General features: G+C 58.4%; 2 protein-coding genes across 4 annotated transcripts; both read right to left on the reverse strand.

Annotated features, from left to right (window-relative positions):
• Positions 1-4,606: 4,606 nt before the first annotated feature.
• MISP (mitotic spindle positioning) lies at positions 4,607-17,084 on the reverse strand. The gene is made up of 5 exons (XM_030798018.1): positions 17,025-17,084; positions 9,396-11,228; positions 8,403-8,533; positions 6,939-6,977; positions 4,607-5,424 (listed from the first exon to the last, which is right to left on the reverse strand). The coding sequence occupies exons 2-5, from the start codon at positions 11,170-11,172 to the stop codon at positions 5,335-5,337; spliced, it is 2,037 nt and encodes a 678-aa protein (XP_030653878.1). The 5' UTR covers positions 11,173-11,228; positions 17,025-17,084; the 3' UTR covers positions 4,607-5,334.
• A 2,774-nt stretch (positions 17,085-19,858) lies between these two features.
• On the reverse strand, positions 19,859-58,906 carry PALM (paralemmin). 3 transcript variants are annotated; one of them, XM_030798019.1, is made up of 9 exons: positions 58,659-58,906; positions 41,575-41,626; positions 40,676-40,756; positions 40,066-40,196; positions 36,463-36,613; positions 33,645-33,666; positions 31,985-32,044; positions 27,593-27,724; positions 19,859-21,899 (listed from the first exon to the last, which is right to left on the reverse strand). In XM_030798019.1, the coding sequence occupies exons 1-9, from the start codon at positions 58,661-58,663 to the stop codon at positions 21,370-21,372; spliced, it is 1,164 nt and encodes a 387-aa protein (XP_030653879.1). In that variant the 5' UTR covers positions 58,664-58,906; the 3' UTR covers positions 19,859-21,369. The 3 variants fall into 3 exon arrangements, with proteins under 3 accessions (XP_030653879.1, XP_030653880.1, XP_030653881.1); XM_030798020.1 differs by lacking the exon at positions 58,659-58,906 and adding an exon at positions 47,835-49,295 and having other exon boundaries at positions 19,881-21,899; XM_030798021.1 differs by lacking the exon at positions 27,593-27,724 and having other exon boundaries at positions 19,881-21,899; positions 58,659-58,880.
• Positions 58,907-68,589: the final 9,683 nt, after the last annotated feature.

Here is a 68,589-nt window from a genome sequence, read left to right on the forward strand (position 1 = left end):
TGAGCCATCGTGCCCAGCCCTGTGCAGGCTTTCAAGGAGCACTAAGCAAACACCATCGGGTTACAGGAATGAGAACCTGAGAGTGGCAGCAGCTGCGTTTTCTCCCTGGCGGGGCGAGGGCCGCGGCTGCATCCTTGGTGTTTGCCGCCCTCTGGTGGCAGCGTGCGTTGGCTCCTCTCCAGCGCACACCAGAAACTCACATGGAAGTGGTTGTCTGGTGAGGATTCGTTAATTTACTTGGTCAACAACAACCAGAAGCAACATTCATTCTTTTTTTTTTTTTTTGAGGCAGAGTCTCGCTCTGTCACTCAGGCTGGAGTGCAATGGCGTGTTCTGGGCTCACTGCAAGCTCCGCCTACGGGTTCACGCCATTCTCGTGCCTCAGCCTCCTGAGTAGCTGGGACTACAGGCGCCCCCCACCACACCCGGCTAATTTTTTTGTATTTTTAGTAGAGACAGGGTTTCACCGTGTTAGCCACGATGGTCTCCATCTCCTGACCTCGTGATCCACCCACCTCGGCCTCCCAGAGTGCTGGGATTACAGGCGTGAGCCACCGTGCCCGGCCTCTACATTCATTCTTATTCCTCACTGATTTTCACCAGGTGCCCGGTGAACCTCGTGATGTCCCCCAGGGCAGGGATGTCAATGTGGCAACTGCACTTACAGATAAGGACACTGAAGCTGGGAGAGGGGTAGGCCTTGCCCAGGGTCTGTCAGGGGCATGTGGCAGAGCTGGGACTCTGTCCTGGGCTTGGAGCCTGAGCTCCCAACACTGAAGGAACCTGAGGATGCTGTGTGGCGCCTGGAACCAGCTGAGCCTGAAGCTGACCCTACACTGATGTTTCAGTTATGGGAACCCATAGAACCTGGTTTTGCCAAAGTCAGTCTGAGTTGCGTTTGCTCGTGTCCTCTCCTAAATCTCTTTATTTTAGTTATTTATTTATTTATTTTGAGATGAAGTCTTGCTCTGTTGCCCAGGCTGGAGTATAGTGGCACGATCTCAGCTCACTGCAACCTCCATCTCCTAGGTTCAAGCGATTCTCATGTCTCAGCCTCCTGAGTAGCTGGGACTAGGCATCCGCTACCACGCCTGGCTAACTTTTTTATTTTTATTTTTAATTAATTAATTTATTTTTATTGTTTGAGATGGAGTCTCGCTCTTGTTGCCCAGCCTGGAGTGCAATGGTGCGATATCGGCTCACCACAACCTCTGCCTCCTGGGTTCAAGCGATTCTCCTGCCTCAGCCTCCAGAGTAGCTGGGATTACAGACACCTGCCACCACACCCCGCTAATTTTTTGTATTTACTAGAGACAGGGTTTCGCCATGTTGGTCAGGCTGGTCTCAAACTCCTGACCGCAGATGATCCACCTCCTGCCTCAGCTTCCCAAAATGCCAGGATTACAGGCGTGAGCTACCATGCCTGGCCCCTGCAGGGTTAATTAAAACGGAGTTGAGGCCAGGTGCGGTGTCTCATGCCTGTAACCCCAGCACTTTGGGAGGCTGAGGCGGGTGGATCATCTGAGGTCTGGAGTTCGAGACCATCCTGCCCAACATGGTGAAACCCCGTCTTTACTAAAAATAAAAAAAATTAGCCAGGCGTGGTGGTGGGTGCCTGTAATCCCAGCTACTCTGGGGGTTGAGGCAGGAGAATCGCTTGAACCCAGGAGGCAGAGGTTGCAGTGAGCTGAGATTGCGCCACTGCGCTCCAGCCTGGGCGACAGCGTGAGACTCTGTCTCAAAAAAACAAACAAACAAAAAAGAGAATTCTCCTCCCTTTGCCGGCATATCATGATACACTGAGCCGGGAGGAAACCAGGAGAGAATATGAACCCCATCCTGCTAGCAGCGAGCGCCAGTGCACAGTTATGCCCCCCCCGCAGGCCTGCTGTGATTGCTGTGATGTTCGCCGGCCTTCCAGACACGCTCTCCCGCCCCTGGAAATTTCACTAGGAATTCATCTAAACGTCTCACAGAATTACTTCTGGAATGTGTCTGCTCAGCAGGCAGAATTCTGTCTGATTTTCCAAGGGGCTGACTCATTACAGGAATTAAACTAAATCTCTTTTTTTTGAGACACTGTCTTGCTCTGTCGCCCAGGCTGGAGTGCCGTGGCACGATCCCGGCTCACTGCAACCTCCACCTCTCAGGTTCAAGCGATTCTCCTGCCTCAGCCTCCTGAGTAGTTGGGATTACAGGTGCGCACCACTACACTCGGCTAATTTTTGTATTTTTAGTAGAGACGGGTTTCACCATATTGGCCAGGCTGGTCTCGATCTCCTGACCTTGTGATCCGCCTGCCTCGGCCTCCCAAAATGTTGGGATTACAGGTGTGAGCCACTGCGCCCAGCAAACTAAATCTTAAAAAAACAGGACAGAATAGGCTGGGCGAAGTGGCTCACACCTGTCATCCCAACACTTTGGGAGGCTGAGGCAGGTGGATCACTTGGGGTCAGGAGTTCGAGACCAGCCTGGACAATACGGAGAAACCCTGTCTCTACTAAAAATACAAAATTGGCTGGGTGTGGTGGTGGCGTGGGCCTGTAATCCCAGCTACTCGAGAGGCTGAGGCAGGAGAATCACTTGAATTCAGGAGGCAGAGGTTGCGGTGAGCAGAGATCACGCCATCGCACTCCAGCCTGGGCAACTGGAGCGAAACTTTATCTCAAACAAACAAACGAACAAAGGGACAGAATAATACAAGATGAAAGTGCACATTTTATTTTTATTTTTAAATTAATTAATTAATTTTTTAAGACGGAGCCTTGTTCTGTTGCCCAGGCTGGAGTGCAGTGGCACAATCTTGGCTCAGTGCAACCTCCACCTCCTGGGTTCAAGCGATTCTCCTGCCTCGGCCTCCCGGGTAGCTGGGATTACAGGCGCGCACCACCACACCTGACTATTTTTTGTATTTTTAGTAGAGACGGGTTTCACCATGTTGGCCAGGCTGGTCTCGAACTCCTGACCTCAGGTGATCCGCCCGCTTCAGCCTCCCAAAGTGTTGGGATTACAGGCGTGAGCCGCTGCATCTGGTTCCTCTTGGTCTTCTGCTGAGTGAGCAAGTCCCTAAGTCCTTGGGGACAGACGTGAGATGGAGCCCAGAGTGATTTGCTGAAGTGACTTCTGGGGTACAGGGGGTTACACTGTTGGAGTCTGCGGTGTGTGGCAGGCTGAGTTATGTGGGGCTCGAATGTCTGAGCCTCAGTCTTCCCTCTGGACAGCAGCTGGGGTGCCTTCAGGAGTAGGACCGTCCGGGCTGTTACTGTAGCCCCTGCTGCCCCCCAACCCCTCTTGACTGAGGGGTCTGCAGGCAGCGACACCAGATCCCACTGGCTGGACTCAGCCTTGAGCAGCAGAAGCTGCATCCTGCTTCTGAGAAATCTTCATGGCACAAGACAAGGAAGATCACGGCTGGGCGGAGAGTAGGTTTTAAGAATTTAGGATGAGGGCCGGGCGCGTCACCCAGGGCTGTGCGTGAGGCCCTCCCTTCCTGCAGGCCCCACATTCCGTTTTTGGGGTTGGAATAGAATTGCCCTGACGTGAAATAAGTCACCCACTATGGCCACTGAGGCGCCTTCTATGGGCACATAACCTGCCTCCTCCATCAGACTGGGGTCTCCCTGAGGGCAGATGCCTCCTCCGTCAGACTGCGTCTCCCTGAAGACAGGGGCTCTCCCTCCTCCCTCAGTCTCTGCTCTGCCCAGACGCAGCCCCTCTGCCTCCTTCCCCGGCCTCCCCAGGGTCCCCACAGCCCCCACTGCCCAGCTATTTCGGTTCCACATCTGCCTGCCTGGGCCCGGCGTGGGCCGCCTTTAAGATGGATTCTTAAAATAGTCACTGCGCGGTTTTCCCTGCGGCAGCGCAGTGGACAGTGAGCAGCCAAGGAGGAGACACTGGCCTGGGTGTAATTAACACCCGCTGCTCCCAGCAGGGTTAGGGGAGCCTTGGGGCCGAGGCCTGCTTTGGGGGGTGTCTGAGGACACGCCCCTGCCATCAGGCACTGAATCCGACAGTCAATGGTCCCCACGTGCTGAGAGCTTTACGTAAATTAGCTCCTCCTACTACCCGGGAGCCTGGTCCTATCCTTATCCCTGTGTGTCAGAGGGAAACTGAGGCATGGGGCAGTGAGAGGACCCCCCTCACCCAAGGCCACACAGCAGGCAGCAGAGCCAGGACCTGGGTCCAGCGCCCACGCCTCTGACCAGTAGGACCTGGCTTCCCTGGATGTGAGCCTGGTATACATGCGGAGCCGAATTAATGACCCTCTAGCCTCCTCCGAGACCAGAGCATCGAGGGATTCAGCAAATGCTTAATAAGCACCCTGGGTACTGCGAGGGACGTGGTGAGACGTGGCTGGAGGAGCTGCGCTGGTGAGGCTGGGCCCCAGGCCTGGTGTTGCTAAAGGTGCCTCTCCATGATCAATTGTCAGTCACTCAACAAGCATCAGCTAAGCACCTACTGCATGCAGACGCTGGGAACCCCCTATGGGAACCTGACAGCCCCACAGGCTCACGGCCTAGCGGGGTGGAACCTAATGTCGCCAAGAAAATGAAACAGACAGGGGAGGCCCAGGGGGCTTTGTCCGCACCAGGCGGGGGCCGAGGCAGGCAGCTCACTCCGGGTTTATTTCATGGCAGTTTGGGGGTGTGGGACAAAGACCCCCCTCCAGCTCCTAAACTGGGCCCTCTTTCTCCCAGGTGAAGGGGACCATCCTCATGGGATCCTATCGATGTGAGAGCTTTGTGCCCACCAGGTGTGGCTGGGTGCACCAAGGTGAAGGGTTTGAGGGCTGCACAGGGACCCCCAGCACTGGGAGTTTGGCCTCCTCCCTCAGACTGGATGGTTTCCCAGGGTTCGAAAGGGGCAGGTCTCCCCTCTCAGCTTGGGACTTCTCAGAGGGAGGAGCTGAGTGTCTCCTCCCTCAGACCCGCAGCTCCTCAAGGTTCTACAATCTGTGCCTCCCTCTTTGACCGGTCCCTCTGCCCTCAGACTAGCGGAAACAAATTATACCCGAAAGTGGAGGAGCGGGTCTCCTTCTTTCTTAGACCCAGAGCATTTGGCAAAGTCTCAGAAGCAGAAAGAATCAGCAGGTGTCCCATTTCATCCCCAAAAGCTTTAGACCCCAAAGGCAGAAACATTTCTAAAGGAAGATAGAAACGGAAACGAAAAACCCAACAGTCCCAAATGCGCCCACGGCGGGATTGTTGGCAGGTGAGCTGTGGTTCTTGGATCCTGGATCTAGGACCCATTTCCTAGGATGGGGACTTGGCGATGGTCTTGGCAGTTCCCACGAGGGTCAGGGCAGGGCAGGGGGTGGGCGCCCCATCCCGAGGCTCAGTCATCCTCCTCACTGGCGTAGATGTGGGATTCCCAGCGCTCTGCCATGGCATTCTTGTGACGGGTCACCCGTATGGCTTCCAGGACCTGCAAAAAGGAGGCATGAATTCCCCCGATCCAGGTCCTAGCCACACCCCCGAGATGTCTCCTCCAACTGCCAATTCATTAGAGAGGCCTAGAACAGGGGTAAAGTAGGATCCCCTCCTCTGTTTCCAACCCTCTACTCCTAGTAATATGACCAAAGAATATGCTAATTCATGCTGAGCTCCAGGGCAGGAAAAATGTCTGTATTTGGCTTTTTTTTGTTTTGTTTTGTTTTGAGATGGAGTCTCGCTCTGTCGCCCAGGCTGGAGTGCAGTGGCGCGATCTCGGCTGATTGCAAGCTCCGCCTCCCGGGTTCACACCATTCTCTTGCCTCAGCCTCCCAAGTAGCTGGGACTAGACGCCTGCCACTGTGCCTGGCTAATTGTTTGTATTTTTAGTAGAGACAGGGTTTCACCGTGGTCTCAATCTCCTGACCTCATGATCCGCTTGCCTCGGCCTCCCAAAGTGCTGAGATTACAGGCGTGAGCCACTGCACCCGGCCAATGTATTTGGCATTTTGGATTCAGCTCAAAGAGGGGTCAGGCATAGTGGCTCATGTCTATAATCCCAGAAATTTGGTGTGCTGAGGTGGGAGGATCCCTTGAATGCAGGAATTCGAGACCAGCCTGGGCAACCTAGTGAGACTCTGTCTGTACAAAAAAAAATAAATAAATAAAAATAAACTATCTGGGTGTAGTGGCCCATTCCTATGTTCCTACTTGGGAGGCTGAGGTGGGAGGATTGCTTGAGCCCAGGAGGTCAAGGCTGCAGTGAGCTGGGACCACATCATAGCACTCCAGCCTGGGTGACAGAGTGAAAGCCTGTCTCAAAAAAATAAAAATAAAAAATAGTAAAGAAAAAGCAAAAGGAGGGCCACACATGTGTGCCATAAACTGACTGAGGGGTCTTGGCTTGAATAGTCTCAGATGCATCCCTCCCTCAAAGAAAGTGCCTTTGGCTCGGCGTGGTGGCTCACACCTGTAATCCCAGCACTTTGGGAGGTGGAGGCGGGAGGATCACCTGAGGTCAGGAGTTCGAGACCATCCTGGCCAACATGGTGAAACCCCGTCTCTGCTAAAAATACAAAAATTAGCGGGGCCTGGTGGTGGGTGCCTGTAATCCCAGCAACTTGGGAGGATGAGGCAGGAGAATCGCTTGAACCTGAGAGGCGGAAGTTGCAGTGAGCCGAGGTCACACCACTGCACTCCAGCCTGGATGACAGAGCAAGACTCCATCCCCCGCCGAAAAAAAAAATTGCCTTTGTTTGGGGTCTAACCTCACAAACCTTCACCACGTGGTGGAGAGGTGGCATGTGGACCGTCTTCTCCTAATCCATGCCCATGGCAGACATCACAAGCAGATCACAGCAAAATCCACCCTGAGCAGACACGACCAATTGAGGAGACGCCCAATACGATCCCCACACCTGGAGGAAGGGGCTTCCATTGGCCCCTGTGTGCAGGGGCACAGGTGTGGGGGGGAAAGACTTGAGTCTTCGTGCCCAGGAGCATACTCACCTCCGAGTTGATACCATCTGAGGGGTTGATGCCAGCGTACTGCAGGAAAGGAATACAAGTCAGCCAGCCTTTCTGCCCTGCCCGGTACAGAGTCTGCCCAGAGCTCCCACGCAGCCCTCTCTGCCACCATTTGGGGAAGAGTGGAAGGCATCCCCTGCCCTGAGTGGTCTCAACACGTGTCCCACGATCACCCAGACTCACAGCCATCCTCCTTGCTGTTCCTCATGCTGTTCCCCTCAGTGCAGCCTCTGTCCAACATTCATGATTTATTTTATTATTTATTTATTTATTTATTTATTTATATTGGGTCTGAGTCTTGCTCTGTCACCCAGGCTGGACTGAGGTGGTGTGATCTCGGCTCACTGCAACCTCCACCTCCCAGGTGGAGCCCCCCTAGTAGCCTCCCTTTAGCCAGGAGTGGTGGCAGGCACCTGTAGTCCCAGCTACACGGGAGGCTGAGGCAGGAGAATTGCTTGAACCCAGGAGGCAGAGGTTGCAGTGAGCCAAGATCACGCCACTGCACTCCAGCCTGGGTGACAGAGGGAGACTCCATCTCAAAAAAAAAAAAAAAAAAAAAGACATAATAGTCCTCATGGCATTAAATATTCCTCATGTCATTAAAAGTGATGAAGAATATTTCATATTGACAAAAGGAGCTTTCATCCAAGAGGATAAACATAGATGAACAATTACGTGTCTAACAACAAGGCATCAAAATTCATAAAGCAAAACCCGTAAGGCAAAGCTCTGTGGCTTGTAGGTCCTGGAGTCAAGCCTGAGTTCATGAGCTGCCTAACCCCGGACATGTGAGACCACCAGGGTGCTAAAGGTGTGGTTCATTGGAAGCCCCGAGCCAGCGTATGACCAACACATCCCTCCCTCTCTCCCTGTCCCTCCCTCCCTTCCTCGCTGTGTTCCTTCCTTCCCTCCCTCCCTCCTGCCTTCTCTCTCTCTCTCTCTCCGTGGCCAGGCGCAGTGGCTCACGCCTGTAATCCCAGCTACTCGGGAGGCTGAGGCAGGAGAATCACTTCAACCCGGGAGGCAGAGGTTGCAGTGAGCCGAGATCGTGCACTCCAGCCTGTGCAACAGAGCAAGACTCCGTCTCAAAAAATAAAAAGAAAAGAAAAGAAACTAATGCTGGTGACGACGACAAATTGCCACTGTCCTCCTCCTCCAAGCAGAGTTGGTGCTTTGGTCTTTGATCCTGGAGATGACCTCCTGATGGGGACAAAGACGCCAGCTTATATGTCCTCTCCGAGCAGAAGCCCAGAGACACGAGGACACCCAGTTTATCATCTTTTACCTGACATCTGCAGGAGACTGAGGCACGGCCAGGGGTGGGGGCAGTGAGGGGAACAGTGCTTGAACCCAGGTCAGGCTTGAGTCCTGCTCGAACCTCCTGTGGCCTTAATAGGGGCTGTCTGACCTCAGCCTGGCCTCTGCAGAGACGGGTTCCAGACTCACCCACTGCTCCTTCTTTCCCTGCCCGGGAGGAGCGCTGTCCACTGGCTCTTCCGCTGTCCACGCCAGGCTTGAGTGCAGGTGGATGGGGCTGAAGAAAGGAGACTCAGACACTGAGTAACTGCCCGTGATGCCTGTAGGGGGGCAGGGAGGGCAGAACATTAGAACATTTGTCAGACCTCTGCTCGGGAGACAGGGTCTCTAGCCAGCAGCTAAGGAGACGGGTGTATGGACAGACAGAGCAGATGACTATCTGGGAAACTGACAGATTGACCAAAGTAGCCAGTCAGGAGAAACTGGACATACAGATGGGCCAACACGCAAGGTGAAGAACATTAAAAGTGACACAAGGAATATTTCACACTGACAAAAAGGTGCAATTGTCCAAGAGCATAAATATATAGGAACAGGCCGGGCATGGTGGCTCATGCTTATAATCCCAGCGCTTTGGGAGGCCAAGGCAGGGTGGATCGCCTGAGGTCAGGAGTTTGAGACCAGCCTGGCCAACATGATGAAAGCTGTCTCTACTAAAAATACAAAAATTAGCTGGGAGTGCGGGCAGGTGCCTGTAATCCCAGCTACTCAGGAGGCTGAGGTAGGAGAATCACTTGAACCCGGGAGGCGGAGCCTGCAGTGAGCCGAGATTGCACCATTACACTCCAGCCTGGGCGACAGAGCGAGACTCCGTCTCAAAAAAAAAAACCAAAAACCGAAAAACAAAAACACACAAAACATATATGAACATTTACGTGCCTAACAACAAGGCATCCAAATCCATAAAGCAAAAGCCCTAAGGTAAAGTTGACACTTCTCTCCAAAATCTACATTTTTGATAGACAGACAGACAAACCAGCAGACTGAGGGGATGAACAGTCAGGAGGGGATGTCTCCCCACCCCCAGCCCTTCCACAGCCTCGAACTCCACCTCTCCACCCTCCCCTGCTCCAACCTCGGAGACCTTGAGCCAAGCAGCCCCTCCCTGCAGCCCCTTCTCACCGGATGCCTGGGAAGAGCTCCTGGAGTCCTGGTCACAGTTCTCATCTGGCGTTGGGGAGAAGACCTCTGGGAAGAGAGCATTCCTCCGCTCCTCTGCCACCTCTCGCTCCCGGCGCAGGACGCTCTCCACCTCCCTCTCCAGCAGATCAGACGACTGGGACTTCTGCAGCCTCAGCGCCGGGGCCCCAGCCACCTCCCAGCCCCAGACATGGGAGACTTGGGCCTGCTGGGGCTCGTCTGGAGCCCTGAACCGCAGAGGATGCAGGCGGAAGTACTCCCCCCGCACGACACCCCCGTTGGCTTGCAGGGATCCCCGAGGGGGCTTCGACGGCTCTTGCTTTGCACTCAGGGGTTTTCCAGAGGATTCTGAGAGATGCCTCGGGGACATCGTGGCCTTTGGTGAAGTCGCAGCCTTGGCCTCCACTGTGGAGGGACTGCTGGGCTTGCCGAATGCTCCGAAGGCTGAGAATTCTAGCTGGGGCGTCCCGGGGTTCAGGTACGGCTGGTACGCATCAGGTGGAATGCGGTTCACCTTCCTCACTTCTGGAGCTGGTTCGGCCGCCCAGGCATCTGGGGTCGGTTGGAGGACGGAGTCCGAGCTGAGGAGTCTCCGGAGTCCAGGCTGGGGATCCTCCGAGACCCAGTCGGGTGTCGCCCGGCCCACGTGCAGGCCTTCCCGCCGGTGGTCTTCCTCGCGCTGTGTCTCCTGTACCATGTCCCGCTGCACGTAGAGGGACGGGCGCCCTCTCTCCCGCCGTGGGGCTGTGATCAGGCTCACCTTGGTCAGCAGTGGCCTGGTGGGGATTTCCACCAGCTCCTGGTGGCTGGTTCCCCGCCGAATTCCCCTCTGCTCTCGCAGGTCTGCCTCACGCTCCTGAGCCAGACGGATCTCCCGCTCGATGGGCGTCTCCTTGCGGGTCCCCGGGGACTCCACTGGGGCCAGGGAGCCAGGGTCATCCGCAACTTGACCACTGGCCCAGGCGGGCACAGCACGCACCTTGTTCTCTTCCCTGACCACCCCCTTCACCTGGGGCTTGATGGGAACTACGTGCCCGTTGGCCAGGTGGGGCTTGTTGAAAGCCTTGGGGGCCTGGCTGACCCCTGGGGATGCGCCTGCGGGGGCCCCCCTGGCCGGGGAGCTACGAGGGACCTCCTTGTTCGCCTGCTCCAGACTCAGGAACTGCTGTCTCGCTGCCAGGAAGTCAATCTGCTCCCTGTCAACCACGTTCTCCTCCAGGGGCGTGGACCGAGGTGGGCCGGGGGTCCTGGGGTCTCCGTGGTCAGGAGTGCCCTGGAGTGTGGCCACCGTGCCGCTCTTCCTGACTGCCTGGCCCTGGATGACGGCCCAGCGCTCCCGCTCCAGGTTACACAGCCTCCTGGGGACGGTGTCCCCAGCATCCAGGCGGTAAATCTTCATCTCCTCGTCCTCCCTGTCCTCTGGGTGGAGTGCCCATGTTGGACGTCGCTGGTGGGCATCCCTGGCGCCCAGGCGGTAAACCTTCAAACCCTCGTCCTCCCCGGTCTCCGAGTGGAGCCCCCGTGGGGACGGCTGGCCCGGGTAGGCTTGCACGCTGTAGGACACCCCCTGCCTCAGCACGCCCTGCTGGGCCTTGTGGTCAGTGGGCCATATCTGCGGCTCATCCTGGCCCCAGCCGCTGGCCTCCGGGCCCGTGCACACCAGATGGTATGTGTAGCTGGTGTCTCCATCCAGCACCAGGCCGGTGCCACGGTGTGCCTCTGGGATGCCCAGGATGGGGTATCTGGTCATGCGGTCCATCTCTTCGGGGTCTTGGCCTCAACCTTCCTCCCGTGGGGTGGAGACCTCTGGGCTCACTGAGGGAGGAGAAGGAAATGAGGGCCATCAAGTCAGAGCACCTACGGAGAGGAACAGCTTCCAGTCCCCCAAAGGGCAAAGTGTCCATCGAATGGCCTTTGTGATGGGTTTAGGGGTGAGTAAGTGACACAGTCCAGCCAATCAGAGCAGCCCATTCTCTAACCTCCGTGATTGGTTTAGGGGGTGACACAGTCCAGCCAATCACAGCAGCCCATTCTCTAACCTCCGTGATTGGTTTAAGGGGTGACACACTCCAGCCAATCAGAGCAGCCCATTCTCTAACCTCCGTGATTGGTTTAGGGGTGACACAGTCCAGCCAGTCAGAGCATCCCATTCTCTAACCTCTGTGATTGGTTTAGGGGTGCTTAAGCGACACAGTCCAGCCACTCAGAGCAGTCCATTGTCTAATCTCTGTGATTGGCTAAGGGATGGGTGAGTAACTCAGCCTGGCCAATCAGAGCATCCCACCCTCTGGCCTCTGTGATTGGTTCAAAGATGGGTAAGCGACCTCGTCCAGCCAGTGACAGCATTTCACCCTCTGGCCTCTGTAATTGGTTCAGAGATGAGCATGTGACCCAGTCTAGCCAATGACATGAGACCCTGGGACTTTACAATTAACGTAGAAGATGAGACCCTCTTCCTGCTGGTCTTGTTAGGCAGATGGGATGAGATAATGAATTGCTGGGGGCGTAAGTGCCCCCAGTGGGTACAGCTTGCTTCACAGCAACCCCAACACCAGCAAAGCATCCTGAAAACGTTGAAGCTCCCTGATTCCAACTGCATCTGAATCTCCGAATGCCCTGTTACTACAGCAACAACTCACATTATATGTATCTAACATTTGCAGCCCATTAAAATCAGGGTGCCCTGCCCAGCTCATCTCCCAGACACACACACCTGCCCTGTGGAGTCCACCTCAGCCTTGATTTTTTTTTTTTTTTTTTTTTTTGAGCTGGAGTCTCGCTCTGTCGCCCAGCCTGGAGTGCAGTGGCACGATCTTGGCTCACTGCAACCTCCATCTCCTGGGTTCAAGTGATTCTCCTGCCTCATCCTCCTGAGTAACTGGGACTAAATGCGTGCGCCGCCACACCCGGCTAATTTTTGCATTTTTAGTAGAGACGGGGTTTCACCATGTTGGCCAGGCTGGTCTCGAACTCCTGATCTTGTGATCTGCCTGCCTCGGCCTCCCAAAGTGTTGGGATTACAGGTGTCCAGCCTTTTTAAATTTTTATTTATGATTTTATTTTGAGACGGAGTTTTGCTCTTGTTGCCCAGGCTGGAGTGCAATGGCGTGATCTCAGCTCACCACAACCTCTGCCTCCCGGGTTCAAGCGAGTCTCCTACCTCAGCCTCCCGAGTAGCTGGGATTACAGGCGTCTGCCATCATGCTTGGCTAATTTTTTTTTTTTGGATTTTTAGTAGAGATGGGGTTTGGTCATGTTGGCCAGGCTAGTCTTGAACACCCGACCTCAGGTGATCCACCCTCCTCGGCCTCCCAAAGTGCTGGGATTACAGGCGTGAGCCACCGCGCCTGGCCTTAGCCTTGATCTTTGAAGCCTTCCTGGGCCACGCCATATTTCTCTGCATGTCCTGTGCACCGACGCTTTCCACCCTGAGCTCACTCTGAGACTCCTGGTGTGGAGTTTTTCCATCTGACAATTACAGATGGCCCCTTGCTGAGGGATGTCACATGGAGAAACTGAGGCCCAGAGAGAAGGACTGACAGCAACTCCAGTTTCCCGGCTCCCACATCCTGGTTCTCCACCCTGCCCTGCCCAGCTGGACACCTTGTCCCATCTGAGACAACATCCCCGCCTGGGCCTTGTCGCCATAAAGCCAGGATGGGCAAAGGAACACCGTGGACCTTGTCCCTCTGGGCCCAGATGGGGCCGTGGAGCCTGCGGGTGACACCCTGACCCGGTGCCTTCAGGCTCTCAGCCCTCTCCCAAGGGTCCAGGTTGCGGCTGGGCTCAGTTCCAGGAGCCTTCCCGAAGGTCACACACCTGCTCGCACGCTTCTGTGGCTCCTGGCATCTGCAGGGCACGGTTCTCACACCCTGCTCCTGGCCTTAGCACAAAACCCCAATTTCTGTGGGCATCTCCACCCCAAACCAGGCCCTCCTCCTCCACGCCAAACCTCTCCCTCCTCCTCCACCTGCAGCTCTCTCTGTCTCGAGGCCGCCTGTTTCTGCTTATCCACAGCTTCCTCTGCTGAAGCCCACGGACACCTCCTCCAGGAAGTAACCCAGATTGCCCCTCCCCCAGAGCCATCATCTGAACACCTCCTTCATGTCAGGCCTTGTACCCAGCACCCGTCTTAAGCATCGTCTTTTTGTTTTGAGATGGAGTCTCGCTGCGATGCCCAGGCTGGAGTGCAGTAGCATGATCTCAGCTCACTGCAACCTCCACCTCCCAGGTTCAAGCAATTCTCCTGCCTCAGCCTCCTGGGTAGCTGGGATTACAGGCGCCCACCACCACGCCCAGCTAATTTTTTCTTTTTTTTGAGACAGAGTCTTGCTCTGTCACCCAGGCTGGAGTGCAGTGGCGCGATCTCGGATCACTGCAAGCTCCACCTCCCAGGTTCACACCATTCTCCTGCCTCAGCCTCCCGAGTAGCTGGGACTACAGGCGCCTGCCACCACGCCCGGCTAATTTTTTGTATTTTTAGTAGAGACGGGGTTTCACTGTATTAGCCAGGATGGTCTCCATCTCCTGATATCGTGATCCTCCCACCTTGGCCTCTCAAAGTGCTGGGATTACAGGTGTGAGCCACCGCGCCCGGCCAGGACACCCGGCCAATTTTTGTATTTTTAGTAGAGATTTGTTTCACCATATTGGCCAGGCTGGTCTTGAACTCCTGACTTCAGGTGATCCACCTGCCTTGGCCTCCCAAAGTGCAGGGATTACAGGCGTGAGCCGCCGTGTCCAGCAGGCATCATCTTTTATAGTTGAGGAAAGGAAGCTTCACCTGAAGACGCAGGGACCTCAAAAGCTTGAGCTTCTCCTGACTCCTAAAGAAAGCACTGTTGGCTGGGCACAGGGGCTCAGGCTTGTAATCCCAGCTACTCGGGAGGCTGAGGTGGCAGAATCACTTGAACCTGTGAGGTGGAGGTTGCAGTGAGCTGAGATTGTGCCATTGCACTCCAGCCTGGTGACAGAGAAAGCCCCTGGTCTCAAAAGAAAAACAAACAAACCCCCAAAAAGCAGGACTGCCGCTCCCAGGCCCACCAAGGCTATCATTTAGATCTGCTGCCTTTACACCAACCAGCAGCATTTTTTTTTTTTTTTTAAAACAGACCGGGTCGGCCGGGCACAGTGGCTCACGCCTGTAATCCCAGCACCTTGGCGGATCACGAGGTCAGGAGATCGAGACCATCCTGGCTAACACGGTGAAACCCCGTCTCTACTAAAAATACAAAAAAAAAAAAAAATCAGCCGGGCGTGGTGGCGGGCGCCTCCAGTCCCAGGAGGCTGAGGCAGGAGAATGCTGTGAACCCAAGAGGTGGAGCTTGCAGGGAGCCGAGATTGCGCCACTGCACTCCAGCCTGGTGACAGAGCGAGACTCCGCCTCAAAAAGAAAAAAAAAAAAAGAAAAAAAAAGAAAAACTCAGCCCCTCTCTGAACTGGAAAGTGGCATCAAACAGCATAAAGTGGAGAGATTGTGGGGAGCCGTGTTGAAACTACACGCAATGTGTCATGCAATCTTCCGTGCGTATCAAATGTCAGAAACTAAAATAGGGGACACATTGACAGCCAGGCGGCATTGGTGAATAAATCCCACACGAACAGCGGAGCTTCCTCCCAAAGTGTGACGCACAGATGCCTCCCCTGACCTGAGGCCTCCTCCTCCGTGGACGCCGCCTGCCCAGCTCACGGAAGGCCTTGCCTTCTCCCACCCAAAACCGTCAGCCCAGGCCTCGCTCTCTCCTGCTGTGGCCACAGGTCAGCATCCTTCCTGCAGCCCAGAGTCTGGTATACAGCAGGCACCTAATAAATACTGGCTGAGCAAACACCACTCATCCCAGCTGCTCAGACGTGGGGGTTGGGCTTATTGCGGAATGCAGACTGGCCCCACAGTGCCTTCTGGCCCTGAAGGGCTGGGCAGATGCACGCCCTGCACCCTGGAGCTCCCCGGGGAGGGCGGGTGTAGGAATGTTTGCTGAGTGAGTGGACAGACGTTTACACAGCGGGATTTATAACCCACATCAGATGTCAACTCCGGGAGAAAGGGAGCCGTCCGCCCAGCCTCCAGCAGGTGCCGGGTCTCCCGGTGGGGTGGGGTGGGGTGGGGTGGGGTGGGAATGAAGGCACGGCATCCTCCTCTACGCATTTCTCCCCAGTGATTCACCAAAGCCAGCGGGTGGAGCCCAGGGTCCAGCTCTTGGGTTCAAGGCCACTAGGCCCCCTCCCCTGCTGCCTGTGCCTCAGTGCCCACCCCCCACCCCCTGCTTTTTTTTTGAGATGGAGTCTTGCTCTGTCACCCAGGCTGGAGTGCAGTAGCACAATCTCCGTTCACTGCAACCTCTGCCTCCCGGGTTCACGCCATTCTCCTGCCTCAGTCTCCCGAGTAGCTGGGACTAGAGGCGCCCGCCACCACGCCCGGCTAATTTTTGTATTTTTAGTAGAGATGGGGTTTCACTGTGTTGGCCAAAAAAACCCCTGGATCCACGGCGGCACTCACGACTGGCATTCTTGGGCAGCGGTGCTGCCCCTCGGGGGAAGAGCCCCCGGACGGAAGGTGGCCCCTGCAGGGCCCCGTGGTGGCTAAGGACCTCGGCGTCCTGAGACTTCCTGCAACACCTTGGAACCGTTTTCAACTCCGGTTTTCGAGAGAGGGAGCTGAGACCCAGAGAGGAGAACCTGCTCATCTGAGGTCACACAGCAATGACAGAGCAAGTGTCTGAAGGCAGTTTTCAGACTTTGCTCCAAATCACCTCCTCCTACAGGAAGCCCCCTGGGTTACTCCTCCCAGCCCCACCCTGTACCCTGTTGATACCAGAATGAAACTGGGTTTATGGACCCTGGTGCCGCACCTCCTTCCTCATCAGCCAGTTGGCTCCATCTGAGGGGCAAAGGTTCCCTTGTGGGGCCAAGACTCAGACAAGGAGGCCGTGCAGCAGGGAGGGCCCGGTTCCTTTTTCCCATCCGTCGGGGTTGCAGTTACCCTTGAGTCATCTTAGCTCCTTGGGCTCCTGGGCGGAGCTCCACCGGCAGAGGTTGGGCTGAGTCCCTGCTGGCTGCCCGGGATCCCAGGCTACTACCTCGCCCCCACCCGAGGACCCAGGCCAAGTCCCCAGCCCGGCCTGAGGCTGCTTCCACCTGCACTCAGCCACCCTCCTCCGTGTCCCCAAACCAGCCCCCAGCCCCACGGGGCTGTTTACTGCCCAGAGCCTCCCAGTCAGGGGCCTGGTGGTAGGTAGAAGCCTCTGGAATTCCCAGGACCATGGAGGGGCCCCTCTGGCCTCTGACCATGGGGATGCCAACCCGGCCCCTCCCTTGGAGGGTTCTGGGATTTGGGGTTCAAAAGTCCCGGCAGAGTTCAGGGACAAGGGCCTCTGCTTTCCCAATGGGTGCCCTTGAGGCCCCAGAGCACCTAGCGGGGGCAGAGGGAACGGCGCCCCAGGGAGGCTCCGAGAGTGATGGTGTGGGGCAGGGGGCCTCCCTGGATCCCAAGTGCCCCCAGGCAAGCAGACCCCGCCCACAGACACACGACACCCCCACGCCAAATGTGGATCCAACCACCCCACGCAGAATCCCCGCCCGGCCCGGCCCGGCCCGGGGCGCCCCCAGCCTCACCCGCCGGCTCCTGGCTCCACAGCCTGCAGCCTCAGCTCTGGCTCCTCGATGGGCACAGAGGCCTCCCAGCTCTGCCCTGCCCGCCAGGTTGCCAGGGGACAGAGGCCCCACCCAGGGGAGGCAGGTGTGCCCCCTCCCCCCAGCCCCACCTGGGATCAGGAAACAAAGTCCAGAGGAGGAGGAGGGAGAAAGAGGATACCAGACCGGGCAAGGGCGGGCACTGTGCCCGCTGCGGGCTGCTCCTCCTCCCCCAGGGCCTCCAGGCGGCCCCGAGGAGCCAGAACTCAGCCGAAACCTCCCTCGGCTGCCTGGCCCTCCCGCCGCCTCTCAGCACCACTCAGACAGGGTCAGCAGGTGCCCAGGGCCACATAGCAGCTCAGCGTCCACAGTGGCCTGTGTCTCCTGGGGGGTCGGAGGGGCTGGGTCCCAATCCCGTCCGTGCCTTCTGGCCCAGCCCACCCCTTGGGGCAACTCCCCTAGACAGCCCCCTTCTTGCATAAACCAGGTTTGGCAGACTCTGGGGGGTTCGGTGTGGCCTGAGTTCTGATCCCACCTGACCTCTCTTCGCCCTGTTTTCTCCTCCGGGACGTGGGGGAACATCACACCCAGGCTCCCTCAGGGCTGCAGGGAGGAATTCCCCAGGCCCCATCCACATAAAAAAACCATATGAGGGGGCCGGGTGCGGTGGCTCACGCTTGTCATCCCCAGCACTTTGGGAGGCTGAGGTGGGCGGATCACTTGAGGCCAGGAGTTCGAGATCAGCCTGGCCAACATGGCGAAACCTCGTCTCTACTAAAAATACAAAACTTAGCGGGGCGTGATGGCACACTACTATAATCCCAGCTACTTGGGAGGCTGAGGCAGAAGAATCGCTTGAACCCAAGAGGTGGAGGTTGCAGTGAGCCGAGATCACGCCACTGCACTCCAGCCTGGGCGACAAGAGCAAAACTTCAACTCAAAAAAAAAAAAAGAACCGCAGAGGCCATCAAAAGACCCAGGCCCCCCTGAGAGATGGGGACGCAGAGGCCCTCAGGCGCCCATGGTCCTCCTGGATTCTTGGTCAAGGCGCAGAGGCCTTGCTGGGACTGTGGGGAGCCCAGCATCTGTGGGGAAGTCGGGCCACTGGGCCTAGCGCCGTCTATGAGGGTAGGGAACACAGCTGAGGGGGTGGGGACTTCAGTTCCCCAGGCTGGGGCTCTGTCTTGACCTACCCGTTGGCTGCTTGTGGAGCCCCTCTGAACCTCAGTCTCTTCTTCGAGTAAAAAGTTCCCCAGCTCTGAATCCAGCAGGGCTGCTCAGGATGGGGTGCTTTTTTTGTGCTGTTTTTTTTGAGACGGAGTCTCGCTCTTGTCGCCCAGGCTGGAGGGCAGTGGCACGATCTCGGCTCACGGCAACCTCCCCTGTTCAAGCAATTCTCCTGCCTCAGCTTCCTGAGTAGCTGGGATTACTGGCATGAGCCACCACGCCTAGCTAATTTTGTATTTTTAGTAGAGACAGGGTTTTGCCATGTTAGCCAGGCTGGTCTTGAACTCCTGACCTCAGGTGATCCCCCACCCCCCACCTCAGCCTCCCAAAGTGCTGGGATTACAGGCGTGAGCCACGGCGCCCGGCCAGGATAGGGGTGTTTAAGGACAGATCTGGATAAAGGGCCCCCAAAGGACAGCGTGGCACCTAACGCTGCTGGGTGTGTGAAAGCTCAGGGCGCGAGGTCTCACGGCGCCTCCCACCACCCCCTTCACATCCTTTTCTCCCTGGCTTGTAGATAAGGAAACTGAGGTACAGAAAGCTTAAAATCGCGCCCCAGGAATGGCCCGGGGTTAGGCTGGAATTGGAACCTGAGTTCCCTCATCCATACTCTCCACCACACTCACCACCTCATCGGGGAAAACTGAGGCCCCAACAGGGGGAGGCTGGATCGCCCATGAGCTGGGGGCACCGTGGAGACATTCCATACCCAGGCTGAGCCTGGCCTCCCACTCAGGGCTCCGAAGGCCTATTTTATTTTATTTGAGACAGAGTCTCGCTCTGTCGCCCAGGCTGGAGCGCAGTGGCGCGATCTCAGCTCACTGCAGCCTCTGCCTCCTGGGTTCAAGCGATTCTCCTGCCTCAGCCTCCCGAGTAGCTGGGATTACAGGCATGAGCCACCACGCCCAGCTAATTTTTTGTATTTTTAGTAGAGACGGGGTTTCAGTATGTTGGCCAGGATGGTCTCGATCTCTTGACCTTGTGATCCGCCCACCTCGGCCCCCCACAGTACTAGGATTGCAGGCGTGAGCCACCGCGCCCGGCCACGAAGACTTATTTTACAGATGGGGAAATTGAGGCCCAGAGGAGGCAGCGACTTCTCCAAGACCACAGTGTGAGACAGAGTGGAACTGGTGGGGGGGACACCTTCCCGTGAGCGTGACGCTGGTCTCTACAGACACCTCCCCTCCAGGCCTCCTGTGTACTTCCCAGGGGCCGGCTTCTCTGCAGAGCTTGTGGGTGTCCAGGGGACCCTCTGTCATCACCCAGGGGCTGTAAGCCCAGCAAAGGGAGGAACAAAGGACAGGAGGGGGCGGCTGCAGAACCCAAGGGCCCCCCAGGAAGCCAGGCCTGCCCCCCACAGTAGCCCCTTACCGCCAGGCCTTACCTGCACAGTGGGGATTCCAGCACCTCCCACCACCCCACGGCGCCCAGGGTGAGCCCAGCAGGTGTGAGCGGGTGCAGGCGGGTGAAGCCAGCTCACCGGAACCCTGCTCAGCCTCCCTTTAATGGCTCAAAGGCCGGCAGGCCCCACCCCCTGGCCTGGCCACGCCTTCCTCGCCAGGTTGAAAGGCAAGAACTCCAGGAACTGGGGCTGTTCACGCTGTTTATTTGCTTCTCTGGGAAAATCAAGAACATCGGGGGCCTCGTCACACACCAAAAGCAGAGGGGGCAGCAAGGGCACTTCAGCGAAGGCTCGCGGCTCGAGGGACTCGGGCAGACTCGAGGGAGGAGGAGGGGGTTCCACGGCTGACGCCCAGGTCACCCCCGAGAGGGCCTCTCCTCCCAGCCACCCAGGGGCAGAGCGGAGGCAGGGACCCAGGCTCCCATCCGAGGTGGCCCCTGTACCTGCCCTGCTGAGGCTGCAGGTGGTGACTGGACCAGGGGGTGGCCTGAGCACTGGGCACCAGGCTGGAGGTCCCTAGGGCAGGGACCAAGTTGGGGCCTGGTTGTCCAGAGCCAACGCGTGAGAAGGTGTCTGTGAGAATGTGCACGAATGTGCCTCTGGGGACGAGTGTAGCTGCCCCCAGGAGGCAAGCCCCTTGCCACTTCCAGTGAGGGGGGGCTGGGGGCAGGCTCACATTGGTCTGGGTGGCAAATGAGGGTCTCCTGCTCCAACCCAAGAGGCTTCCGTCCCAGGCTGTGTCCCTCCCTCCACTGCCCGGACATGCTGCAAGCCCAGTAGAGCTGGCAGGTGGGGCCTGATCTCTGGGGTATGGTTGGGAAGACCCAGGACCCTGGTCCAAGCAGGTTGGAGAAGAGGCCGGGGCGGCCCCTGGGGTCCCCAAATTAGCACCAGGAGGAAGGAGGGCCCAGTGGGGGCGGGAGCTCGGGACAAGGAGTGGTTCACTTGGTCCCCGCCCCGTGCAGGGGGCAGGTCAATGACCCCTGGTTCACCCCATCTAGAAGACAGCCCAGGGGTTACCGGCCCCTCCCGGGTGGGGGCATGTCCCTGGGGTTCCCCCTCCCCCAGACTCCACTGTCCACTGGTTGGGCCCATACAGGGCATGGGGGGACAGCAGAGGGGCCCGTCCTCCACCCAAGACCTTGAGCCCCCAAAGAGGCACGGCCTCACCCCAACTGCCTGAGATTGGGGGGCCAGCGCCTTGGCCAGGGAACCCCATGGAGCCCCATTTCCAGGGCCTGAGTAGGCCCCGGTACCCGCCCCCGGTTCCCGGGGCCCTCTCTGGTGGGGTGTCCCCTCAGAGAAAGGCACAGGCGGGAGGCCCAGAGGGTGGCAGGCTGGCCTGGGCCACGTGGAGGCCACAGGCCCCACCCGCCAGGACCCCGGTGGGCGCGAGCCGCGTCTGTGAAGCTGCCGTGACATGGGGGGTCCTCGTCTCGGGAAAAGCGGGCCTGTCCTGTCTCTCTCCTACCAGGCACAAGTGCACGGCTCTGGTTTGGGGGGAGTGTTGGGGCGTGGTGACGGGTGGGGGCCCCTGTCCCTCTTTCCAGCGAAAGAAAACTCGGAAGGAACATGTAACAACACGCCAAGTCCTGGAGCCGTGAGGCTGTGGGTGGAGGGTGGGCAGGCGCCGGGAGGGGCCGGGCTGGTGGGTGTCTGTGGTGTGGGGTGGGGGCCGGGGTCTCGGGGGCCGGCTCACATGATCGAGCAGCATTTACAACGCTGCTTCTTCATGTCGAGGTCCTGGGGGTCGCTGGTGGTGGCCTCGGGCCCCGCCTGATTCTCTTCCCTGGAGGCAGCCTCCGTGGGAGGCTGGGCGGCACTGCCGTTGGGTGGTGCAGGTTCCTTGGGCTCAGCCGCGTCTTCGATGACCACCAGCTCGGCCGTGATGGTGTCTTGAAGGCCCAGCACCTTCTTGGTCTCGGCCTCATCCTCCACGTTCTGGTAACCCATGAAGATCATCGTGACCGGCGGCTCCTGTCCGGGCTGGATCCCCGGCGGGCCGGACGTGGCCTCGCCTGGCTGTGCCTGCACACCGGTGATCTCCCGCCGGGAGGGCGTGGTCCGAGCTGCCTCCTCCACGGCCCCCCGGGTCTCTGCCGCCCCGGCCGTGGACCCTGCCTCGCTCAGCGTGACCTCGTCCGCTTTGTGGATGAGTTCGTCCACCTCAGAGGAGCTGAGGGGGTGGATCCCGTTCTCGGCGGTGCCGTCCACAGCATGGACCACTGTACAAGGAGAGACAGAGAGAATGGCGCAGCTCCAGGCAGGAGGGACAGAGAGAGTAACATGGCTCGAGGCAGGAGGGAGACCGGGGCAAGGCTCGTATCCTCCTCCAGGCTAAAGAGGAAATCGTGAACTAGATTACACTGTCAGAACTGACAGACAATTAAAGCCCCTGTGGGCATCTGTGGATGCAGCCAAACAGGTACAAGGAGGACAAAAATGGTTTTTTTTGAGACGGAGTCTCGCTGTGTCACCCAGGCTGGAGTGCAGTGGCACCATCTCAGCTCACTGCAAGCTCCACCTCCCTGTTTCAAGCGATTCTCCTGCCTCAGCCTCCCTAGTAGCTGGGATTACAGGTGTCTGCCACCACGCCTGGCTAATTTTATATTTTTAGTAGAGAGGAGGTTTCTCCATGTTGGCCAGGCCGGTCTCGAACTCCCGACCTCAGGTGATCCGCCCATCTCGGCCTCCCAAAGTGCTGGGATTACAGGTGTAAGCCACCGTGCCCAGCCAACAATGAGGAAAACTTATAAGCACAAAAGCATTTATTAGGAACCAAGAAAGAGTGGAAAGGAATGAATTGGGATTTTTTTTTTTTTTTTTTTTTTTTTTTTTTGTGAGATGGAGTTGCCCAGGCTGGAGTGCAGTGGTGCCACCTCGGCTCACTGCAACCTCTGCCTCCCCCGTTCAAGCAATTCTCCTGCCTCAGCCTCCTGAGTAGCTGGGATTACAGGCATGCGCCAACATGCTTGGCTAATTTTTTGTATTTTTAATAGAGACGGGGTTTCACTATATTGGCCAGGCTGGTCTCAAACTCCTGACCTCAAGTGATCTGCCCACCTCAGCCTCCCAAAATGCTGGGATGACAGGCGTGAGCCACCGCACCTGGCCTGTAATTCCATATTCTTTAGCCAACTAGCTCCCACACGATCACCCTGAAAAGTAGGGATTCTTTTCCGTTGTAAAGATAGCAAAAATGAAAGTTCAAAGAAGGGACATAACTGGGCCAAGGTCACAGAGCGACACCCCTGCTCCTTCCCGGAATCAGGGCCTGTTTCTCTTCTACAAGACAGGACCACCCACCCTGAGGAACGGGAGGTCACACATCACAGGGATTTTTTTTTCTTTCTTTTTTTTTTTTTGAGACAGAGTCTCGCTCTGTCTCCCAGGCTGGAGTGCAGTGGCGCGATCTCGGCTCATTGCAAGCTCCGCCTCCGGGGTTCACGCCATTCTCCTGCCTCAGCCTCTCTGAGTAGCTGGGACTACAGGCGCCCGCCACCACGCCCGGCTAATTTTTTGTATTTTTAGTAGAGACGGGGTTTCACTGTGGTCTCGATCTCCTGACCTCGTGATCCACCCACCTCGGCCTCCCAAAGTGCTGGGATTACAGGCGTGAGCCACCGCGCCCGGCCTTTTTTTTTTTTCTTTTTGAGATGGAGTTTCGCTCTTGTTACCCAGGCTGGAGTGCAATGGCGCGATCTCAGTTCACTGCAACCTCCACCTTCCAGGTTCAAGCAATCATCCTGCCTCAGTCTCTAGAGCAGCTGGGATTACAGGCACCTGCCACCACACCGGGCTGATTTTTGTATGTTTAGTAGAGATGGGGGTTTCACCACGTTGGCCAGGCTGGTCTCGAACTCCAGACCTCAGGTGATCCACCCACCTTGGCCTCCCAAAGTGCTGGGATTACAGGCGTGAGCCACCGTGCCCAGCCAATGTTATTCACTTTCAAGTGTAAATAGTTTTTAATTCCCAGTTTGATTGATTGCCACGGGAAGCCACAATTTATTTAGAAGGGTGTTTTTAAATTTCAGGGAGGAGAGAAGACAGAGCAGAAGATACAAACTCTGTAACCGTCCTAAAACCTCCTTGGCAGGCTGGTCACGGTGGTCACTTTCTGACAATGTTCTGTGTTTGAAAAGAATGTGTATTCTCTACTGGGTGGCATTTTATATATGTAATCAATGTTGCTAAATGTGTTTCTCAAGTCTTTCCAAATTTCCTTATCTGTGTCTCTCTGAGTTGACATTTCCTGAGGGGTGTTGGACTCTCCAAGGACTGGATTGCAGCACCCCACGACTCCCTGCCATGATCTGACGCCAGCCCTAGCTCACAGTCCTGCAAATTCCTTCTAGAAACACGGCTGCCTGGGCCACGCTGCGAGTTGGGAGGGATGCAAGGGGGGGCCCCAGGGACTCGCCTCCTCTCGGCCAAGGGTCAGGGCTCCTGTTCCTGGCTACAGGCCAGAAGGAAAGCGTTCTCCACTTTCAGTTTCTAAGCCCCCAGGGAGGGGAGTCCATGCTTCAAGGCCTCTCTGTGACTTTGGGCTGGAGGCCCAGAGGGTAGGGTGTGTCTGGATCAGGCGGAACTGAATTCAGTGTCTCCCACTGGCCGCCACCCCAAGACAGGAATCCGAGCCCTCAGCTGCCATGGAAACCGATCACCTGCCCATTGCTAAGCAACCAGTGTCCAGCCTGGCAGGTCTGGAATCCCCAGGGACCAGGTAAGGCTGAGGAGGGTGGAGTGATGGGGGTGAGGACCTCATCTGAAGACGAGGCACGGGGACTTCCCAGGGCCACACAGCTGGGGAGAGCTGGAGCTGAGATGCCACCAGCGCCACACCCCAAAGCCACTCCAGAGCTGGGCTGCGGGGACCCCTCTGACAGCATCCGGGGCACCGCAGAGGCCAAGCTGCCTCTGAGAACAGAAGGCTTTGGGAATCCAAACCACAGGGAGGACCCAGGTCACGCCACCAGGACAGCCACGAGAATGGGCTACAAGCGCTGGTGAGGACGTGGAGAAAACTGGGCCCTCGTCCACGACCTGTGGGAACGGGACGGTGCAGCCACCGTGAAAAATGGCAGGTCCTCACTGAGCTCCACAGTCACCCCAGGACCCAGTAGTTCACTCCTAGGTGTACGCCCAAAGGCCTCGAAAGCAGGGGTGTGAACAAATACTTGCACACGAATTCCCCAGCATGCTACTCACAGTAGCCAAAGGGTAGAAACAGCCCAAATGTCTACAGATGGAAGAAGGAATACACCCAACATGGCCCACCCAACCCATGGAATAGTATTCAGCCATGAAAAGGAGTCAGGCTCCGACCCAGGCCACAGGGCTGATGCACCTTGGGGATGTCACGCCCGGTGACAGATGCCAGACAGAAGGCTACGTGCAGTGTGTGACCCCATTTCTTTTTTTTTTTTTTTTTTTTTTTTGAGACAGTTTCACTCTTGTTGCCCAGGCTGGAGAGCAGTGGCATGATCTGGGCTAACTGCAACCTCCGCCTCCCGGGTTCAAGTGATTCTCCTGCTTCAGCCTCCCAAGTATCTGGGATTACAGGAGTCTGCCACCACTCCGGCTAATTTTTTTTTTTTTTTTTTTTAGCAGAAACGGGGGTTCTCCATGTTGGCCAGGCTGGTCTTGAACTCCTGACCTCAGGTGATCTGCCCGCCTCGGCCTCTCAAAGTGCCGGGATTACAGGTGTGAGCCACTGTATCCGGCCGTGTGATCTCATTTCTATGAAATGTCCAACACAGGCCAATCCAGAGAGACAGGAGGGGATGCGTGTGTGCCAGAGCTGGGGAGGGGAGGGGGGGTGACAGCTGACTGGGGAGGGGATGGGGGGTGACAGCTGACTGGGGAGGGGATGGGGAGTGACGCTGACGGGAGGGGATGGGGGGATGGGGCTTCTCTCCTCTTTCTTGTTTTTGAGACAGGGTCTTGGTCGGTCGCCCAGGCTGGAGTGCAGGGGTGCCATCACAGCTCCTTGCAGCCTCAGTGTCCTGGGCACAGGTGAGCCTCCCATTAAGGTGGAATTTTATGGTCTGCGAATTATATCTCATAAAAGAAAGAGAGGCTGGGTGCGGTGACTCATGCCTGCGGTCTCAGCATTTTGGGAGGCCGAGGCAGGAGGATTGCTTGAGCCCAGGAGCTGGAGGCTGTAGTGGGCTGTGATGGCGTCGCTGCACTGCAGCCCGGGCGACAGAGTGAAACTCTTTCTCCAGAAAGTAAATAAATAAAAAGAAAAAGAGAGAGAGAAAGAGAGAGACTGGGGCTTTAGTGTGGAGCTTCCCTCCTCCTGGGATCCCTGGCATCTCCCACAGCCTGTTTGCCTCTTGACCACTAGGAGGAGCCCTTAAAACCAAATCAGACCTCAGCACCGTCAGGACCCAACACACCCAAGGCTTCCCAAAGCCCTCAGGACACCGCCCTGCCTGTCCCCCTGCCTCCAGGCAAAGCACCCTTCTCCTCCCTTCGTAAGCCCAGCTCAACTCCCTGACCAACCTGGTTCCCCTCACCCCCCGCAGCCGGGCTCCCCTCACCCCCTGCAGCCCGGCTCCCCTCACCCCTGCAGCCCGGCTCCCCCTCACCCTGCAGCCGTCCCCTCACTCCTGCAGCTGGTTCCCCTCACCCCTGCAGCCGGGCTCCCTCACCCCTGCAGCCCGGCTCCCCTCACCCCTGCACCCAGCTCCCCTCACCCTGCAGCTGGCTCCCTCACCCCTGCAGCCCCCCCCCCCCCCCCCCCCCCCCCCCCCCCCCCCCCCCCCCCCCCCCCCCCCCTCACCCCTGCAGCCGGCCCCCCCCCCCCCCCCCCCCCCCCCCCCCCCCCCCCCCCCCTCCCCCCCCTGCAGCCCGGCTCCCCTCACCCCTGCAGCCCAGTTCCCTTCACTCCTGCAGCCTGGCTTGCCTCACCCCTGCAGCCGGGTTCCCCTCACTCCTGAAGCCCGGCTCCCCCTCACCCCGCAGACTTGCTCCTCTCATCCCCTGCAGCCCAGCTCCTCTCACCCCTGCAGCCCACCTCCCCTCACTCCTGCAGCCCAGCAAACTCCATCCTACCTCAGGGCCTTTGCAGGGGCTGCAGCTCTGCCAGGTGTGGTTCCCATGCACTGCGTGCCTCTGATGAGCCCCTGCTTGCCTCCTCTGGGAAGCCTCCCCCGGCCCCATCCTCGCCCTGTGAGACCTTCTCACAGCCCCCTGGATGTGCATTTTCTGTAGCTTCTGTCACGCTAGCAATTCTTTTATTATTATTATTTTTTATTGTTAAGAGACAGGGTCTCACTCTGTTGCCCAGGTTGGAGTGCAGTGGTGTGATCACGGCTCACTACAGTCTCAACCTCCTGGGCCCAAGTGATCCTCCCATCTCAGCCTCCCAAGTAGCTGGGACCACAGGCACGCACCACCATGCCAGGGTAATTTTTTTTTTTTTTGGTAGAGACGGGGCCTTGCTATGCTGCCAGGCTGGTCTCAAACTTCTGGGCTCAAGCGATCCTCCTGCCTCGGCCTCCCAAAGTGCTGGGACTAAAGGCGTGAGCCCCTGTGCTAGCAGTAATTATTTAAATGAATTATTTAGGAGCTCCAGATGGAAGGGCCCGGTTTGCCACCTGGCGAGGACAGAAGCTGAATCTACCTCCGGATTTCCCTCCAGAGCCCGGCTGGGTGCCTGGTGCCCGGCTCAGCTTTCAGGCAGCTTTCTGGAGTAGATGAATGATTGGGCAGTGGGCCCAGGGCTGAACGACCTCTGAGCCCAGCCGTGGGCCGCAGCGGGTGAGGCCCTGGCCTGAACATCGTCATCTGCTTCACATCGAATTGGGGTCCTGACTCCGGGGCAGACGCCGGACCCACACACTGGGAGCACACGTGTTCAGGGCTCCGGCCCGGGAGGTGGGAGGGCAGGGGCCGGGGGTGTTCGTACCTTTGGTCTCGTCCTCGTAGACTTTGATGCCCTGAGGGAGCGGCTGCCGAGGGAGCAGCGTGGTGCTGGAAAGCACCCTGGTCTCCCCTGTCACCTTGTCCTTCTCCACAGTGATCTCAACCGAGTACATGGCTGGCACGAGAGTCACGGGGTTACACCACGGCCTGCCCGCCCCCGCACCCCCCGCCGGGCCGCGGCCAAGCCAGGGACGGGGGAGCCAGCAGCGCAGAGCCAAGCAGCGATGGGGCAGGCGGAGCCGGGGATGCCTGGGCACCTTCTCGACGCGGCCCTCCCCAGCTCTACATCCCTCCATAGCTCCCCAGTGCCTGGGGACAACCAGTCTGAACACCTCTCCTTGGCATTCGAGGCCCATCCTGCTGTCTGCCCAGATGGTCCTCGTTCCTGTACTCTGCACTGTGTCCTCTGTCTGGCCACCAAACTCTTGTCTGTCAAGCTCAGGTTCCAGCCCGGCCCATCTGGAAAGCCTTCATTGTTCCCAGATCTTTTTTAATTTTTTTGAGATGGAGCCGCCTCGTTCTGTCGCCCAGGCTGGAGCGCAGCGGTGTGATCTGGGCTCACCTCCTGGTTCTAGCGATTCTCCTGCCTCGGCCTCCCAAGTAGCTGGGATTACAGGCATGTGCCACCACGCCTGGCTAATTTTTGTGTTTTTAGTAGAGACGGGGTTTCTCTGTGTTGGCCAGGCTGGTCTCAAACTCCTGACCTCAGGTGATCCACCTGCCTTGGCCTCCCAAAGTGCTGGGATTACAGGCGTGAGCCACCGCGCCCGGCCTATTATTTAAATAGATACAGGGTCTCCCTCTGTTGGCCAGGCTGGAGTGCAGTGGCACGATCACAGCTCACTGCAGTCATGACCTTCCTGGCTCAAGCCATTCTCCCACCTCAGCCTCCCAAGTAGCTGGGACCGCAGGTGTGTGCCACCACACCCGGCTAATTTATTTATCTTTTTTGGAAATGGGGGTCTATGTTGCCCAGGCTGGTCTCAAACTCCTGGGCTCAAGCAGTCCTCCCACCTCGGCCTCCCAAAGCACTGGGATTATAAACGTGAGCCCTCGAGCCCCACCATTCCTGGTTTCTCAGAGGAGCCGGTGAGTCCCAGGGAGACCCTGCCTTGCCCGGGGTCACGGCCGAGACGGGGGCTCAGTCTGCAGACCCACAATCCCCAGCCCGACCTCTGCCCTGCCCCGACCATCCAAGCTCCCAGGACTCGACGCCTCCTTCCAGCCGACGGTTGGACATGCCGTCATCTATTTAGACTCAGAATGAAGGAACCCTCCTGAGATAGTCGAACTTGCTACTCATCAGGGCCCTAACTCCAAGCCAGCACCTCGCCCTGCTCTGTAAAAATCATTCCTACAGAAACCACACAGAGCCTGCATCCTAACAGCGACTGGTGGCTGCCTGCCACCCCCAGGCCTGCGCGAAGATGCCGAGCACCGGGGGTCATCAGGCCCCTCCCGGAGGCCCCGCCCCGCAGTGGGAGCTGAACAGGGCTGCCAGGACTGGCCTGACCCGTGACACTGCACCCCAGGTGCGGCCCGGCCTCAGGGCCTTTGCACAGGATGTTCCCAATACCTGGCGCACCCTTCCCCCAGATAGCTGCATGTCCTGCTCCTTCACCACTTCTGAGGGACCATCGGTCCCCACTGTGGGCAGCCCTGCCATCGCCTGGCCCCTCAGCCACCTCGTTTCCCTCCTCCCACCCAACCTCGACGCTCAGGCCCGGCTGCGGCCCTGGACTCTGCTCTGCGCCGGGTACCTCGCCCAGGCACTGGGCTCTAATCTCCCGCACACCCATCCCCAACTGGACCTTGACCTGGACTCAGCCCCTATCCACAGGAGCCCCACTCTCACACATCCATAACACTACTCTCGATCTGCCCCCTGCACCTGCCCCCACCCTGGCTCTTCCCACCCGTTGGGGGCAGCTCAGTCCTCCCTCTTATTTTTTTGAGACAAAGTTTTGCTCTTGTCGCCCAGGCTGGAGTGCAGTGGCATGATCTCGGCTCACTGCAGTCTCTGCCTCCCAGGTTCAACCGATTCTCCTGCCTCAGCCTCCCGAGTAGCTGGGATTACAGGCGCCCGCCACCATGCCCGGCTAATTTTTGTATTTTTAGTAGAGACGGGGTTTCACCGTGTTAGCCAGAATGGTCTCGATCTCCTGACCTCGTGATCTGCCCACCTCGGCCTCCCAAAGTGCTGGGATTACAGGGGTGAGCCACGGTGCCCGGCTAATTTTTGTATTTTTAGTAGAGACGGGGTTTCACCGTATTAGCCAGGATGGTCTTCAACTCCTAACCTCAAATGATCTGCCTGCCTTGGCCTCCCAAGGTGCTGGGATTACAGGGGTGAGCCACCGTGCCCGGCCAGTCCTCCCTGACGCCACATTTCTCCTCAAACCCTGAGAGCTCCACCTTCAGAACACAAGGAACCGCCCACTGCTCGCCCCTCCACGGCCCATCCTAGCCTCCTCCCACAGCAGCCCTGTCCCCTCCACCTGGCACCGTCCGTGGTCTGTTCTCCCTGCAGTCACCAGAGGGCGTGGGTGAGCACGGAGTCGGGCGGTCCCGGCTTTGCCTGCGGCCCTCCTGGTTCCCGCCTCCCTCCAGGGAAAAGCCCACGTCCCCTCCCGCCCCTGCCACAGGGCCCTCAGCAATCTCTCCATCATCTCCCCTCCGCCCTCTCCCCCTCCTCACGCTGCTCCAGCCACACGGACCTCCTGGCTGTTCCTCCAACACCCCAGGCACAGTCCTGCCCCGGGGCCTTTGCACTGGCCGTGCCCCCTGCCTGGAACACCTTCCTCCAGACAGCTGCGTGCCTTGCTCCCTCAGCACCTCTGGATCTTTGCTCAGACGTCACCTCTTACGTTGAACGCTCCCCTCCCCTGAGCCCTCTGGTTCAAATTCTCCTTCCTCCAGCTCAACGTCCTTGGCCTCACTTTTCTACCGTAGCAGAGGCCATGGCCCTCATTAGAATACCCTCTCCCCCAATGCCTGGCACACAGCAGGCGCTTGAAGGGCATTTCGGGTGAAGGGACGACTGTTTTTCAACCCTATATCCCTGCACAGCCTCGGCCCTCCACCCCAGACAGCTAGTCCAGAGCTGCCCACGCCGTTGAGCAGGTCGCACACTGCACAGTCAGTGGCCACGGGGATCAGCAGGGGACCCGGGCCTCGGTGTCTGCCAGGGCTGGTCTCACTGGCCCACAGGCCCACAGGCACCACCTGCTCTGACAAATGCCTCTGTCTGTCTGCCGCATCCTGGGGCAACCTCCACCCTGGACCGTGCTGGAGACCTGGGTCTCCGGGTGGCTCAGAGTCCTTCTTCACCTCCCTGCCTTGCTGCCTTTTCTGAGACAGAATCTAGCTCGTCGCCCAGGCTGGAGCGCAGCGGCATGATCTCGGCTCACTACAAACTCCGCCTACCAGGTTCAAGCGATTCTCCTGCCTCAGCGTCCCGAGCAGCTGGGATTACAGGCGTGCACCACCACGCCTGGCTAATTTTTGTATTTTAGTAGAGATGGGGTTTCACCATGTTGGCCAGGCTGGTTTCGAACTCCTGACCTCAGGCGATCCACCCGCCTCGGCCTCCCAAAGTGCTGGGGTGGGTTACAGATGTGAGCCACCGCACCCGGCCCTCTGCCTTGCTTCTGTGCTGTCCCAGCTCACTCCCACGGCAGTGGTTTTGCCGACTGCGATGATTTCTCATTACTGGGCTCCTGTCCCGTGCGGGGCCCCAGGATGGAGTACCGAGGTCCCACCTGTCTGGCAGGTGGAGAAATTCAAGGTACCAGTGCCACGCAGCAGACCGGGGGTTCGAGCCTGTCTTGAGCACCGTGTGGCACTCAGCGTCAACCCCAACCTTCCCCTGCTTCTTGGAAGCGCAGCAGTGCTGGGGACCTGGCTTGGTTGCCTCCAGGGACGGGGCGCCCACTTTCTCCCGGGGCAGCCAGTCCTACTGCCCGAGGACCGGAGCAGGTAAGATTTGCAGCGAGCGTGTTCAGGCGTGAGCACCACCCCCTGCGGGCCCCAGGAGGGAGCCGTGAGGTTAGGGTGGAATGAAAGCCGTGAGGTCGCGTCGGTTAGAGCCGCCATGCGTGGGGCCCGTCTTCTCAGGGAAGCGTGGGCTGGCGTGGGACCAAGGCAACAAAGCAGAGGGGGCCCCCGCCCCAGGCTCAGAGCCTTGGCCTCGGTCCAGCCGCCACCCCCATAACCACAGCCCCGTCAGACGCTGCGGAGAGCAGGTCGGTGTCGCCCCCACCCCACCCGGCCCCCTGGACCGAGACTTGGTCCCTGACGGCGGCTGGATCTGGGGCCCAGAGCCTGGGGGCCAACCCACCTGCCTTCATCATGGGGAGCCTGGGGGCCAACCCACCTGCCTTCATCATGGGGGAGCCGTCAACCGTCCTCACGGGCGTGTTGGAGACTCGCTTGTCTGCACAGGAGGCGGAAGTGGAGAGAGAGATGGGGGTCAGAGGAGAGGTCACACGGATGCCCCAGACAGCCCAACACCCCTTCACGCAACTGCATCCGGACGCCCACATGCACCTGGGCCTTTGACACCCAGACCCCACCCAGACACAGGCACCCAGACACACAGACACACAGACACAGGCACCTGGGCCCCCAGACACCCGGACAAGCACCTGGGCCCCCAGACACACAGACACAGGCACCTGGGCCCCCAGACACACAGACACAGGCACCTGGGCCCCCAGACACCCGGACACAGGCACCTGGGCCCCCAGACACCCAGACACAGGCACCTGGGCCCCCAGACACCCGGACAAGCACCTGGGCCTCAGACACACAGACACAGGCACCTGGGCCCTCAGACACACAGACACAGGCACCTGGGCCCTCAGACACACAGACACAGGCACCTGGGCCCCCAGACACAGGCCCCCAGACACACAGACACAGGCACCTGGGCCCCCAGACACACAGACACAGGCATCTGGGCCCCCAGACACCCGGACACAGGCACCTGGGCCCCCAGACACAGGCCCCCAGACACACAGACACAGGCACCTGGGCCCCCAGACACAGGCCCCCAGACACATAGACACAGGCACCTGGGCCCCCAGACACACAGACCCCGCACAGACAAAGGCACCTGGACCCCCCCTGAGACCCCTAGAAAATCACACAGGCAGCCTCACAGTTCATTCCTCATCCTCAGCCCAGTGATTTTCACAAAATCCCTGAGAGGCCTGTCTGGATTTTTTTAATGATTAATTTTTAATTCTACAGTAAGACAAGGAGACACTCTCCTTATGAATAATTAACACACAACAAACCAGGCCAGAAGCACTTCAGACGCCAGTGTCAATCCCGGCTGGTGGCTGTCCCACTATCGATACAGAAGCGGACACATTCCATGAAATGCATTTTACAGACAGTGTCCTGCTCTGTCGCCCAGGCTGGGGTGCAGTGGTGTGATCACAGCTCAACCTCCTGGGCTCAAGCGATCTTCCCACCTCAGCCTCCCGAGCAGCTGAGACTACAGGCGCGCAGCACACCCGGCTAACTTTTTTTGTATTTTTAGTAGAGATGGGGTTTCACTATGTTGGCCAGGCTGGTCTCAAACACCTGACCTCAAGGGATCCACCTGTCTCAGCCTCCCAGAGCGCTTTGGTTACAGGCCTGAGCCACTGAGCCTGGCCAGCGGCTAATGTTTCTATGTTTGGCAGAGACACGGTCTCCCTGTGTTGCCCAGGATGCTCTTGAACTCCTGGGCTCAAGCGATCCTCCTGCCTCAGCCTCCCAAAGTGCTGGGATTACAGGCATAAGCCACCGTGCCCGGCTAATTGTCTTTGCATTTTTTCAGTAGACACCGAGTTTCGCCATGTTGGTCAGGCTGGTCTCGAACTCCTGACCTCAGGTGATCTACCCGCCTCGGCCTCCCAAAGTGCTGGGATCACAGGCGCGAGGCACCGAGCAACTTAGTTTGCAGCTTCACTCCCCGCCCTGCCATCCCCTCTCTGGCCACCAGAGTGCGCCGAGGCCCCACGAGTTCCTTCCAGAAGCCCTACCTTTGGGCGTGCCCACCGGGGTCTGCAAGAAAGAAGAGAGAAGGGTCGGGGCGTCAGCATCCCCGGGAAGAGGAAGGGGAGCCACGGGGTCAGGAGCCTGGGGAGGGCCCGATACAGTGGGTCACGTCATACACACGCGCTTCTCATCCTATTCTCTTGGGACTCTGGGCAGAAACACAGAGGTCATCTTTCTTTTTTCTTTTTTTTGGGACGGAGTTTCACTCTTGTCGCCCAGGCTGGAGTGCAATGGGGCGATCTCGGCTCGCTGCAGCCTCCGCCTCCCAGGTTCAAGCGATTCTCGTGCCTCAGCCTCCCCAGTAGCTGGGATTACAGGCCTGCGTCATCTCACCTGGCTAATTTTGTATTTTTAGTAGAGATGGGGTTTCTCCATGTTGGCCAGGCTGGTTTCGATCCCCTGACCTCAGGTGATCCGCCCACCTTGGCCTCCCAAAGTGCCAGGATTACAGGCGTGAGCCACCGCGCCGGGTCCATCTCATTTCTTCCCTCCCTCCCCACATGCCCCTGCATCAGCGGCTCCCGCTGGCTGCCCTGAATCCAGCCGGCTCCTCCGTGCCCCCTCCAGTCTCGTCCAGTCCTGCTCTCGAGCGATCCTCCTGCCTTGGCCTCCTGGGAGCCACTGCTCGAGGCCCAGGGTCTAGTGTCTCCTGTCTGAGCCCGTTCTGCCCTGCATGGTCAGACCCTGCACACAGGCCCCTCTCCCTGAACTGTACCCCAGCCTCCTTGGTCTTTTTGCTGTTTCTGGGACACACTCCTGTCTCAGGGCTGTGGTGTCTGATGCTCCCTCACTGTGCTCTTCCCTTATCACGTCACCGGGTGTGCCCGTCAGGAAGGCAGGGGCTGTGCATGTGTACTGCTGGGTCTCCCATGCCAGCACTAGTCCATGCTCAACCAACCTTCAGGGAAAAGCACCTGAAGAACTCCTATTCAACCTTCAAAACCCACTTCCTTGGCTGGGCGCGGTGGCTCATGCCTGTAATCCCAGCACCCAGCACTTTGGGAGGCCGAGGCGGGCGGATCACCTGAGGTCAGGAGTTCGAGACCAGCCTGACCAACATGGCGAAACCCCATCTCTACTAAAAACACAAAAATTAGCTGGGTGTGGTGGCGGGCACCTGTAATCCCAGATACTTAGGAGGCTGAGGCAGGAGAATCACTTGAACCTGGGAGGTAGAGGTTGCAGAAATCGTGTCATTGCACTCCACCCTGGGTAACAAGAGTGAAACTCTGTCTCCAAAACAAAACACAAAAAAACCACCCCACGTTCTCCAGGTCGCTGGCCCAGCCCTCCCACAAACGAGGCACTTCCTTGGGGATTCCACAGCGCCCTGGGCTTCCCACCTGTTCGGCCCGACCACCATCCCTGGGTGGTTCCTGATTCACGCCATCTTCCCACCTGACATGAGGTCAGTGAGGTCCGGGCCTGTGCCCAGAATCAGATTTTTTTTTTCTGTTTTTTATTATTTTTAGACAGGATCTCTCTCTGTCTCCCAGGCTGGAGTGTAGTGGCATGATCTCTGCTCACTGCAACCTCTGCCCCCTGGGTACAAGTGATTCTCAGCCTCAGCCTCCCGAGCAGCTGAGATTACAGGTGCCCGCCACGACATCTGGTTAATTTTTGTATTTTTAGTAGATACGGAATTTCATCATGTTGGTCAGGCTGGTCTTGAACTCCTGACCTCAAATGATGTGCCTGCCTCAGCCTCCCAAAGTGCTGGGATTACAGGCATGAGCCACCAAACCCGGCCAAGGGTTCGGTTTTAACATAGTCTGGCTTAGATGGCAGATGCCAGAATTAACAGCTGTGTGGCCTTGAGCCAGCCTCTCTACCTCTGTGGGCTGGGATTTTTACTTCCATCAGATCGGGATACTGTTCCCATGGGCAGGGCTTTCGGGAGGCTCAGCCACATGAAACAGATGCAGGTGCTCAATAGAAACCATGACAACCCCAGCATGGGCAGCAGAGACCCCGTTTCTACCAAAAATACAGAAATTAGCCGGGTGTGGTGGTGCACGCCTGTGGTCCCAGCTACTCGGGAGGCTGAGGCGGGAGGATTACTGGAGCTGGGGAAGTTGAGGCTGCAGTGAGCTGTGATTGTGCCACTGCACTCTGGCCTGGGTGACAGAGTGAGACCCTGTGTCAAAAACAACCAGGCCAAATAAGGTGGCTCACACCTGTAATCCCAGCAATTTGGGAGGCCGAGGCGGGTGGATCACCTGAGGTCAGGAGTTTGGGACCAGCCTGGCCAACATGGGGAAACCTCATCTCTACTAAAAATACAAAAAAATTAGCCGAGTGTGGTGGCAGGTGCCTGTAGTCCCAGCTACTTGGGAGGCTGAGGCAGGAGAATCGCTTGAACCCGGGAGGCGGAGGTTGTGAGACTGTACCACCGCACTCCAGCCTCGGCAACAGAATGAGACTCGTCTCAAAAAACAACAAAAACAAAAAAGCACTATGGCCACACCCACCAGCACTGGGTCTGCTGCCGTTCTCTCAGCGCTTCTGATAATACCCCCAGGCAGGTCTCCTGCGTTCCCTGAGCCCTTCCGATGCCCCCAGCGGTGGCTGCTCTGATTACTTCCCCATCTTACAGATGGGGAAACCGAGGCCCAGCTAGGCGAAACCACGTGTCCCGGCTCACACAGCTGGGAAGTGGCTCCAGTGAGCTTGCAATCAAGTGCCTGGCTCTAGTCTGTGCCTGTCCCCTCAGCTACACTGACATGGAAGGGCTGGGGTCTCCCTCTAGGGCCATCGGGAGTGGGTGCCTGGGGATCCGCCCCCCCCCAGTCACCCCCTTACCTGCTGTGAATTCATCACCACCTCTGTCTTGCGCTCCTCCTTGGCTGGACTCGGGGCTGGGGCCCGGACTGGGCTCGGGGCCACCGCGTTCTCCTTGGCAGCAGCTGGGGCAGAGTCTCCACGCTCCAGCACCTCAATTTCCTTCTCCAACCTGGGGAGAGGGTGTGTGTGTGAGGGTGACTCCTGCATCCCCGGTGGGGCTCTGGGCACTTTCTGTACGACAGCACCCGAATGTCTTTTTTTTGAGACAGATTCTCGCTCTTGTTGCCCAGGCTGAAGTGCAATGGCGTGATCTTGGCTCGCTGCAACCTCCACCTCCAGGGTTCAAGTGATCCTCCTGCCTCAGGGTCTCGAGTAGCTGGGATTACAGGCGTGCATCACCACACCCGGCTAATTTTTTGTATTTTTAGCTGAGACCGGGTTTCACCATGTTGGCCAGGCTGGTCTTGAACTCCTGACCTCAGGTGATCTGCCCACCTCGTCCTTCCAAAGTGCTGGGATTACAGGCGTGAGCCACCGCACTCAGCCTAGCTCTCTGAATTTAAGGCTCCCAGGCAGCCCCAAGAGACATCGTGCTCCTTCATGATGGAGGAAACTGAGGCACGGAGTGCAAAAGGCACAAAGCCAGAAGGTAGCAGAGGCGGGATCCAAACCAGGGCTGGCTTCCTGTGTCCCCTGATCCCCGGCCTGTGCTGTTTATGTCACTGTCTGTATCAAATGAACTCTCCTTTCCCGCTCAAATTTGTGTATTTTAACAGGAAACTTTATCTCACCGGGGAAACTGGAAAAACCATGTCACTTTCCAAGTATTAGAAAATAACGGGAAAAACAGATCCAGGAAAACAAAACCGGGATATGAAATCCCAGCCCCGGGGTTTGGCAAGGGAGGGTGACATTCACAGCAGCTCAGCCCCAGCCCGAGGACAGCACAGAGGAGGGCTGAGTCTGTAGGTCTAACAAGGTGGGCCCAGGCTGGCAGGTTGGACAAAGAGCCAGACCTGTGTCCCCCCCACCCAGAAGAGGGGTCCAGCCCACAGTCCGCCTGGAGGGTTCCTGCGGGAGGTGTCTGGGAGCCCACAGTCAGCCTGGAGGGCTTCCTGGAGGAGGTGCCTGGGCAGAGCCCCTGAGCAGGCAGAAGGTGGGTAGTGGAGACCCAGAGCAGCTCAGTTTCAGCACCTGAGAAGCGGGTTGCCCTGGGGAAGGGTGAAGCCGAGGCCTCTGAAAGCAAACTGGGCCTCAAGCCAGGTCTTCACTCTCCATCGAGGGGCCTGAGCCTGTGCCCACTAGGGCCCCGTGAAAAGAATCCCAGCGTGCCCAGTCCCCGCGGCCAGTAACTCCCATTGCCTTCGCCCAAGTGTCTGACCATCCACCTCTCTGCAGACAGGGCCAGGCCCATCTCAGCCCCACCTCTGTCTGAACATCCCGTCCAGCCTAGGGACACAGCTGGTGCTTAATGTTTGCTGGAATTAAGATGCACAGTGGGGCCAGGCGCGGTGGCTCACGCCTGTAATCCCAGCACTTTGGGAGGCAGAGGGGGGCGGATCAGCTGAGGTTGGTAGTTTGAGACCAGCCTGACCAACATGGTGAAACCCCATCTCTACTAAAAATGCAAAGTTAGCCAGGCGTGGCGGGCGCCTGTAATCCCAGCTACTCGGGAGGCTGAGGCAGGAGAATGGCGTGAACCCGGGAGGTGGAGTTTGCAGTGAGCCAAGATTGCACCACCGCACTCCAGCCTGGGTGACAGAGCAAGAATCCTTCTCAAAAAAAAAAAAGACGCACTGTGGGATTTTTGCCTCCCTGGTTCCCAGGTGAGGAAAGTGAGGCCCAGGCAGTGGGTAACACTCGGCTCATTCCAAGGCCGCAAACCCACCAGAACTGCCCCACCGTGTCCATATCTCCCTTTTTTAGACAGATTCTCGCTCTATACCCCAGGCTGGAGTGCAGTGGCGCGATCTCGGCTCACTGCAAGCTCCGCCTCCCGGATTCAAGCGATTCTCCTGCCTCAGCCTCCAGGGTAGCTGGGATTACAGGCGCCCGCCACTAATGCAGCTAATTTTTGTATTTTTAGTAGAGACTGGGTTTCGCCATCTTGGCCAGGCTGGTCTCAAATTTCTGACCTCATGGGATCCTCCCATCTCAGCCTCCCAAAGTGCCAGGATTACAGGTGTGAGCCACCGCACCCAGCACATCCATGCCTTTATTTTTATTTATTTATTTATTTATTTATTTATTTATTGAGATGGAGTCTCACTCTGTCACCCAGGCTAGAGTGAAGCAGCGCGATCGCCGCTCACTGCAAGTTCCGCCTCCCGGGTTCACGCCATTCTCCTGCCTCAGCCTCCCGAGTACCTGGGACTACAGGCACTCGCCACCACGCCCAGCCAATTTTTTTGTATTTTTAGTAGAGAAGGGGTTTCACCATGTTAGCCAGGATGGTCTCGATCTCCTGACCTTGTGATCCACCTGCCTCAGCCTCCCAAAGTGCCGGGATTACAGGCTTGAGCCACCGCGCCCAGCCTATTTATTTTTATTTTTTTTGAGACGGAGTCTCGCTCTGTCACCCAGGCTTGAGTGTAGTGGTGCGATCTTGGCTCGCCACAACCTCTGCTTCCCAGGTTCAACTGATTCTCCTGCCTCAGCCTCCAGAGTAGCTGGGATTACAGGCTGGGCACCACCACACCAGGCTAATTTTTGTATTTTTAGTAGAGATGGGGTTTTACCCTGTTGGTCAGGCTGGTCTCGAACTTCTGATCTCAAGTGATCCACCCGCCTCGGCTTCCCAAAGTGCTGGGATCAGGGGCGTGAGCTACCGCGCCTGGCCCATCCATGCCTTTACACGCCCTGCCCGGGAGGGAAGTCCATCCCGAACACCCGCAACGTGCTTCTTCAAAGCAAATGGGCAGAACTGGGCAGGGAGGGGCCCCCACGGGGGTCAGAACCCAGCGTCCGGGCAGGGCCTGCGAGGTCCGTGTGATCTGGCCGGCCTCCCACCTCTGGGCCCCTTCCCTGGCCAGGGCAGACGTTTGGAATCTTGGTCGTCACTTCCCTCCACCCTGACCCTGCTGGCCCCGCGGAGAGCCTGGGCCTCCCGCCCGCCGGAAACTCCAGGCCTTTGGTCCCAGCCCCCACGGGGATTGCCACTTTCCCCATCCTGTCCCCATCCTGCCCCCGCCCGAGCTTCCTGAGGGCCCAGCTGCTCTGCATCCATCCCGTTCGAACCACAGGAGTGCTTGCCCGCCAGCTGGGCTGGCGCCAGGAAGCCCCCAGGGAGGACAATGCCGGCAACACCCAGCTCCAGGGACCCACGAGCTGGACGCCACGTCCCTCGCTGGCTCACACAAGGGCGGTGGGAAGGGAAAGGGGTGTCTCCCTGCCCGAGGCCTCGCGGCCAGCCTCTGCCCCCAGCAAGCTGCCCCAGGCCCAGGTGGACGCCCCGACCTGTCCCGTCCTGCGTCCCCCTCAAAGCACGTTGCGTCCTGGCCTGCCCCGTCCACGCATCTCCCTCAAAGCACACTGATGACTCTTCCCAGCCCACACCCTCCCATGAGCCGGCGGCCCCCGAGGCCCCACCCAGCCCGGTTGCACCCACGCTGCGGCCCCCACCTGGACACCGAGTCCTCCAGCAGCCGTGTCTTCTGCTCGTCCTCCTGCATCTGCCTCCTCAGGTCCTCATCCCCCTCTGAGGCCGAGGACGGCGTCCCCTCCAGCAGCCAGCGCTCCCGCAGTGCCTTGGACTGAGCAGCAGGGGTCCAGGTCAGAGTCGGGGGCAGGACCAGGGCCAGGGTTAAGACTTAAGACTGAGGTCAGGGTCAGGGTCAGGATCAGGGTCGGGGATGAGGCAGGACCAAGGTTGGGGTCAGGGTTAGGGTTGGGGTCAGGGCTGAGGTCAGAGTCACAATGGCGGTTGGGGGGGGGGTGTCAGGGTCTGGGTCAGAGTCAAGGTCAGGGTCAGGATTAAGGTTGGGGTCAGGATAGGGTCACAGTCAGAACTGAGATCAGGGTCAGGGTTGGAGTCAGGATCAGGTTAGGATCAGGGTCAGGGTCAGGTTTGGGATCAGGGTCGGGGTTGGGGTCAGGGTCAGGGCTGGAGGCAGGGTGAGGGTCGGGGTTGGGATTGGGGTCAGGATCAGGGTTAGGCAGGAGTCCGGGGCTGGGTCGCCTCCGCCTCGCTGCCGCCCGCGCTCCCTGACCCTGGTCCCGGCCCCGCCCGTACCTTCAGGTGCTGCAGCTGCCTCCGCTCGTCCTCCAGCTGCCTGCGCTTGCTCTCGATCTCCGCCTGCCGCTTCCGCTTCTCCTGTGGGGAGGGCCGGGTGGGGTCGGGGCCGGGCGTGGGGGTCCCGGAGACCCCTCCACACCCAGGCGAGGCTCTGCCCAGCCCGACCCTGCTTCCTCCGTGCGGGGATCCGCGTGGCCCACTGGCTCCCAGGTGACAGCGGATCGCACCACTGTACTCCAGCCCAGGGCAGCAGATCAAGACCTTGTCTTGAATATCAACGACTGGCCGGATGCGGTGGTTCACGCCTGTCATCCCAGCACTTTGGGAGGCCAAGGTGGGAGGATCACTTGAGGTCAGGAGTTCGAGACCAGCCTAGCCAACATGGTGAAACCCCATCTCTACTAAAAATACAACAATGAGCCCAGCGTGGTGGCGGTCACTGGTAATCCCAGCTACTCGAGAGGCTGAGGCAGGACAGTCACTTGAAGCCGGGAACCGGGCCACGTCCCAGGAGGGTCGCGTCACAGACAGGGGTCTGCGGACACCAAGCGGGCCTTCTTGGGCCGCAGGCCACCAAGATGGCACCAAAGCACATCTGTGCTCCCACCACCAAAGTTTATTTTCCTGCAGGATGAGGGCAAGGCTCCAGGGAACGCCAGCCTCAGTTTCCCCACTGACCCATCAGGCAGAGCGAGGCCGGAGGTCCAGGAGCTACCGACTCAGGGGGTCTCCACTTTCATTCTCTGCGGGTCAGCAGAATCCAAGTTTCCCAAGCAAATAGCTCACCACCCACCATGCCATGGTTCCAGCTCCTAGGACAGGCCGGGGGCCCAAGACCCCAGGTCCCCCCACCTCCCCACCCCGACCACACTGTCTGCGGGGCGGCGGAAACTCACAGCAATGGCCTGCAGCCGCTCCTGCTGGGACGTGGTCTCTGCCGCCAGGACCCTGTGGGAGGGAGATAAGGTCAAGCTCTGTTTCACTGAGCCCTGCTGTCCGTCAGATGCGGTTCAAATCCCAGCTCTGCCTCTTCCCCTAGGGGTAACCAGGGCAAGTGATTTCATCTCTGAACCCCAGTTTCCCCTTCTGTAAAGTGGGGCCCTCCCTGCCCCCTCAGCAGCCAAGGAAGCCAGGACAGGAGGGGACGAGGCTCTGCCTAGTGACCAGGAAGGGTTTGGGGGGAAGCGGACATTGAGGCAGGGCCACCAAGGATACATAGGAGTTCACCAGGCATCAAAGGCCAGAGAAGGGCGTTTCAGGAAGAAGAAGTGTATCACCTCCTGGCCCAGACCAGAAGACGGATTGGGGCAGTCCTCTCCACACCCTCCTGCCCACCAAGACCTACTGTGCAGCCCCAGGAGGGGCAAACAGAGGATGAAAGACCCACCAGCCCCACCTCCCAAGCCTGGGCTTGGAAAAGCCCGGAGAGGGAGATGAGCCTCCCGAAGACACACAGCAAAGGATCCAAGTCCGGATTCAACCCCAGACTCGCTCTTATCCAATCATTGTGGTTTTGTTTGTTTGTTTGTTTGTTTTTTGAGATGGAGTCTCGCTCTGTCTCCCAGGCTGGAGTGCAGTGGCGGAATCTCAGCTCACTGCAGCCTCTGCCTCCCGGGTTCAAGCGATTCTCCTGCCTCAGCCTCCTGAGTAGCTGGGATTACAGGCGCCCGCCACAGCGCCTGGCTAATTTTTGTATTTTTTAGTAGAGATGGGGTTTCACCATGTTGGCCAGGCTGGTCTTGAACTCCTGACCTCAGGTGATCTGCCCACCTCAGCCTTCCAAAGTGTTGGGATTACAGGTGTGAGCCACCGCACCGGGCCCAATCATTGTCTTTTGAAAACAGCCCACCCAGTGCAGCTGTAGCCTCACCTCCCAGGGCTGGTATGCAGTAGGCGCTTAACAAATATCAGGGGGCAGCTGAGGCAGGTGGATCCCTTGAGGTCAGGAGTTCGAGACCAGCCTGGCCAACATGGCGAAACCTCATCTCTACCAAGAAATACAAAAACTAGCCGGGCGCGGAGGCTGAGGCACAAGAACTGCTCCTAGCTACTCGGGAGGCTGAGGTGGGAGAATCGCTTGAACTCGGGAGGTCGAGGCTGCAGTGAGCCGAGATCGCGCCACTGCACTCCAGCCTGGGCAACAGAGTGAGACCCTGTCGCAAAACAAAACAAAAGCAAAACCATGGCTGCTCACGCCTGTAACTTTAGCACTTTGGGAGGCTGAGGTGGGAGGATTGCTCCAGCCCAGGAGTTCGAGACCAGCCTAGGCAATCTAGTAAGACCCCACCTCTACCAAAAATAAAAATAAAAAATAGTATCAGGGTGTGGTGGTGTGCGCCTGTGTCAAAAATGAATGAATGGCCGGGCGCAGTGGCTAACACTTGTAATCCCAGCACTTTGGGAGGCTGAGGTGGGAGAATCACCTGAGGTCAGGAATTCTAGACCAGCCTGCCCAACATGCTGAAACCCCCGTCTCTACTAAAAATACAAAAATCAGCCAGGCGTGGTGGTGGGCACCTGTAATCCCAGCTGCTCGGAGGCCGAGACAGGAGAATGGCTTGAACCCAGGAGGCGGAGGTTGCATGAGCCGAGATCGCGCCACTGCACTCCAGCCTGGGCAACAGAGCGAGACTCCACCTCAAACAAACAAACGAACAAACAATAAATGAATAAAAGAACAGCAGTGTTGCCGGATACTCCTGAAAGGACTGGGCTTCAGGACGCAAAGCTACAGGGCCTTTTGTGGTGTGGGAAGGAGGTCCAGAAACCGAAGCCCTCGCCACCCCTACCAGGCACCCACCACACGCTCACTCGCCCAGGAAAGAACCGAGGAATTCTGTGGTTCTCTGACCTCCCCACAGCAACCTCGCCCTGCAGCTCCAAAAGCTGGTGCAGAGCCCCCCTCCTCATCCGTCTGCAGCCCCATGGTCCACACCCGAGTTCAGGGCACCCCCGCCCCACTGCTTTCTCGCTTCCCTTCCCACCTGCCAGAAGAACAGCTTTGCCACCCAACCCCTCTCCCCTCCCTGGTCTGTGGGCCCTCAGAAAGCTGCACGTAGTAGGTGCTTAGTAAAATGCAAAACGCAGGCCGGGCGCGGTGGCTCACGCCTGTAATCCCAGCACTCTGGGAGGCCGATGCGGGCGGATCACCTGAGGCCAGAAGTTCGAGACCAGCCTGGCCAACACGGTAAAACCCCGTCTCTACCAAAAATACAAAAATTAGCCGAGCGTGATGGCAGGCACCTGTAAAACCAGCTACTTGAGGAGTTGAGGCAGAATTGAACGAACCCAGGAGGCGGAGGTTGCAGTGAGCAGAGATCACACCACTGCACTCCAGCCTGGGCGACAAAGTGAGACTCTGTCAAAAACAAAACAAAACAAAACAACAAAAACAAAAACGCAAGGAGCACCGAAGCCCTGGACTGGGGCTGAGCTTGGCCTTGACCTTCCCAACAACCCTCAGGCTTCCAAGGCTCTTGCAGCGAGTCAGGGAGAGGACGGTGGGGGTTGGCGGTGGGTGTCCCAAACTCAAGTAGGGGGTTTCTGGAGAATCGGTCTCATGTCCCGAACAATGCCAGGGCTCTGGGCGGCATCAACAGGGGGAGGCCCAGGCTGACGGGCAGGGCCTGGCGGGAACCAGGGGTGCGGGGGTGGGAGACAGGTTCCCCCAGCCCCCCAACGTCTTATTTTCCCAGAGACTGAAATTACAGCCTGCCCTTCGTGTCTGCCGCCACTCCCGGCACTCTCAGCCTGGTGTCAGGGCCCAGAGCCAGCCCTGCCTCCAAAGAGCCCTCGCGCCTCTCTGGGCCTCAGTTTCCCCATCTGCGCAAACACGGAGGCACAGATGCCTGCAGCTCTAAGGCCACCTATGACGACCCCCTTGTGCCCCCGTCCCCTCCCCCAGTTCAGCAGAGAAAATGAAACTGCACAGTGCACTGGCTCACCCCCAGCCCCAGCCTGGGAGGCTGCTCTGGGTCAAGACCTCCCTGGAGCCTGCTCACCCCACTTGGGTTCGGTTTCCTGGCCCTGCTGAGGCCTGTGAAGTTGTCCAGCTCCCATGCCCCAGAGGTGACCCCATCGGCTCCTCCCTTCCTGGCAGGTGACACCTACTCTTCCCGGTACCTCCCAGGGGCTCGGCAACACCAGCTGCGCCCTCTGTGGCTTTCCCTTCTCCCTCCTCAGGGAGGCTGGGTTCAGTTGCCTTCACCAGGTGGGGTTCAGGAAAGGCTTGATCCAGCTTTCTGGCTTGGGGGCCCTTCCTGAATAGCCAGATCAGCTGGAGTTCTGGGTCAGCCCCACAGCAACAGGTGACGCAGGTAGTGAACCATCCACTGTGCGTTCCCTTGAGGCCCAGGCCCTCGCTTCCTGCCTACCCCACGTTCCCCACCCTAGCCCAGGCCTCTAGTGTTCCCTGCCAATTCCCTGTCCCCTCACAGCTCCCTCTCCACCCGCCAGCCAGAGGCAGCTTCTCAAAAAGAGAATCAGACCCTAGGCCAGATGTGGTGGCTCAAGCCTGTAATTTCAGCACTTCGGGAGGCCAAGGCCAGTGGATTGCTTGAGCCCAGGAGTTCGAGACCAGCCTGGGCAACATAGCAAGAGCCTGTCTCTACAAAAATAACTAACTGACTAAATAAATAAATAAATAAAAAGCCAGGTGTGGTGGTACGTCCCTGTGCTCCCAGCTACTTCTACTTGGGAGGCTGAGGTGGGAGGATCACTTGAATCCAGGGGATTGAGGCTGGGTCGAGCCGTGATTGTGCCACTGTCTCCAGCCTAGGTGACAGAGCAAGACTTTGTCTCAAAAATAAAAATTTAAGGCTGGGTGCGGTGGCTCACGCCTGTAATCCCAGCACTTTGGGAGGCCCAGGCGGGCAGATCACGAGGTCAGGAGATCGAGACCATCCTGGCTAACACGGTGAAACCCCGTCTCTACTAAAAATACAAAAAATTAGCCGGGCGTGGTGGCGGGCACCTGTAGTCCCAGCTACTCGGGAGGCTGAGGCAGGAGAACGGTGTGAACCCGGGAGGCAGAGGTTGCAGTGAGCTGAGATCGCGCCACTGCACTCCAGCCTGGGCGACAGAGCGAGACTCCGTCTCAAAAAATATATATAAAAAAATAAAAATTTTTAAAAATGGGCCAGGTGCGGTGGCTCACGCCTGGAATCCGAGCACTTTGGGAGGCCGAGGCGGGTGGATCACCTGAGGTCAGGAGTTTGAGACCAGCCTGACCAAAGTGGAGAAACCCCGTCTCTACTAAAAATACAAAATTAGCCGGGCGTGGTGGCGGGTGCCTGTAGTCCCAGCTACTTGGGATGCTGAGGCAGGAGAATCACTTGAACCCGGGAGGTGGAGGCTGCAGTGAGCCGAGATCGCGCCACTGCACTCCAGCCTGGGCGACAGAGTGAAACCCTCTCTCAAAATAATAATAATAGTAATAATTAATAATTAATATAAATAATAATAATTAATCAGACCCTGACCCTCTCCAGCTCTACAGGCTCCCTGGCTCCCATCAGCCCTTAGAGGAACCCCAGGTCGGCCCCTTCACTTCCCCCCGGTTGGTCTATTCCTGCAGGGCCCCCCTGGCTATGCACCAAGCCCCCTACCCCAGGGCCTCTCACACACGGTTCCCTCTGCCCCGCACCCTCTTCCCATGGCTGGAAGCCACGTCCAGGGAGGGCACAGCGTGGCCGTGGGCAGAGCCAGATTGGAACAACAACCGCCCAGCCCTGGGCCACCCCACGGTCCTGGTTTCCAGCTCTAAGTGGGCTCGGAGCCACCCCGGAGGGAGCAGAGCTGGGGCGGGAGGTCCACAAAACGGCAAGACTCCTGGGCCCCAGGATCAGGCTGGACGCCGCCCGCCCAGGGCCCGTCCCCACCCGGCAGGCAGGTGGCCGCTCAGACCGGAGCCGGGGACAGAGTGTGGCTGTGTGGCCGCCTCCCAGGCTGGAGACAAGGCGGTAGTGTCTGTCCTCGGGCAGCCTGTCCCTGCCCGGCCGGCCAGGGCGGGGGAATGTCAGGCGGGCGGGCAGGGAACGCGCGGGAAGCAGCCCCAGGGCGCAGGCCCCTCCACAGACCCGGCGCCCCCCTCGCCCCTCCCGATACCCGCGCGCCCCGCTCGCCCCTCCCCAGGCCCGGGCGCCCCCCGCCTCCCGGCCGCCCCCTCCCCTCCCCAGGCCCGGACGCCCCCCTCGCCCCTCCCCAGCCCGCCCCGGACGCCCCCCCCCCCTCCCCCCCCCCCCCCCCCCCCCCCCCCCCCCCCCCCCCCCCCCCCCCCCCCCCCCCCCCCCCCCCCCCCCCCCCCCCCCCCCCCCCCCCCCCCCCCCCCCCCCCCCCCCCCCCCCCCCCCCCTCGCCCCCCTCCCCAGGACCCGGAGCGCCCCCCCTCGCCCCTCCCCAGGCCCGGGCGCCCCCCTCGCCCCTCCCCAGGCCCGGACGCCCCCCTCGCCTCTCCCCAGGCCCGGGTGCCGCCGCCCCGGTGATGGATGGCGGGGCCCGCGGGAGGCGGTCGCCGTGGCAACCGCGCCGTCCCCATGGCAACGCTGAGGCCCGGCGCGCGGGGGCGGGGCCGGCGCAGCATCTCCCGCCCCCGGCCCGTGCTGGGGGGGTTGGGGGGGCCGAGGCTTCGGGCCTGGGGCGGCCTAGACCGGCGGGAGGGGTCGGGAATTTCTTCCCCGCGCGGCGGCTGGGGGAGGGGAGGGGGGGTCCCGTCTGGGCGTCCGCCCAGGAAGGGGCTTCCATCCGGGAGGGGTGTGGACCCGCCCCCGACGCCGGGTAGCCAAGGTCAGGCCGACAGAACGCTCCACGTCACAGATCGGAAAAATCAAGCGAAATATGACCACGACGCACGGATCAAAACCGCCACAAACCGAGAAGGCCTCCCCCAGCGCTCACTCCCTCCTGCAGCCGGGTCAGCCCCATTTCACCGACGGGGAAACTGAGGCCGGGCAGGGCGGCCTGCAGACGGCCGTGGCCAGGCGTTCATCCTCCTGCGGGTGGGGCCCGCCAGCCGCGGGGGAGTCTCATTCCCGGTTGATCGGCGAGGCCGGGACCAGGTCCCCGGCGCAGGGGCTTCCCGGGGTCGGCGGGACGGCGGAGGCTCAGGCTCCCCCCGGGCTCACGGAGGGAAGCGGAGGTCAGATCACAAAAGGTCTTACATGCTGGGCGGAGGAGCTGAGTCCCGGGCAAAGGCGTGGAAAGGCTCAGGGCGGCGGCGGTCCCGGCGCTGCAGGGGGTCCCGGGGCAGGTGCTGGGTCTCGGAGCCTCCCTGGCTCCCGGCAGCCGCGCAGAGCCCCTGGAGCGCCACGCCCCCCGCCCGACGCCCACCCCGGCGCGCACAGGCCTCCCGTCCCCGCGATGCTTTTTACGGCGTGTGGCGGTGTGGGCGGCTCGGGGCCCGGCGAGGGCGTCGTCTGGAGCGCGTGAGATAATCCGGCTCCAGGAGATGAGTTAATGAGGCCCAAACCCGATGAGAGCCCCGCAGAGGCCTCTGCGGTGCGGGGCGTTGGTGTTGGAAGGGCCCAGAGAGGTTACGCAACGACCAAGGTCACCCAGCGAGCAGGGCGGGCCCTGTCCGGGGCGGGAGGGGCGCGTGTGTGATGGGGGCGTCGAACTTGTCCTTCCAGAACCCACGCCCGGGCAGCTCCAGCCAGAACGAGGGGGTCCCTGCCCGGGCAGGCGCCGAGCCCAGCGCCGGGAACATTCCTGCTGCTAATTGAAAGGAAAGAGCTGACGGTGACCTTGGCCGTTGTGGGGGGTGGGGGAGTCACGCGGGGCTGCGAGGTGTGGGGTGCGGGGGGAGCAGGGTGGCCCCTTCCCCCACCGGGCAGGGGATGGAGTTCGGGGAGTCTGGACCCCAGCTGCTCCCCGGTCCCGGTGATACTCCAACCTCAGAGCCTGTGTCTCCCCTGAGCGCTGGCGCCCCCCGCCCTGCTTCCTCCACCGCCCTGCCCTGCTCCAAGCTCCGGAGTCCAAGCCCTAATGTCAGCCCCTCACTCTTCATCAGCTCCCAGCTTCCCCTTTCCCTTCTCCACCGCCAAGATCAGCTCCAGCACAGCCACCTCCTCCAGGCAGCCTTCCAGGAAGGAACCTCCTCCCAGCCCTCCCAGGATGCAGCACGGAGGCCCCCAGCGCCACCCCAGTCTCTGGGGCACCAAGAACCCTAAATGGGTTAAGGCAGAGAGGCATCACCCCGGGGGAGAGGAGAAGACGGAGGTCAAAGCAGGCCACAGATGCAGAGAAGCAAACCTGTTGCCTATTAACCGGGGTGGGAAGGGACCCTGCCCGGGGCCCTCCTGGGAAGACGGGGCAGTGAGGCGTGAACGGGGCCTTCCCTGGCTTTCAGCAGGGTCTCAGGGCAAACCCTGCTGCAGAGGCCCCATGGTCCCTCCCCACACGACTGCACTCCAGCCACACTCCTGAGACGTCCCACAGAGCTCCCACCGAAGGGCCGTTTTGCTGGCTGCACTGCTGCCTGGTGCACGGTCACCCAGACCTCCCCGGGCCTCAGGCCCAAGGCCTTTCTGCAGACGTCACCTCCCCATTTAGGCCTCGTCTGGCCTAATTTTCAGCCCCAGGCACCCCTGCAGCCGTCTCCACCCGGATCACTTTACTTATCTTTTTTTTTTTTTTTTTTGAGATGGAGTCTCCCTCTGTTGCCCAGGCTGGAGTGTGGCGGCACGATCTCAGCTCACTGCAACCTCTGCCTCCTGGGTTCAAGTGATTCTCCTGCCTCAGCCTCCTGAGTAGCTGGGATTACAGGCACCTGCCACCACGCCCAGCTAATTTTTGTATTTTCAGTAGAGATGGGGTTTCACCATGTTGGCCAGGCTGGTCTCAAACTCCTGACCTCAGGTGATTCGCCCGCCTCAGCTTCCCAAAGTGCTGGCATTACAGGTGTGATCTTGTCTTCTCACCAGGACAGCAACTGTGTCATTTTTGTCCCTGCCACCAGGCATACAGCAGGTGCTCAATAAATGCTTGCTGCCCCAGGGAGTCAATTAGGGTCTTTCCATCTTCAGAGGAAGCGCCCACCCAGAGGTCCCCCCAAACCCAGCCCCCTCTTCTCACACTCCCGCCACTCCCAGGGCCACCTGTCATCTGATCACTGCCTCTTCTTTTTAAAGAAACTCACTGTCACGACTTACATTTATGTAAAGCAGGACCCAGACTCCTCAGTGTGAACAGAGCACAAGCTCCAACCATCTCGGGGGGGAACTACAGATTCATAGATCAACCAACCCGGGTGTCCATCTACAGATGCGTGGGTAAACGCAATGTGGCCGTCCACGCACTGGAACACGACTCAGCCGTGAACAGGAGCGAGGCTCCGACCCAGGCCACGGCGTGGATGCACCTTGAGCACATCATGCTCAGTAAGAGACGCCAGACACAGACGGCCACGCAGCGTGTGATGCCATGTCTACGAAATATCCAGGACCTGCCGATCCAGAGACAGGAAGGGGATTGGCTCCGTGAGGGCTGGGGGAGGGGACGGGAGGGGACGCCTAATGGGGACAGGGCTTGTTTTGGGGGTGATGAAAATGTTCTAAAATTGTGGTGAAAGATACACAACTCTGCTGGGCGCGGTGGCTCACACCTGTAATCCCAGCACTTTGGGAGGCCAATGCAGGTGGATCACAAGGTCAAGAGATCGAGACCATCCTGGCCAGTATGGTGAAACCCCGTCTCTACTAAAAATACAAAAATTAGCCGGGCGTGGTGGCGGGCGCCTGTAATCCCAGCTACTTGGGAGGCTGAGGCAGGAGAATCGCTTGAACCCGGGAGGCGGAGGTTGCAGTGAGCCGGGATTACGTCACTGCATGCCAGCCTATGTGACAGAGAGACTCCGTCTCAAAAAAAAAAAAAGTACACCCTGTCAGTGTACTAAAAACGACTGAGCTATACACTTTAAGCAGCCAGACTGTGCAGCGTGTGAAATGTATTTTAATAAAGCTGTTAAGAATGATATACATACAGACGTGTGTATACATACCTGTGTACGTGTGTGTATACGTGCGTGTGTAATGGGAATGCCAGCCTTCTCAACAAGGGCCAGGCCAGGGACTGAGATCCTTCCCAGCCCCCATGGGGTGCTGAAACCCCTGCTGGCCCTGCCCTGAGACTTTCCATGGCCGGAGGCATTTGAATACAAACTGATGAGGACATCAGCTTCTCGCTGCCTGACGGGGGTTACCGAAGCACCCCGGGCCTCTGTCCCTCCCCGGCCTTCAGGGTCCCGCATCACTGCCTCCATTGCCCACAGCCTCTGCCCCGCCAGGGAGGGGCTCCCAGGCCTGGCCCCGTCCCACCACCAGTCTGTTGACCATGCAGCGCCTCCCACTCAGCTGGCCTCACTCTGGTCCTAACCTAAGTTTTTTTTTTTTTTTTTTTTTCTGTTTTTTTTTGAGAGAGAGAGTCTCGCTCTGTCACTCAGGCTGGAGTGCGGTGGCGCAATCTCGGCTCACTGCAACCTCCTCCTCCTGGGTTCAAGCGATTCTCCTGCCTCAGCCTCCCGAGTAGCTGGGATTGCAGGCACCTGCCACCATGCCCGGCTAATTTTTGTATTTTTGGTAGAGACAGGGTTTCACCATGTTGGCCAGGCTGGTCTCCAACTCCCAACCTCAGGTGATCCGCCCGCCTCGGCCTCCCAAAGTGCTGGGATTACAGGCGTGAGCCACTGTGCTCGGCCCTAATCTAAGTCTTGCCCATCCCAAGGCCTGGCTCCTCTGGTTGGCTCCCCTTCCCTCTTCCCACCCAGTCCAGGCTCTGTCCTGGTGACTGGCTCTGACTGTCCCTGAATTTCTGCTTGAAACCCTGGGGCAGGAGACAGCCACTCTGGCCTGATTTTACACTCCTTAGACACCAAGACGTCCATACAGCCATCCTCCCAGAGGATGCCCTCCACCCCTTCATGTATCCAGGGACCAGGCCACTTCTCCCTGGCCAGGGTGCCCCGTCCCTGTGGGCATCACTGACCACACACAGTTCTGGAATCCTGTGTTTGCCCTCCTAGACATGGGGTCCTGCCCCCTCTGGCTCTGCCGTTTCTCTCCATGTGGCCCCCGTGGCCACCATCAAGGCCTGGCCATGACTTACTCCTCCCTGGTCTCACCCTCAGCTGCCAGAGCCTCTTTTTTGATGACCAGGTCAGCCACTGCTCCTCCCTTGCTCACACACTATCCATGACTCCCCATCCTGGCACTCAAGGCCCAGCAGGAACAAACACCAAAGAACATTCTCTTCTTCCGACGCTTTCCCACCTCTAGCCCTTTGCACATGCCAGTCCCTCCACAAGGTGCATCCTTCTGCCTGCCTGGATGAACCCTGAAACATCCTTCTCAGAAAAGGTTCATGATGGACTGGATCAGGAAGCCTTTCTCACACCTCAGCGAAGACCCTGCATGGCCTTCCAGACCCTTCTGATCCTGCACAGCACGAGGATGGTGAGGAGGGAGCATTAGTTCAATAAACAAATGACGGGTTTCCTAGATCAAGAAAGGACGAGAGGAAACAGGGGCCTACACTCAGAAAAAGGTGATATAATGCTTTTTCTTTGAGATAGTCTCGCTCTGTTGCCCAGGATGGAGTGCAGTGGTGCAATCTCGGCTCACTGCAGGCTCTGCCTCCCAGGTTCAAGTGATTCTCCTGCCTCAGCCTCCTGAGTAGCTGGGATTACAGGCGCCCACCACGCCCGGCTAATTTTTGTATTTTTAGTAGAGATGGGGTTTCACTATGTTGGCCAGGCTGGTCTCGAACTCCTGACCTAAGGTGATCCTCCTGCCTCAGCCTCCCAAAGAACTGGGATTACAGGTGTGAGCCACTGCGCCCGGCCGATATGATGCTTTTAAAGAACATCAGGCTGGGTGCAGTGGCTCACACGTGTGTAATCCCAGTGCTTTGGGAGGCCGAGGTGGGAGGATTGCTTGAGCCCAGGAGTTTGAGACCAGCCTGGGCAACACAGGGAAACCCCGTCTCTACAAAAACAAGACAAAACATAATAATTAGCTGGGTGTGGTGGTGGCACCTGTAGTCCCAGCTACTCAAGAGGCTGGGTGGAGGATCACGTGAGCCCGGGACGTTGAGGCTGCAGTGAGCTATGATCACACCTCTGCACTCCAGCCTGGGCAACACAGTAAGACCCAGTCTAAAAAAAAGAAGGCCGGGCGCGGTGGTTCAAGCCTGTAATCCCAGCACTTTGGGAGGCCAAGGCGGGCAGATCATGAGGTCAGGAGATCGAGACCATCCTGGCTAACACAGTGAAACCCCATCTCTACTAAAAATACAAAAAAAATTAGCCGGGCTTGGTGGCGGGCGCCTGTAGTCTCAGCTACTCGGGAGGCTGAGGCAGGAGAATGGCATGGACCTGGGAGGCAGATCCTGCAGTGAGCCTAGAACGCGGCACTGCACTCCAGCCTGGGCGACAGAGCGAGACTCCATATCAAAAATAAAAATAAAAATAAAGAAGGCCAGGTGTGGTGGCTCACACCTGTAATCCCAGCACCTTGGGAGGCTGAGGCGGGCAGCTCACCATGTCAGGAGATTGAGACCATCCTGGCTAACACGGTGAAACCCATCTCTATTACAAATACAAAAAATTAGCTGGGCATGGAGGCGGGCGCCTGTAGTCCCAGCACTTTGGGAGGCCGAGGAGGGCAGATCACGAGGTCAAGAGATGGAGACCGGCAGGCGCAGTGGCTCACGCCTGTAATCCCAGCACTTTCGGAGGCCAAGGCAGGGGGATCACCTCAGGTCAGGAGTTCGAGACCAGCCTGGCCAACATAGTGAAACCCCATCTCTACTAAAAATACAAAAATTAGCCGGGCATGGTGGCTCACGCCTGTAATCCCAGCACTTTGGGAGGCCGAGGCAGGCAGATCACTTTAGGCCAGAAGTTCGAGACCAGCCTGGCCAACATGGTGAAACCTTGTCTCTACTAAAAAATATACAAAAAGCCCAGAGCGGTGGCTCATGCCTGTAATCCCAGCACTTTGGGAGGCCGAGGAGGGTAGATCATGAGGTCAGGAGATCGAGACCATCCTGGCTAACATAGTGAAACCCCGTCTCTACTAAAAATACAGAAAAATTAGCCGGGCGTGGTGGCGGGCGCCTGTAGTCCCAGCTACTCAGGAGGCTGAGACAGGACAATGGCATGAACCCGGGAGGCGGATCTTGCAGTGAGCCGAGATTGCCCCACTGCACTCCAGCCTAGGCGACAGAGCAAGACTCCATCTCAAAAAAAAAAAAAAAAAAAAAAAAAAAAAAAGAAAAAAAAGAACATAGGGTAGGCGCAGTGGCTCATGCGTGTAATCCCAGCACTTTGGGAGGCCAAGGCGGGCGGATCACTTGGGGCCAGGAGTTCGAGACCAGCCTGGCCAACATGGTGAAACCCCGTCTCTACTAAAAATATACAAAAAATTAGCCAGGCATGGTGGTGCATGCCTGTAGTCCCAGCCGCTTGGGAGGCTAAGGCACGAGAATCATGTGAACCCAGGAGGCAGAGGTTGCTATAAGCTGAGATGGCACCACTGTGCTCCAGCCTGGGTGACAGCGAGACTCCATCTCAAACAAACGAACAAAAACAACATGAGCCAATTTCCCAGCTTCAAAATCTGAGGCCCTTGAGGATGAACCTGGCTAACGGGTAGAGGCAGAGATGCCCCCACTGGGTGGTGCTTAGAGGGTCCAGGACCCTAAAGCACTTGCCCTTCCTCTACCCCTGCCTCCCCTAATGATGGCAGTCACATCCCCACTCGCCAGATGAGAATAGTGAGGCCCGGAGGAGACTGACATGCCAATGCCAGGGTGTGACGGGGAGTCGGGACACCCCCTCTCCACACTCCTCTCCCAAATCACAGAACGGCGTGGGTGGGCACAGAGGCAGGGCAGATGCCCCGGGAGCCAAGACCACCGACAAGGCCACCTTCTGTGTTTCTCAGTAAACACACCAGGATTGAAAGCCAACCCCAGGATGTCTGATATCCAGAACACCACGCCCCACAGGACCACAACCCCCAGACACAGGTACCAAAAACCCTCCCCTGTCCCCGGCGGCTTACAGGGAGCACACTTGGCCCACCCAGCAGCAAACCCCCACCCATGCCTCTGCAGCTGGGTCCTTACACGTGCCACTGGACCGTCCTGTACCTCAGTTTCCCTCTCTCACAGGGCTTCTGTAAGGATCAAAGGAGTGGGCCGTGCACCGTGCCTCACACCTGTAATCCCAGCATTTTGGGAGGCCCAGCTGGGAGGATCGCCTGAGGTCAGGAGTTTGAGACCAGCCTGCCCAACATGGCAAAACCTCGTCTTTACTAAAAATACAAAAATTAGCTGGGCGTGGTGGCGGGTGCCTGTAATCCCAGCTACTCCGGAGGCTGAGGCAGGAGAATCACTTGAACCCAGGAGGCGGAGCTTGCAGTGAGCCAGATCGTGCCACTGCACTCCAGCCTGGGGGACACAGCGAGACTCTGCCTCCAAAAAAAAAAAAAAAGCCAGGCATGGTGGCTCACGCCTGTAATCCCAGCACTTTGGGAGGCCAAGGCAGGCAGATCACAAAGTCAGGAGATCGAGACCATCCTGGCTAACACTGTGAAACCCTGTCTCTACCAAAAATACAAAAAATTAGCCGGGAGTGAGGGCGGGCGCCTGTAGTCCCAGCTACTCGGGAGGCTGAGGCAGGAGAATCGCTTGAACCCGGGAGGTGGAGCTTGCAGTGAGCCGGGATTACGCCACTGCACTGCCTGGGCGACAGAGCAAGACTCTGTCTCAAAAAAAAAAAAGGATCAAGGGTCAAGGGATTTTTCACAGATAAAGCATTCGGAACAGGGCCATGGAAAAGGCGAGTGCCAGCCGGGCGCATGGCTCACGCCTGTCATCCCAGCACTTTGGGGAGACCGAGGCAGGTGGATCACCTGAGGTCAGGAGTTCAAGACCAGCCTGGGCAACCTGGTGAAATCCTGTCTCTACTAAAAATACAAAAATTAGCTGGGCGCGGGGTCGGGCGCCTGCAGTCATAGCTACTCGGGAGGCTGAGACAGGAGAATTCCTTGAACCCGGGAGGCGGAGGTTGCAGTGAGTGGAGATCGCAACACTGCACTCCAGCGTGGACAACAGAGAGATACTCTGTCTCCAAAAGAAAAAAAAAAAAAGGCATCAAAGGAATTCACACACATAGAGCACTCAGAACAGGGCCTTGGAAAAGGCAGGTACCCACTTAATGGTTGCTGAGTGAATAAATTACGCCTGCACTTCTCAAACCGCCTTCTCATGCAATGCCGTCGTCCCAGCTACTTGGGAGGCCGAGGCAGGTAAGTCGCTTGAGCCCAGGAGTTCGAGACTGGCCTGGGCAACATGGAAAAAAGAAAGAAACCACCTTCCCACATTCCGCCGCCTCCCCGACAGTATCTGTCTATTCCTTGCCTTCAAAGCCACTCCAACGTAAATCAAATCGCCTTCTTTTAGAAAGAAACATTACATTGTGGTCAAGACAAGCCACAGCCACAAACAAGAGAGCGAAAACATGGAGGAAGAAACAGACACAACGGAAGTAAAAGCTTGTTATTAAATTCAACTATCACTAGATACTGTTGCCTTTTAACAGGCTCTGCCTCTCATTAAAAAGGGGGATTAGCAAGTGTGAAGGAGCGTTAGGGAGGAGTCTGGGCCGGTCTTGACCATCTGTCCAGGCCCAAGTCTGTTCTCCTCCCCATCCCGGGGGTTTGAGCCTTGCCTTTACCCAGGACTGGGCTGTGGGTGCTCGAGAATGGCTGCTGCGGGCCAAAATATCTTTATTTTACCAGCCAGACCATGTGTCACTCAGGGGCCACACAAACCCTCGCAGAGCACAGAGATTCTCTCCGAAGCACAGATTCTCCCTAGCTCCTTCCTGGAGGGTCTCCTCACCCTGGCAGCATCAGCCCTGTGGTTAGCAACCCGCTAGTTTTTCCTTAAATCCTCACATTAACAAAAAATAACTTAACCTGTTCTTGAATGACATTTAAAATTCTTAAAATTTTTAAATTCATTTGTGAAACTTTCCAGCAAGACGGGCACCACCATAAACCACAGCCAGCTCCCGTGTCTTCAACTGGAAAATCTGTGGAAACGGGAGGAGGCAAGCGATCACGTTCTAGCGGACGGGGCCTTCGTGCCTGAAGCCCGCTGGGGAGAAGAACGAGGGGGCAGGTGTCCAAGACCGGGCGGCACCAGATGGGCCTGTCCCCACCCATTGTCAGCCCGGGAACCGGGGAGAGAGGCGTCCTCGCATGGTGGCTCACAGCCGGTTAACGCTGGGTGCCTGTCCCATATCTGGGTCCCCAAAAGCAATGATGACCCAGTGGGGGACCTGTGGGCCACCCTCTGATCCAGAACGGAGAACCCGTGGGGCAGAGCAGGAGGCACCGAGGCCCCCCGCCCCAGGCGCTGTGTGATGGAGGGGGGGGTGTGGAGGGGGCCGCATCACCTCCCCTCTGGGCCTCAGTATCCCCCGTGGGAAAGGAAGGGGTGGCAGGAAGGAAACAATGGGCCCGACCCGGAGTGTTCCCTGACACCCCTCCTCTGGGAGGGAGATCTCCGTCGTCCTCCTAGGCAGCCCCCTCCCCACAGCCACACCCTGCCCAGGCCTGGCTGTCAGAGGCCCAGAGGCTCCCCGGGGGCCTGGAGAGCAGGGCAGATAAACAAGGCTGGGGGGTGGGGGTGGGGGTGTGGAGCAGGCAAGTCTGGGCCCTGGCTCCCCTGAGCCCCTGGCTGAGCTCCCAGGGCGGGGTGACGGGGAGCGGGGTCAGGCCTTTGTCTGGGTTTTCAAAAGCAGAGGACACTGGGTGTCTCGCTTTCCCAGGGAGGGAGGGAGGCAGCGGCCCCCACCCAGCCGCGGGCGTGGCGGGTCACGGGTGAATCCCCGGGGGAAAGTTGGCGGCTTAGAAAACACGCCCAGTGGGAAGGGCAGGGGGCCACAGGCGGCCTCCAGATCCGGTCTTCGGTCCTCGGGCTGGAGTGGGGACCCGGGCCTCAGCAGGGCAGCTGGTTCCCCTGTCCTGAAGTGGGCAGGTGGGTGACCCCAGGAGGCGCCTCCTGACCCCTGCCCATGCAGTGCCCACCTGTGGGAGTGAGGGGCAGGGGGGTACCCGAGCACCAGGAAGAGGGGACCGGTCCCCGAAATGACCACGCGCCCTCGCTCGGTGCCTGCTGTGCACAGGAACCCTCCACTGCCCACCCCTCCCGACCCCACACATGCGCAGGCACGCGGGGGTCCAGGGATCCCAGCCCAGGGCCAGCCCACTCCTGTAGCTACACACCAGTGGAGCCCCAGCTCCGAGACACTTCCCCGAGAGGGTATCCGACCCAGGCGCCCCGCTGGAAAACGCCGGTTCCTCTCCCTTCGCACACACCCCAGAGACCCGGGAAGCCGAGGGCAGCCCCTCTCCCTCCAGCGGTAACTCGGGACCTGCGCAGTGGCGGGGGGCTCGGGACACCCCTGGAGGCCCTTGGGAAGGGCGGGGGTGGGGGGGCACCGGCCCGCGCGCGCGTCCAGGGCGCCAGGAGCCGTGCGCTCAGACTGGGGAGGGGGAAGGGTGCGTAAGCGCGAGGCCGGACCGGTGCAATCTGGGGAGGGGTCGCTCCATCTCCCCGGGGCCACCCACAGGTGGCAGAGAGCCGAGGCTCGCCCTGGAGACGCGGGCGGGGCGCGGGCGGAGACGCGCGCCTCCCCCTCCCCGCGTCCTGGACTGGCCCAAGCCGCCGCTGCCCGGGTCCCCACGCGCCGGTGGGTGGGCAGCCGGGGTCCGGGCGCAGGGAGGCCTCCCGGCAGGCGCGGCCCAGCCCGAGTCTCTTCCCGGCTGAGCTGCGGCCCCAGCAGCCCCGCGCCGCCTCCTGCTCCTCGCGGGGGCCGCGACGCCCCCAGTGGGGCGCGAGAGAGGGGGCCTCCCCCCTCCCCGGCTCCCGGCGCTCCGGGCCCCCAGCCCCGCGGCCCGAGCGCGCCTACTCACTCCATCTCCCCGCCGAGGTCCGGGTGGGTCCGCGGTGCCGGGCGGGGGCGGGCGCGGGCGGCGCGCGGGGGAGGGGAGGGGAGGGGAGGGGGACGCGGCCGGGCGGGGGCCGGGGCGGGCTAAGGCCTGGCGGCCGGGGCTGCGCGGCGCGGGGGCGGCGGCACCGGCTCGGGCATCGCCCCGCGCAAAGCTGCTGTTTATTGTCCGGGCGGCGGCGGGCGCGGGGGGTGGGCTGGGCGCGCGCGTCTCCGGCGCGCTCCCCTCTCCCTCCCGCCCGCCCCGCTCCCCGCCCCGCTCCCCTCCCACCTCCCCGCGCTGCGAGCGGGCGCTGCGCCTCCTGCCGGCTGTGCCGCCGCCCCCCGCCCCGCACGCCCCGCCCCAGGGCACCCCTGAGAAGGGCCTAGGTCTGGGCGCGGCGCTGGGACCCGGCTGTCACCAAGTCCCACCCCTCCCCAGCTCCTGGGCCAGAGCCGGGACCCTCGCGAAGTCAGACAAGCAAAGGCCTTTCCCGAGAGCCCAGGCGCCGAGAGGGACACACATTTCAGGGCGAGCGAGGGGATGGGGGGTCCTGGGGAGGCCGCTGCGAGGAGCTGACAGTTCCCTGCACCCCCGGCCCCGCCCGCAGGGTCCCCAGGCCTCCTTTGCGGGAGTATCTGGTGGAGGGCGCTGTGCCTGCGAAGGCCGGGGGTTGGGGTGTAGACAACCGCAGGTGCTGATGTGCCTGGGCTCTGGCTGGGAGCTGAGCCTGGTCCCCGGGGCTGGAAGTAGGCCGATGAATTTAATCGGCCCCAGGGCCCACATGGCACACTCACTAAAGGCCCAGCGACCAGACGACCAGAGTGAGTGAGAGGGGTGGTGGAGGATCAGGGAGAGCTCAGGCTTTGTCCTCAGAGCACTGGGGAGCCACAGCAGGAGACAGGCAGGACCTGTCTTCCCCAGCATGTAGGCCGTGGGCCCAGCTTCCCGGTTTCCCGTGAGAACACTGCAGCCCAGCCCCAGCACACCTACTCATGGGGGTCCAGGGTGGGCAGGAAGGAAAGATTCTTCCAAACTCCTTAGTTTTCTTATAAAACGGTTCTCCTCTGCTGATGTTTGCTGAATGGCTGTAGATTTAAAGGAAAGTAGCCCCGGATGAGCTGTGGAGAAAGATATGGCAGGATGTACCCCAGGCCGAAGAGGGCCATCAACACCTTTTCTTTATTCCTCCCTTTTTACAGTGAATGTGTATGCATTTTAGCATTTAAGACAATAAGATAAATTAGCAAAGGTAAACAAAGCGAAGACCCTAAGGAATATCAGGGGTCCCGGGTCTGATCCCCGACTCACCCATCTCCAAGCTGTGTGACCCTGGGTCTGTTTCTTAACCTCTTGGAGCCTCATTCCTGCCCCCCTCTTAGGGCTGTGGGAGGGTTAACTGAGTGAGCACACACAAAGGGCTTGGCACAGGGCCCAGCACACACTAGCTCAGGGTTTGGCAAACTTTGTCTGTAAAGGGCCAGAGAGTAAATATTTTCAGCATTGCAGGCCACAGTCTCTGCAGCAATGACTCTGCTCTGCCATTGCAGAGTGAAAGTAGCCAGAGGCAATGTGTAAAACAATGAGCATGGCTCTGTGCCCATAAAACTTTATTTACAAAAACAGGCAGTAGGCCAGAGCTGATCCGAGGGCCGTAGTGTACTGATTCCTGCACTAGGCACCCAATAAAACTTTATTTATTTATTTATTTATTTAATTTTTTTTTTTTTTTTGAGACAGAGTCTCGCTCTGTTGCCCAGGCTGGAGTGCAGTGGCGCGATCTCGGCTCACTGCAAGCTCCGCCTCCCGGGTTCACGCCATTCTCCTGCCTCAGCCTCTCCAAGTAGCTGGGACTACAAGCACCCGCCACCACGCCCAGCTAATTTTTTTGTATTTTTAGTAGAGACGGGGTTTCACCGTGGTCTCGATCTCCTGACCTCGTGATCTGCCCGCCTCGGCCTCCCAAAGTGCTGGGATTACAAGCGTGAGCCACCGCGCCCAGCAATAAAACTTTATTTACAAAAACAGGTAGTGGGCCAGAGCTGATCCGAGGGCCGTAGTGTACTGACTCCTGCACTAGGCACCCAATAAAACTTTATTTACAAAAACAGGTAGTGGGCCAGAGCTGATCTGAGGGCCGTAGTGTACTGACTCATGCGCTAGGCACCCAATAAAACTGACGTGTGAGTCTTTCTTCACTGCCCCTTGACCTCTGTGTTCTTTTAGTCCAAAGTGATTTATTGAACACCTACTGTTCAACAGGTGATGTTCTGTTTTTGCAGCCAGGCGCCGTGGCTCACGCCTATAATCCCAGCACTTTGGGAGGCTGAGGCCGGTGGATCACGAGGTCAAAAGTTTGAGGCCAGCCCGGTCAACATGGCGAAACCACTTCTTTTTTTTTGGCGGGGGGGACGGAGTTTTGCTCTTGTTGCCCAGGCTGGAGTGCAATGGCGCGATCTCGGCTCACCACAACCTCTGTCTCCCAGGTTCAAGCGATTCTCCTGCCTCAGCCTCCCTAGTAGCTGGGATTACAGGCATGTGCCACCATGCCCGGCTAATTTTGTATTTTTAGTAGAGATGGGGTTTCTCCATGTTGGTCAGGCTGATCTCGAACTCCCGACCTCAGGTGAACCCCCCACTTCAGCCTCCCAAAGTGCTGGGATTACAGGCATGAGCCACCATGCTCGGCCAGTGAAACCCGTTCTCTACTAAAAATACAAAACTTAGCTGGGCATGGTGGTGTGCGCCTGTAATCCCAGCTACTGGGGAGGCTGAGGCAGAAGAATGGCTTGAACCTAGGAGGCAGAAGTTGCAGTGAGCAGAGAATGCTCCACTGCACTCCAGCCTGGGCAACAGAACAAGACTCCATATCAAAAAAACAAACAACAACAACAAAAAAAAAAAAGAAGTTCTGTCCTTGGAGAGACAGTGATTTTTGTCCCCTACATAAATGATTCAGGGTGAATGAAGTGACTGTTACATGTAATCCCAACACTTCAGGAGACTGAAGCAGGAGGACCACTTGAATCCAGGAGTTGAAGACACTGGGCTATGTAGTGAGACTCCCATTTCTACAAAAAATTAAAAATTAGGCCGGGCACAGTGACTCACGCCTGTAATCCCAGCACTTTGGAAGGCTGAGGTGGGCGGATCACCTGAGGTCGGGAGTTCGAGATCAGCCTGACCAACGTGGAGAAACCCCGTCTCTACTAAAAATACAAAAAAATTAGCCGGGTGTGGTGGCAGGTGCCTGTAATCCCAGCTACTCTAGAGGCTGAGGCAGGAGAATCACTTGAACCTGGGAGGTGGAGGTTGCAGTGAGCCGAGATCGCACCACTGCACTCCAGCCTGGGCAACAAGAGCGAAACTCCGTCTCAAAAAACAAAAATAAAAATAAAAATTAGTTGGGCATGGTGGTGTGCGCCTATGGTCCCAGTTACTTGGGAGGCTAAGGTGGGAGGATCGCTTGAGCCTGGGAGGTTGAGGCTACAGTGAGCCGCGATCATGCCACTGCACTCCAGCCTGGGCAACAGAGCCAGACCCTGGTTCAAAATAAAATAAATGATTCAGGGCCAGACACAGTGGCTCACACCTGTAATCCCAGCACTTTGGGAGGCTGAGAAGGGAGGATCACTTGAGCCCAGGAGTTTGAGACCAGTCTGGGCAACACAGAAAGACCCCATCTCTACAAATTTTTTTTTTTTTTTTTTTTGATACGGAGTCTCGCTGTCACCCAGGCTGGAGTGCAGTGGTGCGATCTCGGCTCACTGCAAGCTCCGCCTCCCGGGTTCATGCCATCCTCCTGCCTCAGCCTCCCGAGTAGCTGGGACTACAGGCGCCTGCTACCACGCCCAGCTAATTTTTTTGTATTTTTAGTAGAGACGAGGTTTCACCGTGTTAGCCAGGATGGTCTCGATCTCCTGACCTCGTGATCCGCCCGCCTCGGCCTCCCAAAGTGCTGGGATTACAGGCGTGAGACACCTCGCCCGGCCCAATTTTTTTAAAAAAAATACTGCTTCATCCAAGGAAAGGCCACCCCCAAATTCAAACCTCTGTCTGATCTCACCCCTCCGAGACCCCCGGGGGGGCTGGAAATGGGTCTGAGAAGCATCACAAGCTGCAGGGGCCAGACCCAGGCAGGTCAGCAGGACAGGCTACCATCGGGGTCCTTCAAGATTTTAATTATAAGGAGGAAGAAGAGACAGGGCGAGGCACAGGCTTAGGGGGTCATAGTGACCCTGTATCGGGTTGCCCGCTTCTACTCGCAAGTAAACGGAACCTGCTTGAGGAGCTGTTGAGGTGTTAATTGGTTTTTAGGTGTGACCGTGGTACTTGGTGGCGGCTGTTATTTTATTTGCTTTTGGGGACTGATTTGTTCAGTACGGCAGGCACTAGCCATATATATATTTTTTAAATGTAATTTTTCTTTTTGAGACGGAGTCTCTCTCTGTCACCCAGACTGGAGTGCAGTGGGGCGATCTCGGCTCACTGCAAGCTCCGCCTCCCGGGTTCACGCCATTCTCCTGCCTCAGCCTCCCAGGTAGCTGGGACTACAGGCGCCCGCCACCACGCCCGGCTAATTTTTTATATTTTTAGTAGAGATGGGGTTTCACCATGTTAGCCAGGATGGTCTCGATCTCCTGACCTCTTGATCTGCCTCCCTCGGCCTCCTAAAGTGCTGGGATTACAGGCATGAAGCACCGCGCCTGGCCTACAATTTTTTTTTTAAAAATTAGCCAGGTGAGGTGTCATGCACCTGTAGTTCCAGTTACTCACAGGCTGACGTAGGAGGATCAGTTGAACCCAGGAGATTGAGGCTACAGTGAGCTGTGAAGACACCACTGCACTCCAGCCTGGGTGACGGAGCCAGACCCTATCTCAAAAATAAAATAAAATAAAATAAAATAAAATTAAATTAAATAAAAAGATTCAGGGTTTGAAGGGTGGTGGAGGCATTTTGTGTAAAAATAGGAGCAAGTGGAGGAGGCCGTGGGGAGGGAAAGGGGCTGCTGGGATCATTTCTCCCACCGCCCCAGCTCTAAACCTCCAAGACTCACACCTCCCTCTGAGCAAAAGCTAAAGTCCACTCTCAAGGCCCTGCACGAAAAACTCGCGCCGCCCACACCTCCCGACTCCAGCATACACAGGCCTGGAGGTGATGCCACATGAACCGGGGAAATGGGCCGGGCAAACGGTAGAGGGAGACGTTGCAGGTGGCCGGAACGGCCTGGGCAAAGGTGTGGAGGTGGGACAAGGTGGGGTGTGTAGTGGACCGGAGAGAAGCTGCCTCGAGTTGACCTTCACACCCTCACTTCCACCGCCTCACTGCGCTCACCCACCCTCAGGCACTGCGGCGTCCATCCGCGTCCTGTGGGGAGCAGTCACTGCACTGAGGCTCTGCCCCCTGCATCTCGGTCCCCTCTCCCAGCTTCCGAAGCAATGTCGGCCCCGCCCCCTGCGCCCTAGCCCCGCCCCCTGAACCTCGGACCCGCCTCCCGGGCAATCTCGGCCCCGCACCCCGCCCCTAGCCCCGCACCCTGCAACCTAGTCCCGCCTCCCAGCAGCCTAGGCCATCTCGGCCCCGCCCCCGACCCCACCCCATGCACCATGGCCCCTCCCCCGACATCGGCCTCACGTCCCTGCATCCCAGGCAATGTCGGCCCCGCCCCTGCACATTGGCCCCGCCCCCTGTGCTCGGCCTCGCCTCCCAGGCAATGTCGGCCCCGCCCCTACACCTCAGCCCCGCCTCCCAGGCAATGTCGGTCCCGCCCCTACACCTCAGCCCCGCCTCCCAGGCACTGTCGGCCCCGCCCCTACACCTCAGCCCCGCCTCCCAGGCAATGTCGGCCCCGCTCCTGCACCTCGGCCCGGCCTCCAGGCTTCCAGAGCCATGTTGGCCTGTCCCCTTCCTGGACTCAGGGACAGGGGAGGAGTGAGGTTTTCCTGAGGGCGCCCCTGCCCTCCCTACTTCTCTAGAGCTCCACCCCAGGGCTCCGCCCAGCACGCCCCACCACTCCTTGCAGATCTGGCCACCCTCTGGAGCCTTGGCCGACTGGAAGCTATAGGTAGGCCCCAAAACCTCATTCCTCCCCTGTCCCTGCGTCAGATACCCCCCTCGCCTCTCCCCAGCCATGACTTTAGCTGAGGCCTTGTGGCCCCCACCCCAACCCTGAGCCGTGTCGCCTCCAGGTCTCCCCACCTCCTCTCACCACTCCACTCTTTCACCAGAGAAATATGCCCTGGCCTGCCGCAGCTCAAACACCATCTATGGCTCCCCAGTGCCCTGCAGCCCCACAAGGCACAGCTGAGCCCAGACAATCCTGTCTCTTCCCTGCTCACCTCTCCTTGCCCCACAACCAGCTTGGGCTTCAGCCATCCAGACACCTGCTGTTAATCGCCTTGTGTGTTCCTCTGGGGAGAACTTCCCCAGCTTCCCCATTGTCACTGGGTCTCCTCGGTACCCTTTTTGTTTTTATTTTTTTGAATAAGATAGGGTCTCACTCTGCCACCCAGGCTGGAGTGCAGTGACGTGATCTTGGCTCACTGCAGCCTCGCCCTCCCCCATCAGGTAATCCTCCCACCTCAGCCTCCTGAGTATCTGGGACTACAGACGTGCACCAGCACACGTGGCTAATTTTTTTTTTTTTTTTTTGAGACAGAGTCTTGCTCTGTTGCCCAGGCTGGAGGGCAATGGCACCATCTCAGCTCACTGCAACCTCCACCTCCTGGGTTCAAGCCATCCTTCCACCTTAGCCTCCTGAGTAGCTGGGATTACAGTGCCATTTTTTTTTTTTTTTTTTTTTTTTTTTTTTTTTTTTGCCAGGTGGGGCCATCTCGCCCTCCCCCCCCCCCCACCCCCCACTCTCCAGGTGGCCACAGCGGCTAATTTTTGTATTTTTAGTAGATTTACCGTGTCTCCTACCCATCCGCCCCCCCCCCCCCCCCCCCCCCCCCTGGCTATTTTTTTTTTAGTAGAGACAGGGTTTCACCATGTTGGCCAGACTGGTCTGGAGCTCCTGACCTCAGGTGATCCGCCTGCCTCAACCTCCCAAAGTGCTGGAGTTACAGGCGTGAGCCACCGTGCCCAGTGTTCGCTATTCCTCTTGTCCATCCACGCTCTCTTTCCCACTAAATTCTTCCGACAGACAATGTCATTTACATGTTGTGTTCAGCGTTTCCTTCCTGCCTGTGTGCTGAATGTCAGCCCCACAAGGGCAAAAACTTGCCTGTCTTCTTCACTGCTGAGTCCCCAAGGCCCACAACACTCTCTGTACACAGTAGGTGCTCAATAAATGCTCACGGAATGAGTTGAGTGAATGAATGGATGGTTTCCTGTCTTCCACCCTCTTCTCTGACTGTGATGGCGTCCATGGGAAGGATGGGGCAGGGTCCAGCTTACAGATGGGCAAACAGGGGCTTTGCAAGGGGCGCCAGGGCCCCAGTCCCCAACGAGATGCTTCATCCAGTACCTTGCTGATGTTTTTTTTTTTTTTTTCCAGAGGGTGTCTCACTCTTGTCACCCAGGCTGGAGTGCAGTGGCACGATCTCAGCTCACTGCGACCTCCGTCTCCTGGGTTCAAGCAATTCTCCTGCTTCAGCCTTCTGAGTAGCTGGAATTACAGGCGCCCACCACCACACCCAGCTAATTTTTGCATTTTTAATAGAGACAGGGTTTCACCATGTTGGCCAGGCTGGTCTCAAACTCCTGACCTCGTGATCTGCCAGCCTTGGCCTCCCAAAGTGCTGGGATTACAGGCGTGAGCCACCGTGTCTGGCTTTTTTTTTTTTTTTTTTTTTTTAATTACCCTGGTGGTTTTGTGAGCCTGTGGTCCCAGCTACAGGGAAGGCGGAGCCAGGAGGCAGAGGCTGCAGTGAGCTGTGACTGCACCACTGCATTGCAGTCTCAGCGACCAGGCAAGATCTTGTCTTGAAAAACAATTTTTTGCAGGGGAGGGGCTAGGCGTGGTGGCTCACGCCTGTAATCCCAGCACTTTGGGAGGCCCAGGCGGGTCGATCACCTGCCATCAGAAGTTCAAGACCAACCTGGCTAACACGGTGAAACCCCGTCTCTACTAAAAATACAAAAAATTAGCTGGGCGTGGTGGCAGGCGCCTGCAGTCCCAGCTACTCGGGAGGCTGAGGCAGGAGAATCACCTGAATGCAGGAGGCGGAGCTTGCAGTGAGCTGAGATGGCGCCACTGCACTCCAGTCTGGGCGACAGAGCGAGACTCCGTCTCAAAAAATAAAATAAATAAAATAAAATACTTAAAATTAAATACGATAAAGGAAGCTGCTGTCACATTGCTGTTGACTCCCTGCAGTGGCTGGTGTCTGAGCTTCTGAAGAGCCACTCAAATCCGCCAGGGAGAGACCTTCCAGGAGAATCGCAGTCCAGCGGCTCATGGGTCAAGACCCTGTGCTGTGCGGCCCCAGACAAATCGGCTCCCCTCTCTGGGCCTCAGTTTGGGAAGTGGGAACAGTGACCCGCACTCAGCCCCCTCCCCAGGGCTGCCAGGAGCTCGGTTTTCTGAGACGCTGGAGGACGGTTATTTATTTCACAACTGTTCACCAAAAGGGAAGGAAACGGCCCAGCTCTGGGTAGAATCAGTCCTGAGAGGCAGTGGAAGCTCCTCTGAGGCAGCAGCCCGGGCCCCCTGGCTCCTCACTGTGTGGCGGGGCTGAGGCGCTTACCCTCTCCGTACTGTGTCCCCATCAGTGACCGGGACAGGGACAGCATCCTGGGGGAACAATCCACACTCCTGCAGCTTCGGGCAATTCTCCTAACGCCCGTGGAGCTGGGGACGTTTTCCAGGTCTCTGCCTCAGTGTTCCCCGACAGAGGGCAGCAGGGGAGGTAGGAGCAAGTCCAGGGGACCCACTCGTGCTGATGCGACTGACCGTGGAGACCAGAGTGCCTGCTGTCCAGTCGTTCAGCAATATTGATGGACAGCCGGGCGCGATGGCTCAAGCCTGTAATCCCAGCACTTTGGGAGGCCGAGGCAGGCAGATCACTTGAGCTGAGGAGTTTGAGACCAGCCTGGGCAACATGGCGAAACCCATCTCTACCAAACAAATAAAACAAAAAACCACAAAAATTAGCCGGGCGTGGTGGCAGGCACCTGTACTCCCACCTGCTTGGGAGGCTAACGCAGTAGGATCGCTTGAACTCAGCAGGCAGAGGATGCAGTGAGCCGAGATCGAACCACTGCACTCCAGCCTGGGTGACAGGAGACCCTGTCTCTAAAAGATAAAAACAGGGCCGGACGTGGTGACTCACACCTGTAATCCCAGCATTTTGGGAGGCTGAGGCTGGTGGATCACCTGAGGTCAGGAGTTCAAGACCAGCCTGGCCAATATGGTGAAACCCCATCTCCACTAAAAATACAAAAAATTAGTTGAGCGTGGGGGCAGACGCCTGTAGTCCCAGCTACTGGGGAGGCTGAGGCAGGAGAATCGCTTGAACCTGGGATACTGAGGTTGTAGTGAGCCGAGATCATGCCACTGCACTCCATCCTGGCGACAGATCGAGATTCCATCTCAAGGCCAGGCGCGGTGGCTCATGCTTGTAATCCCAGCACTTTGGGAGGCCGAGGCGGGCGGATCACGAGGTCAGGAGATCGAGACCACGGTGAAACCCTGTCTCTACTAAAAATACAAAAAAATTAGCCGGGCGTAGTGGCGGGTGCCTGTAGTCCCAGCTACTCGGAGAGGCTGAGGCAGGAGAATGGCGTGAATCCGGGAGGTGGAGCTTGCAGTGAGCCGAGATCGCGCCACTGCACTCCAGCCTGGGCGACAGAGCGAGACTCCGTCTCAAAAAAAAAAAAAAAAAAAAGAGATTCCATCTCAAAAAAAAAAAAAAAACCCACACAAAGAAAACCAATATTGATGGAGCACAGCCCATGTGGTCACAGCGGTGC

This window comes from Nomascus leucogenys, chromosome 18, assembly GCF_006542625.1.
Source record: "Nomascus leucogenys isolate Asia chromosome 18, Asia_NLE_v1, whole genome shotgun sequence".
Classification (NCBI taxonomy): Eukaryota; Metazoa; Chordata; class Mammalia; order Primates; family Hylobatidae; genus Nomascus; species Nomascus leucogenys.

Coding starts and splice junctions, on each gene's coding strand:
- MISP (XM_030798018.1), bottom strand. CDS start 11,172: ATGGACCGCATGACCAGATACCCCATCCTGGGCATCCCAGAGGCACAC. Junction 6,978..8,402: donor AGGGAAAGAAGGAGCAGTGG/GTGAGTCTGGAA, acceptor CCTTTCCTGCAG/TACGCTGGCATCAACCCCTC. Junction 5,425..6,938: donor CAGATGGTATCAACTCGGAG/GTGAGTATGCTC, acceptor TCCTTTTTGCAG/GTCCTGGAAGCCATACGGGT.
- PALM (XM_030798019.1), bottom strand. Junction 40,197..40,675: donor GGCAGCTGCAGCACCTGAAG/GTACGGGCGGGG, acceptor CCTGCTGCTCAG/TCCAAGGCACTGCGGGAGCG. Junction 27,725..31,984: donor CTCCCCCATGATGAAGGCAG/GTGGGTTGGCCC, acceptor CTCTCGTGCCAG/CCATGTACTCGGTTGAGATC.